Source organism: Pinus tabuliformis, chromosome 2_1 (genome assembly GCF_031772625.1).
Source record: "Pinus tabuliformis cultivar Carrire ecotype Pingquan chromosome 2_1, CPIR1, whole genome shotgun sequence".
NCBI lineage: Eukaryota > Viridiplantae > Streptophyta > Pinopsida > Pinales > Pinaceae > Pinus > Pinus tabuliformis.
Window position 1 is genome coordinate 453,477,857 of NC_142299.1, and position 72,089 is coordinate 453,549,945.

A 72,089-nucleotide genomic window follows, 5' to 3' on the forward strand; every position below is an offset into this window, starting at 1 on the left:
ATATTTTGTTATCAAAACCTCAAATGATTAAACTAACCTTCAAAATTATAAAATATATAATTAAAATATTTATTCATGTTCTCATTGAACTTTGCACGGTTCTAAGCCTCCATAATCTTAAGAGTGTTTTTTCTAACTTTACACAATCCTAATAATAAAATGTCAATGATATAGATAAATACCCTAATCTCCACACATCTAGGAGGAAAAAAATGAATGATGTGATTAGCATCAAATTACTTGTAATTTTTTGTTTTTGAATTTATTATAAATATCACGAGGGTCATTTTGCAGTGAAAATATCACGAGGGACATTTTGCAGTGAAATTACTCTGTATTTTTATAAAAATTTAATTGGTCTAATTCCATTGGCTGTCAAAAAACGCGGGCAGGAGGCCCTGGGCGCTGTGGCCACCGGCGGAAGCCAGTCACCGCGCGTCCTTACTGGCGACCAGCAGCCGGCGCTCAGAAACCAAACGGTCAACACGTTGAACACGTCACAGCATCCAAACCATTGTTGATCGTACACGTCAGCATCATCTCTCAATCTCCCCGTCAAAAGGTATGCAGAGGAAACAAATTTCAGAGAGATGAGTGTCATCACGTGTCTGGCAGGAACGCGCCTAAGAGAACGAGTCAGCGACGTTTCGGCCATATTAGAGCTGACGTGGCGCCAAGTGGATCTCTGAAACCTGTCATGTGCTCGTTGTCGTAATTTTTGAGTGCAGTTGTACAGACGAAGCAGAAAAAAAGGGAGGGTTTGCAGCTTTTGATGAAGAAGAAGCAACATTGTCGTATTTTGGAATTCTCATTATTGGAAAAATCGTGGTGTGGGCATTTTCGATCCTTGAGCTGCATCTGCTACGCTTTCTGCCCATCTAAATTATTCCTTCATGGGTGATGTTATGTTGCCATTTTCATGCTTCCAGCTGCTTAAAGGAGGTCGCCGGTTCTAGTTTCGGGGCGGCCAATGATTCAGGGGTTTGAGGAAAATATGCAGCGATTTTAGGCACTTTGATTTTCAATCTTTGAACTATTTTTAACGGAGGCCGCCAGTTCAAGTTTTCAGGCGGCCAATGATTTGGGGTTTGACCCCATACAACCAGCGTTTCTTGCAGATCTCTTTGGGAAAGAAATTAATGTGGGGTGAAAGAAAAGGCTTCAGAAGAGATGTATGCAAATCCACCTCCTCAGATTCCGAACATGGGGGGGTCTAATATGGACCAAACTGGCAGCGAGAAGAGAGTATATCAAGCTTGGAAAGGAAGCAATGTAAGTAAAATCTTGCATTTTTGTTTTTGTGTTGCTTATTAGAGGAAACCCTTTCTCTTGATTCTTTTTCTTCAATAGTATGGGCGCAAGCCCTAGGATTTTATGGCGAATGTGTCTGTAATGAAGGTTACTTTGTGTTTTGAATGGATTTTTTTTCCCGGTTGCTCTCTGCCAAATGTGGAGTCTTCTCTCTTCAACCCATAACATTTAATATTTTAGATCCACATTTAATGCCCTCTAAACAGATAAAACCCATTAGAGTACTTAGAACCATTGGGTGTGCTGATATCCAAGTTTATTACATTGCGCAGTATCTGCTACGCTATAGGACATGGCTGCTTTGTTAACTTTTCTGGAAGAGTCCGAAGTTGTCTGGAGTGAAGCCTGTGGTTTTTTGACTTTGATCACGTCATAGCCATCGAGTCAGGTATTGTCGATTAGGTCCTATGATGAACTAGGGGAATTATCGTGTGGCATGAAGCAATTAGACTTGTCGATGTTGAAGTCTGGCATTTAGTTGCTTTACATAATACAGTAGAGGGTTAGGAATAATCCGACGGGTTGTAGTCCATGATGGTTGTGGGAAAATTGTACACTATTTCATTTTATGTAGCTGTAAAATCATTTAGTATCCACACTGACTGCGATGTAGACAACCACTACTTATTTGGATACTTGAAACCACTGTGCTTGTCATGGGGTGTGTCCAGAACCCAGTTTATTGCATTGCATAGTATCTGGCATGCCGCAGGAGAGGACAAATTTGTTGCATTGTTTGGAAGAGTTACAAGGTTTTTTGGAGTGAAGCCTGGGATATCTCTGGCTTTTCACACGCCATAAGCATCAAGGCAGGTACTGTTGAATAACTTATAGTGGATGACGATTCAGGGATCGTCCTATTTAGCATGAGGCATTCCGACTTGCCATTGTTTGAAGTCTGGCATTTAGTCAGTTGATATAACACAGTTGAAGGTCTGCCGTGATCAAATGCATTTTTTGCCAATGCTGGTTGTGGGCAAATTCTACAATCTAAGTTTATGCAGCAGTTAAGAATTATCGAGGCAAAACCTATTGTCTAGTGGTTTTTATAAACCAAATATGCTGGTTTGGTTATTAATTAGTTGATATGGGGAAAAAGTTGTGATTTTTCATTTGACGTAATTAGAGTTCTCTAATTTTTATCTCTGTTGCTGCTACACCTTAGTCCCTTTACAGATGGGATGGTTGGGTGTGACACACTGACAAACACATTTAATTTAATTACAAAAATGTCATTTTACCAGTTGGATGTTTCATCCTAAATGATATCTCAGTTAGTCTTGAACCCATATTGTCAATGTAATTGCCTCCGAAGGGTCCTTGAGGCCAATGCAAGTTGGTTTAAAGACATTGTGAAAAGTTTCTTGAATAGGTCACCATGCCTCACAAATCTTCTAGTCCATGCCAATTCGTTATCTGTGTCAGCTACATAACAAACTTATACGCTACTTCAGTTAAGGAGTTCCTAGTCTGGTGTGTCCTTTTTTTTCTTGCCCTTGAGTTCAGGCTAATTCTTTCTTAAGGTCATCTAGAAGGACAACATAAGCTTGCTAGGCTACTTTCCTATTTTGCATTTGCAAACAAGAATACATTATTTTACCATTATCTGCTTTCTGTTGCAAGTTAACTTCCCACTGATTCTTCGTTCTCTTATCTGATGCAGAAATTTTTCTTTGCTGGGAGGTTTATATTTGGGCCAGATGTGAGGTCACTGGTTTTGACGTTTGTTCTCATCCTCGTTCCAGCAACAATATTCTGTGTATTTGTTGCAAGAAAACTTTTGGACAAGTTTTCCCATCATGCTGGAGTATCCATAATGGTCATTGCAGTGGTCTTCACAATATATGTTTGTGCTCTATCCCTTTTTCATTTTGAGCATATTAAATATTTTTATTTCCCTGGTATAGAGGTTTTGTTGCAATTCTATTTTTTCATAATTTTGGTTGAAAGCAGTTATAATTATTTATAAGAAACATATTTTATAATTATAATCAATCCCTTATTTTTCTTGTATTAAAACCACACTTCTTTGTGCTGGTTAATCATCATTACAAGTGTTTGCATTCTTTATAGTAGAGGCTTCTAAACTTACATTGCCTCTATCAAAATTGGTTGTAATTCACAGATTATGTCAGTCTTTTTAAAAATCTCTCTATCCTCTTTAATGTTGGTGTGTTTTTTGTTTTTTTCTTAAATAATATTTCCATAGAAAAACGACGCTTAATTTTATTCATCAGAGAAGAAAAAAATTACATTTTGCATATGCGTTTCTGCATTCCAGTACAAACAGATTGAGAAATATAGCATTCTCCATCAGCAGAAACCCTGAAGGTGTTGGAAAATCAAGAATCTTGTATATTGTGTTTGACTTTCCTTACTTGATAATTACTTGTGATGATAGTTGGCCTTTTATTACTTCTGTTTTTCTTGTTCATTAAACAATTACCAAAATAATGAAAATTACAAAGAGACAAAGTACACAAGATATAGGCTCCAAACTAGGGCAAAACCCCTCCAAGGGGAAAACCTAGAAAGAAAGCTTTTCTTCTTACATAATCTTCTTACAATGAGACTTCCAAGACCCAAAGACCAAAAGCCCAAAATCCTCCCATGCACCAAGTCAACCCCCTGCGAGATCTTCTCCAAGGTAGCTTCAAGACTTTGACCTTTTGCAGCTTCGCTCTAGAATTTCGGCCTCCTACAACTCACAGCTACACATAAACCCTAGCATCTTCACATGTGTGAAAAGAAAAAGAGATAAACGCAAGAGACTTCGATTTCTTCTTCCTTCCTTCGTCCTTCCAGCTCTTTCTCTTCCTTTGCTATTGCAGATCAAACTTGTGATGCAATGGTGTGTCAAAATGAGTCGAGCTCCTTCTATTTATAGCCTTCTTGAGGGGTCGAATAACCCTCCTTTAAGTCGACTTCACCTTGACTGGGGCCGGCTTGGTCTTGGAGGAATAAATGGCTTTTTCTTGACAAAATAAATATTTTTCTTTGTTACAAAGAGTCCAAATGGAACTATAATTCATGACATAAATTCTTCTTTGCCCTAGAAAGACCTAGAAGCACGAAGAACATGCTTTTGACGTAGACTTCAGCATGAAACCCATGCTTTTGAATATATATATTTTTTTCTTTCTTTATTCAAAATATACAATGTAATGATTACAAAAAGTCATTATGAAGACCAAACCTAGTTACAATTTCCAACACTCCCTCTTAACTAGGGAGGTATTCATAATCCCATCATGAAGTACAAGGAATCTCAAACTTGAAGCATTCTCATAAGAAGAGTTAGATTGATAAGCCATTTGTCAAGCATCTATATCATTATCAACATTGTCATTGAAGGCCTTAACTAGACAAGCGCATCTTTATTTGAGAGCATTATGTTACGAGGCTTTATGTGAGCTGCCACATTACCTCTAAGGCACATACCCCATTCAGATGTTCACCGGGTATGTCCTTTTAGGACTATTCTTATCTTGGATTTCCAAGTCTGAAACCTCAAAGAATATCTCTTCTCTTTGACTACTCTTATATTGGATGCCCTACCTCATCCTCAAAGAGTATTGGTCTATAACTTATATCTTGGATTATACAATCCATAAGAAGTTTCAATCTTAGATGCTTATCTAGTCCCTTAGATTCCATTCTTTCCTTATGGCCTTCACTAAGACTTACGGTTGTTAGTCTTGTTAGAGCATGACACATAAAGATAAGAACTATCCAACATCACTCCCTCTCAATTAGGGAAGAGATGTCCACCAAACCAAGCTTACCTCTCAGGTACTCAAGCTTCTTGTTTGGTAATGCTTTTGTCAGAATATCTTCTGCATGTTCATCTGTAGGTAGATAATGCAGCTCCACTGGGGTGGCATGAGGGGGAGGGGTTCTCATTAATCCCGATGGAATAATTGTGGATTAGTATGCTTGAGGTTTGGGCAGAAGACAAATAATGAAGCAGAAGCCTATGGGTTATTATATGGCCTCACCTTAGCGCAACAATATGGAATCAAGGACATGAACATATTGGGGGAATCTCTCCTAATTATAAAACATATGAACACAACCACGACAACCCAGAACAACAAGTTGAATCAAGTTCTAAAAAGAACCCAATGCTTATGTTATCTCTTTGAGAACCTTCAATTCTTTCACATCTTGAGAAGTCTAAATCATGAGGAGGACTTGCAGGCAAATATAGCTTGCCAAATGAAAGAAAGTTGTAATCAAGTAAATGGAATTGAAGGATACCTCCCCATCCCCTAATCTTGACCATGAGTAGAATGCATCTGGAGGCAAATATGAAGCATAGAAACAATTTGTTTTGGAGTTTGGAGCTTAAGGGTGTAAACTCATTCACTAACCCTTGCTCTGCCCGGGTTTATGTTTGTATATCCCCTTCTGTTTCCCCTAGACTTCCCCTTCATCTCCTCCTCCTCTCCTCTCTTCACATTTCCCCCTCTTCGCTTTGCTGGCATCCACCTCCCCCTCTCACTCATCTCTCCCGCTCCCGTAGGCTTCCTCTTCGTCTCCCCCTCCTCTCCTCCCTTCAACTTTCCCCCCTCCTCGCTCTGCTGGCATCCCCCTTCCCCGCCCTCTCATCTCTCCTCCCCCCCAGCTCCGTATACCCTTGCTTCAATCATCGCATCAGGAATATGAGGTGGCGGCCTCTCGTCCTCAACACTTGGAATAAGCCTTGCAATTTAATCACCTCGTTGCGTGACTGCATTATTTTGTTGTCCTGGACACTTGGTGATGGGATTGGCATAAGTGTGGGAGATCAATTGACTATGCTCTGTAATCAATCCCGTTGCATAACTAGCAAACCAGAGCCATGCGAGAAATCTTTGAGATTGAGCCTCCTTTAATTCTCTGGGTTAAGATTTGATGGCTCGCGCGAGGGACTGTTAATAGGCACCAGACGAATGTTGTTTCAGGCTGCAAGGCATTCATGGATGGTAATTGGGACCCTGGAGGCTGGAGGTATGTTTTCATTCTCATGGTTTATGGATTTCTATAAATTGGTAAACAATGATCAAAATCACTATAGTAAAGAGGTCTCTGTCTAGAAGGCCGAGAGGGGTAGGCTGCATAGCCATAAGCATAGTTGGCGCTGTTTGTGGGCAATTTGGGAAGTTGAATTTTGCCTCAGGGTCGATCTTAGTGTTGGAGAGTCTATGCATGAGATCCTTGATGTTGAAAACAATAATGTTTGCGAGCTTTTGAGAGTAGGGCCTTTGTCAATTGAGCCTCTGTTTAGGTCCCTGTTTCGAATTAGGTCCCTATGGTATTTTTTGGGTAATAATTCCTCGACGGTGGATTCATGGCCTCTGTCTCCTAGAATCTTTCTATTTGGTGTGGAGAATTGTATAGATCTCAAGAGTACTATTGGGAATTCAATTTATGGTAGAATCTGCAGTGCTGTGGAGACTCCTGGGATTGTAATTTGGTCATGTTCTCTCCTTGAGGACTCCTAGGTGTTGTGGAATTTCTGCTTCTCCTCGATGAATTTGGGGTCACAGAGTTTGTCTCTCTGTGGCTATTGGGACTTGGTCTTCCCTTTGAAATTTCTCCCTCAATCAGATATCATGGATGCTTGGGGATATCGTCGACGACGTTCGGGCAGGGTGGCGAGTCGCATGGACCGGAATTGGGAGAAGTGCCCCCTCTGGCTACTGTCTCCCCTCATGTTTGTACCCCCTGCGACCGAGAGAATTTTGAATTAAGGGCAAGTTTGGCTGAACTCCGGAATTGCTTCTAGAAACAATAAGAAGAAGCCTGCGAAATGCTTGAGAGAAGCATAGAGAAGAACCAAAAGATCCATCAACTGGAAGACGAGGTGTTTGCACTGCGCAACCAAATTGAAGAATTGCAGATTCAACTAGCTGAGAAGAATCCGCATTCTAAGGAGGAATCATTAGGGATTGATCTCAACAGGCTGACTGATCCAAATGACTAGTCTTCTCTAGTGTTTTATGCTAAACTATAAATGTATTTTGCTACTTGGTCAGTTTTGTAAGGCATATCTGAATGCTTTTGTAATAGCTCGGTCGAAATTTGTATTTCCCATAGTATTTGGGCTCAACTTGATAGTCTGAAAACAATGCTGCCCAAAGATGGCACTGTTTTTGAAGTGTAATCTCCCGTTGTTTGCCGCGACCGGACGCATATTGATATAATACTACTACCCTTTTCTGTAAAAAAAGAAGAAGATAATGCAACTCGACGACCCCATCTCGTACGAAGCTTATGATGTAATAATACTTATTATTTATATGCTTTGTCCTAGCATGAAACACTGAGTCTTCTGTCAATCTTATGCAACTTCCATTATCACAATGTATGCATATAGGGCCAAGCGGTCCTTCAAACAAATCTGATAATAACTTCCTGAGCCAAACAACTTCCCTATAGACTTCACTTGCAACAACATACTTAGCTTCAACATTACTCAAGGTAATTGTATCCTGCTTTCTGCTCATCCATGAGACCATGGAAAATCCTAAGCTGAAGCATCCACCTATTGTGCTTCTTCCACCTGTCTCACTGCCACCCAATTTGAATCTGTATATCCCATGAGTTGAATCACATTACCATTATATTGAAGGCAGTGATGTACAGTTCCACGCAAATATCTTAAGATGTGTTTGGCTGCTATCCAATGTACATGCTTTGGTTCCATCTGAAACTCACTGAGGACATTTACTGCAAAACAAATGTTAGGTCTAATGTTTACCAGATACGTCAAAGACCCAATCAATTGACTGTAGCAAGTAGGATCTACCAGGCTAGAATCTATACTCAACTTCTTTAGATTGGTAATCATAGGAGTCATCATTGGCTTGCTATCCATCATGCAAAATTTCTGCAGAATCTTGATCACATATTCCACTTGACCGAGATATATTTCTCCTGGTTTTTGCCAAACTTCTAGTCCCAAGTAATAATGCATAATCCCAAGATCCTTCATATCAAACTCGGTTGCTAACTGCTTCTTGCATTCCTGAATTCGATGCTCTACACCTGTAACAAGTAGATCATCCACATATAAGAGTATGATGATTGGTTCACCCTGGACCACCCTGATGTATAGGTTAGGATCTGCAAAACTCTTGGTAAAACCAAGTCTCAATAGGTATGCATCCATTCTTGCATACCAAGCTCTAGGTGCTTGCTTTAAGCCATATAGAGCTTTCTTCAGTCTGTAGACATGAGTCTCCCTTTGATTTATTTCAAATCCTTGAGGCTGCTCAATGTAAACCTCTTCATCAATAGTCCCATTCAAAAAAGTTGTCTTAACATCCATTTGATGGATGTTCCATCCCATAGTAGTAACCAAAGAAACAAGCGATTTAATTGTTATACATCTTGCTGTAGGAGCAAAGGTTTCTTTGTAATCAATACCTTCTTTTTGTGAGAAGCCTCTAGCTACAAACCTTGCTTTGTATTTATCAATGCTCCAATCTGCTACATGCTTGATCTTAAATATCCATCTTGAAGTGACTATCGATTTGTCACTTGGCCTAAGAACGATTTCCCAAATATCATTCTTCATAATTGACTGGTATTCTTCCTGAATCACATTCTTCCACTCTTGATGTTTAACTACATTATCATAGGAGGAAGGTTCAACTTCAATGAGCTTCGTCATATATGTTGCATATCCAGAATACCTTTTTGGTATTTTTCTCTCTCTAAAGGTCCCCTTTGTTGTGTGTCCTTCTGCTTCTTGTAGAGTAGTTCTCAACCAAGTAGGCCTCTTTTGATTTCTAGGAACAATTGCTTGTTGCACAGGCTCACTAGGATACCATCATTGTCTCTCGAGATATCCTCAAAGATAGGTATCTCTTCTTTATCATAATCGACTGGAACATCTTATGATTTCTTGTAAGCCATACTTTCATCAAAGATGACATCCCTACTTACTTCGATTCGATGACTCTATTTAATATAGATTTTGTAAGCTTTTGATGAAGCATTATACCTAACAAAGATGCCCTTTAGACCTGTAGGACCCAACTTCTTCCTTTTGTCCTTTGGTATATGTATATAAACAAGACACCCAAATATTCAAGATGATCCACACTTGGCTTCTTTCCTATAAATGCTTCTTTTAGAGTCATGTTGTTGAAAATCTTGTGAGGACTTGGGTTTGCAAGTAAACATCTGTCACATATGCTTCTCCCCATAGGAATTGAGGGAGATCTCCATCATGTAGCATGGCCCTGACACATTCTTCAATTGTTTTGTTCTTTTTTTCGGTCACACCATTTTGTTCAAGATTGTAAGGAATAATAAACTCCTTCTTAATCCCCGCTTCCTTGCAGAAAACTATGAGTTCTTTGGAGGTATATTCTCCACCATTGTCGGACCTCAAAATCTTAATCTTTCTTTCAGTCAGATTCTCAACTTCCTTTGTGAATTCTTGAAACTTCTCGAACACCTCATCTTTGTTTTTTAGGAGGTATAACCAAGTTTTCCTTGAGAAATCATTAATGAAGGTCACATAATATTGATTCCCACCAAGAGATTTTACTGCCATAGGACCACATACATCAGAGTGTATGAGATCCAAAACTTCCTTAGATCTGGTATCACTTCTTGCAAATGGTTTCTTAACGTTCTTGCCTAGAGAAAAACCCTTACAGGTCCCTTCATGTTCTTCCTTTAATTCAGGGATGCCATCAACCATTTGATTTAGAGATGGAAAAATCTTATAATGAAGGTGTCCATACCTTCTGTGCCTTATTTTGGAAGGGTTCATATTTAACTGAACTAAGGCTTGAGATAGAGTTGTAAAAAGCCTATATAATGCCCCCTCACGAATCCCAATTAACCTAGCATTATTAGTACTAGAGTCCTTGCCCTAGACCGAAACCTTGCCATCAACAAAAACAATTCTATCTCTATCATCCTCTAGATAAGAAATAGAAAGTAAGTTTTTCTTCAAACCTGGAACATATAGAATGTTGTTGAGGTGAATATTTCCACCAGACTCAGGCTCCAACAAAGTAGATCCAATCCCTTTCATTGGATAGCTCTTCTTGTCTCCAAGTTCAATTGAATGAGAGGAGGTTCCTTTTGACAAAGTCTAGAGTTGACTGCATTCTCCTATGTCTGGAAGCACCATTGTCAATAATCCATACATTTTCGTCCTTGAGAGTGCCAGATAAAGCAGAGAGTAGACTCCCATCTATCACTCTTTTTTCTAGCTTGGAGATCAACTTTAGGATGCAACCTTTGATGGATGTAGTGAGATTCCCAAGACAATTGAAACCCTTTTTCATAACCCTTGCCATAATGCCAACTAGGATGTGATCTTTAGTCTCCTTCTTGCACCTTAGCTCTGATACCATGTTGGAAAATCAAGAATCTTGTATATTATGTTTGACTTTCCTTACATCAAGTCCAATAGAGATACATCTTAAACTTCTAGCCAAGAACAAGGTCAACTTGACCAATAATATCACTATGGGCAAACCTGGTCAAATTGCCCTTATGTCAAGTCACAAGGTTGCCCAAAAGTCTCGGCTTACTCTGCTCTGCTAGGGCCAAATACAGCCACTTCTTGAACTTAGAAAATTCGGACTTACTGCCAAATATGCCTAGAAAACAACACACATATGAAGTTAACAAAGAGAGAAGATGCGAGGTCAAACTTGGAGAGAGAAATTTTCTTCTTATCTTATTCGTCCTTTGCTCAGATCAAAATATATCTTGTGTGTGAGGTCGAATAATGCTATGAGGAGGAGGTCAAATGAATTATATACTTACATCTTAGGAGGCCAAATGGGCCACAACGGGGCAGGGCCGAGTTGACTAAGTGGAGGGTCAACTTGACTTTCTTGAGGCCAAAATTCTAAATTCTAAACTTTTTCATTTTAAAACTAACATGAAGAACACACCCAATATATATTATTACATATACATCAATGGCCAAAATATGAATTATGAAGATTGACCATAACTACAAAACTCAACACTTTGCAAAACTACTGAATGGCTCTCTAGCCTCTGTCATGTGGTGGGAGGTGCCACTATTCAAGAACTAGGCGCTTCTAGCAATAACATTGGTAGAAAGGCAAGATGCAAGTGAAAACTCCCTCTTGAACTTGGAAGCAAGCTCACTCAATTGTCTTTGTTATCGTTGCAACTTTTTACAACTTCCCCTTGCCCTTCTTCCTTTGTGGATATGGTAGATATAGCTTTTGATCTTGCTCATATCTCTCTTTTGCCTAGCTTTTGATCTTGCTCATATCTCTCTTTTGCCTGGATTGTTGTTCCTCTCCTTGACTATCACCCTTCTTGATGGAAACTTTACCTTTTGTCTTCTTTGTCTTGCTAACCATGGCCAAGTTTTCATTCGTTGCTCCTCCCCCCTGCTTGTTGGTTCTGGACTCTTTACGAGTCTCCTTTTGGATGTAATCATCCTAAAGTCTCTCTCCACTTGGGAAGATGTTCCTAGGCATAGATAGCCATGATGAAGGGTGTTGAAATTTCTAAGTATTACTCGTTAGAAATTTTATGTGTATTATCTGGTTTATTTCTCCTACTTGTTAATTATGAACAAGTTATTTAAACATATAAATATCGAAATAAACACAATACAGTGTCAACCATCTACAGATCAACAACTGAAAGAAATAACAAACACACAAGTGACACCGTTATTTTTGGATAACTCGTCCCCAGAAAAACCCAACTTGGGAATACCGGTGCAACAATTCTGAGGCTATTTTATTGTGCAGTCTTTCCTTGAGTACAACTGGGTGCCAAACTGGCTCACCCAAGAGAGCAAATAATCCGGTAGTAATACTCTCTATTCGGAAGCAGATATTAAGAAGATCTGCCCCACGAAACCCTCTCTAGCACAACTGAAGCACCGCGTTAGCCCTCTGAGGCACTACGCAGTCTCTACGACCCTCTGTGTCACTCTTGCAGCCCCTGCGTGGATGACGCAGGCCCTCCTGGCCTCTGCGCTGTCTCTCCTAGCCTCTGCGTGGCTCCCTCTGGCTTATCCATTTGCCTCTCTGCCTCTACATTGGTCTTCCGACACTATCTTTGCCTCTCTATCTTGTACTCACTGCCCCTCGCTGCAAACTGATCACTGATTTGACTTTTCTTAGCAAATCCCGCTCTAGAAAATTGAATGACTGATCACTCTGGTGTATCCTCCAACTGACCCTCAAGCCTCCTCTTATACTTTTTTTGTTGGTCCTTCTATGGCCGAGATTACATCTCTAATCAACGATTAAGATTAGATTTGGCTTGATCCATGTCATTTGGAACCTTTTAACCCAATTTTATATTAATACCCATTAATATTTTATTTTTCCTAAGTTTAGACTTAGGAACTCCATTAAAAATATTAATTATTTTAATATCTCCTTAACTGGGTAGAATCTACCCAAACCATTTATGGGTCTTGGAGATTTCATGTGCTTTAGCCACTCCACCAATTTCCATGGCTAGAGCACATCTGATGCCACCCCAAATCAACACTCCCTCTTAGCAAGGACTGTGCTCTAGTAATACTCCACACTGAGCATCACTCTGATTATACGACACTGGTACCTGTGCTGATGCTAGGCCTCCCTGCCCAACATCCTCTGCACTACTGCATCTTGTACTGTTGCCCATGGTCCTGCCATTGCCACAACTGCATCCGTACGACAGCTCCCTCTGCATATGTGCTGCTGCTGGTCCTTTTTCCCAACACTGCATCTATACTGCAACCCCCTCTCATCATGCTGCATCGTGCTACTGCCAACCGCTACTGCACTGCAACTCAGTTACTGAGAAGTAAGTAACTGGTCCACCCAACTACTGACATCCGTGTCAGGATAGAAATACTCCCGATGTTGAAGCTCTCTCTGCTGCTATCAAGTGCTTCCTCTACTGCCTCTGCGCTATTGCAAGAACTCAATGCCTCGCGCACCACTGCAAACCTCCTGTGCTATCCTGCACTATTGCAACCTCCTTTGTGCCTCTCGCATTGCTGCAACCTGCTAGCTCTGTGCTGCCCGAGACTACTACACTGTAGCACTCTCTATTGCTTCATTCGCATCTGTTTCTACCAACATATGCCAGTCCTGCTATTTCTCACTTCAGGGCTCCCATAGCAAGGATCTGATCCAAGAGTTTGGGTACCTCAAGGATCCCGCCCCTCATCGCATATAGTCTTCCTGACTACAGCTCGATGTCTCCCCACCTCTTCTCTAGAGGTACATGAGCACTCATGGCACAATCACCATCCTCCTCTACCTCCTTTTTCGCCTTCACTAGCATTGCCTTGGAGTCAGATGCCTCTCCCTTGTTCTTCTTCCTCGGACACTGGTTCGCATAATGACCCAGTTCCCCACAGTTGAAGCACTTAACCTTGGAGAGGTCCTTTTTCTTCCTCTTCTCCTGCTTCCCTGCAGATGCCAGAGCTGCATCTTCTTCTTCTTTTTGATCCAGAATCCTTTGCTGCTATTTCCTGTCTTGCTTAGCCGTCTAATCTCTTCTTGGCGAAGAGATGCCCACAATTCTTCCTAATTTGGAAGATTCGCCCTGCCTAGAATGCTCTAGACAAATGTCTCCCACTCCTCGGAGACTGCATTTAGGGCAGTCCTCACCATCAGCTCCTGATCCGGCGTGGCCCCTATGGAAGTTAGTTGGTCCCAAATCTTCTTCAATCTCCTGAGGAAGTGATCTATCTACTCCTCCTTTTGCATCTGGTATGACCGCAGTTGATTCTCAAGTTGTAATATCCCTCCCCTTAATAATAAATAATAAATAATAAATAATAAATAATAATAAATAATAAATAATAAAAATAATGAATAATAATAAATAAATCACTTAATAATAAATAATAAAAATAATAAATCGTAAATGTTAAATAATAAATGATATTAAAAATATATACAAAGAAAATAAATAAAAATAATAAAAATAAAAATAGTAATAACCATATTAAAATTCTAAATAAGAATAAATAGAAATAAAACAAGAAAACTATCAAAAAGAAGGAAATAAAACAAGAAAGCTAAAAATCAAAAGAAAAGTAAAGAAATAAAACAAGAAAGATAAAAATCAAAAGAAAGTTGCATGTAGACACATGGAGTGTGTGCATGTGGTTCCCCTTCCAATGTTGTTCTATTTAATAGATGGTGAGGAAGATGAGAGGCATTCCTAAATTCCATCATTTTGAGATTCTATCTTTCATTCTCTTGGGAGAATGGTGTTCTAAGACTTAGGAGTCACTGGCAATAGTACGTTGATTGAGGGCTTGGGGGTGGCCAGTTGTAGCAAATCTTTGCGCAATTGAGCCTATGGTTAGGTGGAGAGTCGTCCCCAAAACCTTGTTGCGGTAAGCCTACTTATACCATAGGTAAGCACAAGTAAGCACTATTCATAGTTTGAATTTAGTTAATTAATTACATGTTTATTTGGTTAGGTAAGTGCCACTGTGATTTAAATTTAATGTTAATAAGTTAATTACATATTTATTTTGGGCTGTTACACAAATAACATCTTCCTCTGCATGGAAGTATGTTGGTACAATGTCTTTAAGGTGTCCCACATTTCCTTCGCTGTTTCCTTCTCGGCAATATGTTAGACCACATGATCCTTGACCTCATCAAGGATGATGCATTTTGCCTTGGCCATTGCCTCTTCATACTTTTCATTGTTAGCCGGGTCAACTGGGATAGCCACATTTCCCAAGGCGAAGGCCTTAATGCGATGTCTATCTAGAATGGACAGGATCTTGGCCTTCTAGACCACAAAGTCGGATGCCTTGTCTAGCCTGTCTTGATCCCTCAGTCCATTCAGGGCCATCTCTCTGCTCTTTCTGTCGACTCCTCCGAGTCTCTACTTCCCTCTGGAAGTTCTCTCTTTGACTCCCTCTGAGTCGCTACTTCCCGTCTAGAAGTTCTTTGCTAGACTCCTTCTGAGTCCCAATTTCCCTCCTGGAAATCTGCTTGCCAACCGTCGAGTCGCATCTCTTCGATCTCCTATGAACCCGCAACTCTGATCCAGATTCCTTGGCTAGAAATCCACCTCGATAGCGACTCCCTCTACCTTGGTTTTGCCCGTTAGGTACTGTTCTGTCTCGGTAGCAATAACACCCCACCAGCTTTACTCCTCGCAAACTACCCACAACTTCCTAAGCCCCAGCAACTGAAGGACTAAGCCTCTAAGCTCTACGCAATCCTGACACTGGCTGAAATGCTCCCCAAGCCAATTGCGTCTACCCTCCTCATCTTTGCGTGGCTCTTCGTGAGCCTTTTCTACCCTCCTCAGCCTCTGCGCTAACCTCTCTCTAGCCTGAACTAATGACGCATGCCTTTGCGTCAACCCTTATTCGCCGCTTTTTGCTAGGAACAACATCTGTCACTCGGGACAACTGTTTCTGCTGCAAATGCTTTGCTTTAGCTGGTGCCTTCTAAAATAGTGCGAAACACGCATATGGATTTCCAAATTGAATAATTAATTGATGAGCAAAATGAAGCTCAAATAATGATACAGAGATATTTATAGTAATAGAAACATCAAGTTTTTTTTCGGAATTTACAGTAATAGAAACATCCAATTTCATCTAAGAAACTGCTAAAAAGATAGAAATAGCAACAACTAATCAGAATGAGCATTAAACACTAGATAACATTATTCTAATACCCTCCCTTAATGCTCAATCTATTTACAACACCAATAGACCCTCTGAATTTTAAAAACTTATCAGGACCAAGAGGCTTGGTGAAGATCTCTGCACGCTGCTCCATTGTGGAAACATATCGCAATTGAACAGATCCGTCTTCAACAAGCTGGCAAATGTAGTGGCAATGGGTTTCCACATGCTTTGTTCGTTCATGAAAGACTGGATTCTTAGCAAGTTTGAGCACTCCATGATTATCACAAAACAAGGGAGTAGGACCTGTCTGGGAAACATGCATATCCGCAAGCATACGTCGAAGCCAAACTGCCTCACAGGATGCCTTAACTGCTCCCTAATACTCTGCTTCTGTTGAGGAGAGAGCCACTGCCTGCTGCTTCTTACTAGTCCAAGTGACAGCACCAGATCCTAGACTAAACACATATCCAGCTATAGATTTACGGTCATCAACCGAACCGGCCCAGTCAGAATCTGTGTAACCACTTAGTATAGGATCGGAACTTCGAGTGTATAGGAGTCCATAATCAGGAGTGCCATGCACATATCGTAGCACTCGCTTTGCTGCTATCCAATGATCAGCCTTAGGAGCTGACATGAAGCGGGAAATGTAGCTCACTGCAAAACTGATGTCAGGTCTAGTGGCAGTAAGGTAGATGAGGCTGCCCACTAATTTCCTGAATAAAGTTTCATCCACAAGGGGGGAAGATGACTGAGCTGAAAGTTTGAGCCCTGGTTCCATAGGAGTCGTGGCAGGCTTGCAATCCTAAATTCTGAACCTGTCCACAAGATTTTTGGCATACTTGGACTGAGAGAGAAAGATGTTGTTCTCAGTCTGCCAGACTTCAACCCCCAGACAGTAATGAAGAAGTCCCAAGTCTGTCATATCAAAGGTGCTGCATAAGTCTTGTTTGATCCCATGGATCAAATGTACAGAGCTGCCAGTAATGATAAGGTCATCCACATAAACAACCACAAACAAAATATCATCACCAGTATGCTTGATATACAGGTTTGCATCAGATGGGCTCCGCTGAAAGCCATGATCTGTCAAATACTGATAAATTCTCATGTACCAAGCCCGAGGAGCTTGTTTCAATCCATAGAGTGCTTTAGCTAATATACACACTCTCTGTTCTTGACCGACAACCTTGAATCCTGGAGGTTGCGTCATGTAGACTTCTTCCTGTAAGTCACCATTTAGGAAAGCACTCTTTACGTCCATCTGATGAACTTTCCAATTGAACTGAGCGGCTAGGGCAAGGACAAGCCATATGGTACTCATCTTGGCTGTAGGAGAAAAAGTCTCCTCATAGTCGATGCCTTCCTTCTGTGAGAACCCTTGAGCCACAAGACGAGCTTTATACTTGTCTAGGGTTCCGTCAGCTTTGTATTTCACTTTATACACCCATTTGCAGCTGATGGGCTTTTTTTCTATAGGAAGATCAGAAAGGGTCCACGTGTGATTCTTCTGAAGACTCTGGAATTCAGCTTCCATAGCGTGTTCTTACTCAAATGTACCCTTAGCCTCTGAATAGGTTTGAGGCTCAAAAATACTGTGTAGGTTAGCCATAAGAGCAAAATTTACTGTAGATTGCTGTTTGCTCTTATGTCTAGAAGTTCTACCTTCAAGGAGCTCATCATCCCGGAGATCACCAATGGTTTTAGCCCACCATTTAGGCCGAAGAGTAGAGGAACCAATATCAGGAGGAGGTGGAGAAGGCTCAAGAACAATAGGGGCAGCAAGAGGAGGGTTATTTTCCGGAGGAAGCTCAGGTAGTGTATTATCAAACACTGATGCTGCATCATCCCTCCCATCAGGTGGACCTACTGGAAGAAGAACACTGTGAGGCTGATCCTCAGAACACTGCTCAGAAGGAGAAGACTGAAAGAATCCTCTGTCTTCATCAAATACTACATCCCGACTGAAGCTAAGACGACCAGTGGCTATATCTATCAGCCTATAGGCCTTGTGATGATCACTGTACCCTGTCATCATGAGTTTCTGGCTTTTGGAATCCAACTTAGAGCGCTTAGCAGCTGGAATCCAAACATATGCAACTGAGCCAAATACTTTGAGGTGACTGATCTTAGGCTTACGGCCAGACCAAACCTCTTCGGGAGTCTTCCCCTTAACAGCCTGAGTGGGTGATCGGTTAAGAAGATAAACAACAGTAAATACTGCTTCAGCCCAGAATTTGTTCGGAACACTCCTGTGTTGTAACATGGAACGAGCCATTTCAACAACCGTGCGGCTGCGACGTTCGACAACACTGTTCTGCTGAGGAGTGTAGGGTGTAGTTAACTGGCGTTTGATGCCATGAGTATCATAGAAGTTGGAAAAAGCAGAAGAACAAAATTCCCCCCCATTATCTGTCCTAAGAGTCATGATATTACAGCCATACTCTTTTTCAACTAAAGTTTTAAACTTCTGAAAGGTACTAAATGCATTAGATTTATATTTTAGAAAATACACCCACATCTTTCTACTGAAATCATCTACAATAAGCAAAAAATATTTGCAAGTAGTGATAGAAGATGTATTCATAGGACCACAAATATTAGCATGAAGTAACTGGAGTACCTTAGATGCGCGCCAAGATTCTCCATCCTTGAATGAAGACCGATGTTGCTTGCCAGCTTGACAGGCGCTGCATACTCCCAACTGCTGAGTCTGAATATCAGGTAAGCCTGACACAAGTCCCTCCCGAGAGAGCTGAGAGAGATACTGCATGTTTAGATGCCCATATCGCTGATGCCACAGAGCGCTGATGGGAGAAACACGAGCTGTTAGAGCCACTTTTGGAGAATCACCAGTGTCAAGAAGTCTGTATAGACCATGATCCTCTAGGCCAACAACAATCGTACGACTAGTCTCCCTGTCGATAATAGAGTACTTGTGTGTACTGAACACTACATCAAGCTGAGGAGAGTTCCTCATAATTTGGCTGACAGACAGCAGATTAATTTCCATACCAAGAACATAGTACACATTCAGGAAGATGAGTGTGTGCCCACTAGACTGGATCTGAACTGTACCTCTGCCAACCACTGTGTACTTTTCACCTCCGCCAAATACCACGAAATCACTGAAAAGTGAGAAGTCAATAAACCAGTCACGCCTGTGAGAGAAATGGCATGATGCACCCGAGTCAATGTACCAGGCAGAAGACGGGACATGATCTGAAGACCTTTTAGCCATAAAGGCGTAAAAGGCAGATTCTGTCTGCTCGGAATGTTCTGCAACATTTGCTGTTTGATGGGGCCCTCCCTGTTTCTTATGTTTAGAAGCAATCCTCTGTCGGCAATCTTTCTTCATGTGCCTGAACTTGTGACTGTAATTACACTGCACACTCTTCTTCCTAGCAGGATCAAGAGGCTGAGAAGAACCTTTCTGCTGAAAGGACTGAGAGGACTGATATTTGGCAGCAAAAGCATTTTCCGAGGACACTGATGAAGTACCACTACCAAACTGTTGTTTCCAACGATCTTGCTGCAGGAGTTTGGTGCATAAATCTGGAAACTTCAGATCAACATTTGTGGTGGTAATATTGAGTGTTTCTATGAAGTGTTCATAAGATTTCGGTAGACTTTTCAGAGTGATGACTACCATATCTTCTTCCTCCATGGTCCGACCAATGGCTTTGAGCTGATCTCGAATGTCTTTAATCCTTTTAAGATGTTCCTGTAAAGACATGTTTGTCCATCATGATGGAGAACAACTGATTTTTGAGAAAGAATGGTCTGCTCTTGTCGGATGTCTCGTGCAATTCCTTCATATGTTGCCAAATTTCAGCAGCGGTTTTGCCTGAAGGAATCTGCGGTAACTGATCATTAGTGACAGAGAGTTTGAGAAGCATAACAACCTCTCGATTTCGATCATCAAACTTATCTTGATCGGTACCCGCTGTACCAAGACGGATTTCTTTGGGCAAAACAAGCTGGTCAAGATGCCTATATTAAAAAATGGTCAACATTCTTTGTTTCCAGATGTTATAGTTGGTGCCATTAAAGCGTTGACTACCTTCCAACATCAGATTGGTTAGCGTAGCCATCTGCACGTTTCCCAAGACACAAAACACCAAAGAAATCCGACACGAATGCAGATCTGCTGAAATTTTAATGCAGAAATCGCTCTGAGAGACTTAGGCAGGATGAAACTTGGAGAATATTTGTATGCCCAGAACCATAATTTTTTTTTGTGTTTTTTGAAGAATTAAAAGAAAATATATGTACTGATGAATTGATACAGCCAGTTTACCAGCAATTCATGGTCTCCACAATGACTTTGCTATGCAAAAAACAAGTTATATATACCATACCAGAACTGTCCCCCAAAAATACGTGGCCCACCAGGATCTCTTGAGAATGCTGCCACGATAGTTGACTGCTGGACGCTGAGCACTGAGAAGGATGTGTCGTTGTTTCACGTCGGGTTCACCAGAAGGTTGCGTGTGCTGGGAGGAGAGCGTGTTTCAAAAAAAATTGCAGAGTTACTGCATGAGGAGAGCGTGTGCCGTAATGAATCTATTCCCCGTGCGTCGGCAGAACAATCGTCCAAAACTCAAGCTGGAAATTGGCAGATCCTTCAGCGATGAACAGTCAATGAAGAAAGCGGGCTCCACACAGGTCGTTGGTTACATTTATGATGACGTCGGGAAATCTTCAGAGTCCAGGCGAACCAAATGATGCAAACTGCAAATGACTTTGCTCGATGAGACGAGGACCACTGAAAATCGACCAAACTTCCGCCTTTGCGTGTCTACTCAGTTAGATTTAAACGCCACGCGAGTTCGGCACTCGTACAACCGCCAAACTATATCAGTGGGATTCAACGCAGATTACAATGCCGCTTGTCAACAGTAGATACTCGCCTTTACTCACTGCTAAAAAAAACTGATCCTCCAGAAGCCTCGAGTAAAACTGTTCGATTGAGTTGCAAATCGTGTGAGGACGGCTTTAAAAAAGTGCTTCTAGGTGTCGATCAATAGGAAAGAATCTGCAAAAAAACGTCCTCGGGAAAACGACATGCAAAGACTAGATCGATTCCAACACCAAAGTCTGTTAACGCTGTCAGATAATGCTGCGCCCAAAAAATACAGATTTCAGACATCCAGAGAGCAAAACTTGGCTCTGATACCATAAAACAGTGCGAAACACGCATATGAATTTCCAAATTGAATAATTAATTGATGAGCAAAATGAAGCTCAAATAATGATACAGAGATATTTACAGTAATAGAAACATCCAGTTTCATCTAAGAAATTGCTAAAAAGATAGAAATAGCAAAAACTAATCAGAATGAGCATTAAACACTAGATAGCATTATTCTAATACCTTTAGCTCTCCTGTGATCTGCAACCAAGCTCTGATACCATGTTGAAATTTCTAAGTATTGCCCCTTAGAAATTTTATCTGTGTTCTCTGGTTTATTTCTTCTACTTGTTAATTACGAACAAGTTATTTAAACATATAAATATCGAAATAAACACATACAATCTCAACCATCTACAGATCAACAACTGAAAGAAATAACAAACACAAAAGTGACACCGTTATTTTTGGACAACTCGTCCCCAAAAAAACCCAACTTGGGAAAACCAGTGCAACAATTTTGAGGGTTATTTTATTATGCAATATTTCTTTGAGTACAATTGGGTGCCAAACCGGCTTACCCGACAGAGAAAATAATCCGGAAGTAATACCTCTCAATTCAGAAGTAGATATTCAGAAAATCTGCCCCACGAAACCCTCTCCAACACAACTGAAGCACTGTGTTAGCTCTCCTGGCCTCTTTGTTAGCCTCAAAACCCTCTGCGTCAGCCCTCTGAGGCACTGTGCAGCCTCTATAGCCCTCTGCGTCACTCATGCAACCCCTGCCTGGATGACACAGGCCCTCTTGGCCTCTGCGCTCTCTCCTAGCCTCTGCGTGGCTCCCTCTGGCTTTTGCGCCTGCCTCTCTGCCTCTGTACTTGTCTTCCAACACTATCTCTGCCTCTCTGTCTCGTACTCACTGCCCCTCGCTGCAAACTGATCATTGATTCGACTTTTCTTAGCAAACCTCGCTCTAGAAAATCGAATGACTAATCACTCTAGTGTATCCTCCAACTGACCCTCAAGCCTCTTCTTATACTTTTCCTGTTGGTCCTTCAACGGCCGAGATTACATCTCTAATCAACGGCTAAGATTAGATTTGGCTTGATCCATGTCATTTGGAACCTTCTAACCCAGTTTTATATTAATACCCATTAATATTTTATTTTTCCTAAGTTTAGACTTAGGAACTCCATTAAAAATATTAATTATTTTAATATCTCCTTAACCGGGTAGAATCTACCCAAACCATTTCTGGGTCTTGGAGATCTCATGTGCTTTAGCCTCTCCACCAATTTTCATGGCTAGAGCACATCCGATGCTACCCCAAATCAACAAATGGTTCCCAGCCTTAGTGAACCCATTCAGAGCAACATTCACTAGCTTTGCATCCAATACAATTTCTCCAATAGCTGCAAGCTTGTCACAGATATAGCTGCAAGTTGGTCACATTGTTGGAGGTGTTCATTTTGCATTCACTGAGCTTAGTTTTGAGAATCATTTTCCAACTCATGTTATCACTTTGAAAAAGTGATACCATGGCATAAAACATCTCCTTAGATCTTTTCTTTTCTACAACATGCAGAATCAGATAATCTTTAACAACTTCAAGGATCACTCTTTGTTCCTTTATGTCCTTATCCGATGTTGCTTTTATTGCAGGGTCTACTACTGTTGGTGCCTACATGCTCTGAGGTTTTTGTTGGAATTGGAGTAGGGTTGGACACGACTTCCCACATGTCTTGCTTCTTCAATATCACTAAGATTCTTGTCTTCCATGGAAAGAAATTCAATACCCCATCAAGTCGATCGTCAACTTTCACATTGGTTACTAACATGGTTGTCATGAGCTTTGTCTCTCAAGCTCGTTGAAGTAACTTGGAAAACAATAGATCTACTTTTGCTTCAGAGCAAATGCTTTGATACCTTGTTAAATTATCTTAAAACCAACTATCTAAGCAAATGATCAGATCGAGTTACTTGTTGGAATTATTAACTCTTGCATGTAGCGGAAAATGAGAAAAGCAAACATACATAGCAACCATACTAGATCAGTTCATCATTCAAAATATTTTCATAACTTACATAAGTTCGCTTACATGGAAATTGGCTCTGAGAAATTAACAAATGAACAATAGATTTGGAAAAACTTCATTCTATACAAAAATTGAGGCGGATCTACACCGAACATGCAACTTTCTTTGCAATTCATATGACTTTACAAAATATGTACACCTTGCTCTACAATTCATACGATTGTATGAAATACGTACGAACAGCTGTACGACTTGCGCCGCTGAGCTGTATGATTTCTCTTCTTCTTCTTGATAAGACAAACATGTTGAGGGGGAACATTAGTGCTTGGAGCCTTGCTTGGAACATGTGCAACCTTGTGACGAGGAGTGCTTGACATGTGGAGCCTTACTTGGAGAGTGTAGGTGGTGTCCAACCACCTCATTACATGGTACACCTTGAGTAGAGTGCTCTCATGTGGACCTACTACAATGGCTTAGATTAGGTTGCTTGTGGACTTAGTCCAATTTCTATTATTGGGCTCTCTCGTGTATCTTATAAAGGGAGGAGAGCACCTTTTATTAATACCTTAATTACTAGCTCATCTGTATCTTCTTGATGTACTTGTCTTATAGTCTTTGTGCTTATGTGATGGCAGAGTTCTTATATCCCTTGTCACCTCATAACTTAGGTCGAGGTTGGTGTTCACATTGGATGCCTATGGTTGGGAGGCAAATCGATTGTTGGTAGCCATTTGGCATGTTTAGATTTTAAACCATATAATTGTTCGCTTACATATTTAAGAATTTTATGTAATGGATAAATCTTTATGGCTATAATGTTTTGATGTTGTTTATCTACTTATAGATATGGCAAATTCTCTTCAAATATGTTAATTAAGCACATAAAGGAACTCTTATAATGCTACCATGGATTTCCATTGTTAAAATGTGAATCTAAGCATTCTCAATTCTTGGAAAAGTGTAACCATGAACTAGTATGTGGAAAACTCCGACTTTGATGACCATGAACCAACATGTGGATCATGTGGAAAAATTCACATTGTAGCTTGTGCATTGTTGCCAAGAATGAAGAACCTTCGTTTGTAGATTAAATTGAACCATGTGCCCTCAAGGAATGTCATGCTACAAAACATCCTCTCAAGGTTGCGATGAATGTGTTGTGCATATTGGAAAGCACTCTTATAGACAAAAATGCAACAAGAAAAGAATAATTTTTCTTTGAGAAAAACACACTCTACAAGCTTGCATCAAATCTCCTGCTACTCACAACCTCGTCTATGAATTATATACAGATCAACAATTATTAAAGTACGCCCATTGCCACTACTACTTCGCCACCAGAAACATAATGTTTAACTTTTTGTTCCTTGTTATTTCAGTATAAAATGTAACCACAATGTAATCGTCCAATTGTAGCCCCACTTCTTGCATGCTTTTCTAAGGTTGTCACTCATACATGCACAATGAGACACACCTTTGATGACTCTCATAAATCCTACTGAAAGCTTTACAAACTAAAGCTCATGAAGCAAGCATCACTTGACAAAACTCACATTCTCATTCCCGTCTAGAGATCTCTGTGCTTCTGATGAATAATTCCCCCTGCCTTGATAGAAAATATTGTTGGGAATTAGATCTGTGCATCAATAGAATCATTGTTATACATAAGCAAGGGACATTGGGAGTTTTTACTTAAAAAATCCCCAAAGGGGAAATTATATTCAGACATTCATTACTAGTGTGGTTTGTTTCCATCCATTATCCCGACACCTTCATAAAAGGCTTAGTCATGTGAACAATCTCTTAAGTATTCTCTACACAACACTGTGCTACTTCCCCCCATCATCATCTTAGTTCACTATTCATAGTGATTTAGTTGGAAACCCCTACCTAGATTTGTACACTAACATCACTTAGTATTCAACAGTTGGAGAGGTCATACTCTTGGGGGACTTCGATACCCACACTAGAAATGTCTAGTTTCCTCTTCATGACCATGCCAAGGATGCATTTTGTACCTAGGAGATTGATCCAGATTCAGTGGGACTTCACCACATCTTCGATAACATGTTAGGGCCCTTTACAACATATGGCAGACACCTTTTGAGGATTAGGGTATCTCATGAGCTTTTGATCCTCAACGACCTTTCTTGTTTCCCTCACACCGACCGCTTCACATTTCTTCCTCATGGGGAAGGGGCTATTGTAGTGGATTATTTCATGTTTGTCCAGGATTTGCTTTCCCACATTTGCCACTTTTAAGTAACCCCATCTTTCTAGTTGATTAGGCCCTTTTGTCCTCCTCCCTTTGTGTTGATCCCCCCCCTTTGATTTTACTCCCCTCCTTGGGCCCACCTTGAGCCATTCTTCTTTTTGATGAAGGGGAACTCAATACCTTCTCATCTCATCTCTGCCAGATTCTTCTTTCCAAATCCCAATCTCATCCTTGACTCTGCCTTTGCCAAATATGTGCGTCTTTCATCCACTATTTGGGATGTTGCCTTTAAGTCATATCTCTTTATCACCTAGTCTACTCTCATTTTCCCCAACACTTGGGTCTTGTCCCATGAATTGTTGGTATGCCTTAGATTGGAAAACACTCCATCACTAACTTCGACATGCTTTCTCTCATGATATCCCCTCATATGAAGGTCTTAAAGCCCCCTACTGTTGCCTCTTTTTCCACAATAAACATATCTTTGTTTCACAAAGGAGACATAAACTATGTGCTTCACTCAAAGTTTAAACACTTTTGGTGCACCATGTTCCCACACCACTCCTCCCTTCTATTTGATCTTACACTTGCATCCTTGCTTTTCATACTTCCACTCTTTATGATGTCCTTCGGTAACCCCTGATTTAGATTACTTAGCCACTCTCTTAATGTTTCTTATTCTCATATTAGGATATGTAAAAGGTTGTTTGTGGAATGAATACTAGTAAAGCAACAAATGAGGAAGTTTTTCAAGCATAATTCTTCAAGTATGGTCTCCATGCTTTGGGAAACTATTTAGTTAATCTCTTCAACTGGGTGGTCCACTTTGGTTTCCCACCAACATGGTCACATCATACCATTCACTTGATACACAAATCAGGTCCCAATAGAATTCACAACAACTAGATAATGATCATGGTAGGTCACACGCTCTCAAAGTTCTATGCAACAATCCTCCATATGAAGCGTTCTAAGGAGCTTGAGGAGTGATGACTTAGAGCTAGAGGACATGTAAGATTCAGGTTTGCTGATTAGACCTTTGACCACATTTTCACCCTTACAACTATATCATTAAGGAGGCATGACACCACTCTTCCAAATTCTTTTGTTGCTTTGTATACTTTCAAAATGATTTTGATTATGTTCCTTGGGAACCCTTATTTTAGAGGCTTAGAGACATTGGCATATCTGATCCCCCCAATGACAACCATTATGTACCTGTATGAGTTGGTTGTTGGTCATCCTCACACTGCTCATGGGGCATTGGACTTTATTTGGAATACCATTGGGGTTAAATATGATTAACTCTTGTCTCCCACATTATTTGGGATCTATATTGAAGAGTTGGAGAATTTTCTCCATGACCATATTTAGGATGGTGGTGGATGTTGCCTTCACCATGTTTTGATATCGATTCTACTTTTTGTGGATGACATGGTCCTCTTAGCCTCGTTACCGGAGGGATTGCATAGATAGTTGGATGCTCTTGCTCCCTTTTGTGACCTTCAACAACAAATGGTCAACTTGGGTAAAACCAAAGTTATGGCTGTTCATGGGATGAAGACGACCTTTTTGGACGTACATTTCTTCTTTAAATGGGAGGAGATTAAGATCGCTAAAACCTTTTGAAATCTTAGTTGTTAAGACCTTGTTTCGATTTATGGCACGACTTCCCTTGTTAGGTTAATAAGGGCTATGCATCCCTATCCCTTCTCGAGAGATAATGTTTCCATCACCATTTTCAAGACATCTCGTCCAAGTTCTCTCTCATGGACTCTTTTATCCAGTCTACTGTGCTCTACAAGTCAGAGGTTTGGGGACCTTGTTTGCTAGAGTATGATTGGGCCTTAAATTGAGTGTGTGCAAGCCCTTCTCCTCCATCACATGATGCAAACAAATAATCCCTCAACATAATCTTGGTGGAGGTTGGCGCTTGGCCTTTCAAACTTGAGAGAGTGTTTAGTTTGGTTACTTTTTGACATTGGGTTCGGAGCTTCGTCGATTTAGCGAAGGGGTGAGATAGGTATCCATACTTGGCCTATGGTTCCTCAGAGACTATTGCCTTTTCTAGGCCATCGAGATGGGCTTGTTGTTGGTTTATGGGGGTCTTGGTTCCCAGGGATTCCACATGCATTCAGATGGATTTGCTCCCTCCTTGCTCCCTCGTTTAGATACTCCCTAAATGCTCGTGACTACCTTCTTCTTCCCATATAGGAGTTGAACTAGTTCATTAGGGATACAAGCAATTTATCTAGGCCACTAAGTTAACTCTTTTGGTGGGGTACGCCCAAAGATTACCTTCTATGCTCAACACTTTTGGAGCAAAGAGACAGGTTCATTATTGGGCAATAGTACACCCTTCATCACTAGATGCATGCTTGTTGTATCCCTCTAGGGTAGTTTAGAGTAGGCTCTCATAAGCTTCAAGTAGAGAATAAACATCATATTGACAGATTGGACATGCTATGCTAGCTCTGCCACCTTCAAGAGGTTGAGACTAAGGAGTATGTTATCTTTTGCTACCCTCTTTACTACGAGATCAAAGGTAGGTTCCATTGCTTATTCAAAGAGTCCCAAACTCTCTCCAGTTTCTTCAAATTCTTATATCAAAGATGTTTGGACCTTTACATGTGGGAGATCTTCCATGTCCATTATCATTCTATGCCATTGCCTCCTAGGCCAGGCTTTACTTAGCTTCTCACTTCCTTCGTTACAATTCTCCCTTTTGCTCAAGGCACTAAGAGATAGACGAACAGTGGCCTCGACCTTGATAGTAGGTCAATACGACGTTGAAAGACTGACTAACCACACTTCAAAGAGGCCTCAACAACTTAGCCACTCTAGACCCTCACACCAACAATTAGTGGAGATATTTTTGACTCCAATGGTGCACCTCCTCCTCCAGAGGACAATACAACACATTATCCAACTCTTATTTCAACATTTCTTCTATGTGGTCCTTTATCTTGAGCTTCTTCATTTTAGCCTTGGATGCGAGGAGGAACAAATCCAAATCTAGCAGACTGCGAGACAAATTGCTCATTGCCAATCTCCATTTTCCATATCCTAGATTTGCTTATATTGTACATCTTTCTCTTAGAGTCATCTCCAATAATGGAGTCTAGATATTGTTTACATATGCTTTAGATTAGATTCACATTCTTTCTTTGTACATTCCATTTTTGTAGGAGTCACTTCAACGCTCCTACTTTATACTGACATCATTGTACCCAACAATACCTTTCACCTACTTTAGTGGTCACTTGTTGGACTTTAATAATGTTATCCTATCTTATCTAAATAGAGACACTTTACTAGCGATTACATCAAGTTTTGTGTTGTCTTCTCCATATAGCTATTTCTCACTACAAAATATCCATTCTAGTGCCCAATACTCATTCAAAAGGCTTTGGGGTGAGAGAAAGTTCATTGCAAAATGTGTGATAATTGGGTGTGTGAGTTTCCCCATTATGAACTCTCACATAAGGCTTAACAACCAAGCATGGTATAAATGTTAGTTATTTATTTTCATTCATGAAGAATATTGTGCACCCTCTCCAATTTCTGTGTCCTTCAAAATTAGATCTATGTAATGGGAAGTTCACATGGTTAAAAAAATAATAGGATTTTATCACATAACAATTTTTTAACTGCCACATAATTTGTAGAGTTGTCTGTGATTACTTGGACAACATGTGTGACCCCAACTTCTTCCACAACCTCTATAAATAGTGAGTACATGTGCTATGGATGGGAGTATTAACTCTGTCCTTGTGGGCTTTTGAGGAGTAAGAGAGATTGATGGAGTTCAATGAAAGAGTCCTCTAAGCTAGTATGCATGCTAGTTTCATATGACCGGTTTGAGTGGCACAAGACTTTCTTCTTGGCTTATGTCAGGATATTTATTCCTTTACATAACAATGTGCTCCTTGTATTGACAAATCAAAAGAGATGTCAATCGAAAATTATATCCGGGGACAACAATTAATGGATACTAGTTTTGTCACCATAGAATAGGCAAAGGATTGGGGATTCAATGATTTAATTTCAAGTGGCTACACTACACGAAGACGTTAGTAGTAGAGGTTCCCATTAGGCAACAACAATTCTACCTGAACCTACTAAAGCATTCCCCTACTATTGCAAAGGCTTTGTGTGAAGTCTTAGGGAAACACACACTAATAACTAGGGGGCTTGGGAGAGTAAGGTGTTTGTCAATTTTGGATTTACATCCTTTACTTGTGAGGATGCATCAATGGATTTTAGGAACATGATTCTTGTTGCCCCAAAATCTTCCATGTCTTGTGAGACACCTCACACGGCAAAGGCCAAACTATGACACAACAATGAGGTGGATGCCCTTGTCACCTCAACAATCCACCTCTTGCTCTTAGTGAAGTTTCACCAATGAACCAATGACAAGTTAGATATGAAGAATGGAGATGGTATCAAGGGCTTATAATGTGACACGAAAGTGTTAAAAATGGTGAAGGGAAAATGAACACACTATTACAATGTAGGTCTTCCAAGTGGTGCCCCTCTTATAACCCCAAGGCCTTAAGGGAGATCCCATTGGACTAGAGCTAAAAATTAACCCCCCTAGTAAGGAGAGAGAATGGATTAAGAGTCAAGATCGGTCAATTATCTAGATAATGCCTTTGTCCATACTAAATGTCTAAAACATTAAGTAAAAACACTCGATGGCAAAATGATCAAGGTACATATTGAGTGGTATACCACATTCATCTAAGAGGATTGCTAGACGGTGAGCGGTAGGTCCATATAATACTAGCATAGCGCCCTTATTGTTATTGTTGTGCCCTTACATTATTATCGTTATGTAGGCTTTGATTATATTGTGAACGCTTGGCCTCCTATATATACGAAGGAGGTCTTGTCATTTGTACCATCTAAAAATTGTTCATTTATGTGATGTAAAGGAGGCTAGCCTCTCAAAGAGGCTAAGTTGATCTATCTTTTTTATTTTATTTTATTTTATATATTTACTTATGTTTGTGCTCTGGTTGCATAACATTTGGTATCAGAGCTTTGGATTCTAGGGTTTTGCTACTTCAAACAGGTCATCTTGACATTTTCGCTATAACCTTTTTTCTGAGGCTTCAAAAGTTGAAATTTCGATCACGTGGATTCAAAATCTTGGTCAACTTCGTGTTAAAATTTCAGATCTTGGTTCGTTATAGTTTCTGAGATATGATTCAAAGAAGTTAGGGTTTTGGCAGGCTCCAGAATTTAGTCTTAAATAGGTGACCCAGGGAAAACTGTCATAACTTTTTCTCTACGAGCATCAGATTTGAATTTCGTAAAATATGACTGAAAGTGCACAAAATGTAGTTTGTCGTGTATCATTTTCAAGGCCGAAGGTTGAAATAGTGACGCGTGGCATTCTGTACAAGTTTACGCTACTGAACTTCATCAGGTCATCACGGGAGATTGGGCATAACTTTATCTTGATGAATCCAATCTCAGTTTGACTTATGGTGTTGGAATGAAGACTCAAATGGCTATCACAGGACGAAATTTCAGATCTTGGAGAGCCGAAATTACATAGATACAACAATTTCAAGATCAAGCTCCAAAAAACAAGCACAAATATGTGAATATCTTTTTTTATTTTTATTTTGCAAAACTTTTGTTTGAAAAATCAGTTTGAAGAGATTCAAAGGACACAGTGAAGCATAGATTTCATTATTTAGTTCCAATATGCCTCGAAACAAAAAAATGGACACATCTAGTAAGTAACCAAAAAACTCTAATATGATGCATGAAGAATAGGAAGAAATGCGACATGATATATCAAAATTGCGAGACCAAGTGCAACAAATTTCGCTTTCACAAAGAGTAACCAAAAATGAATTGGAAGCGATGATGAATGTTAAGTTGGATGGTTTAAAAACGGAAATGGAAGGTTTGAAAGATGGTTTAAAAGTAGAAATGGAAGGTTTAAAGGAAGGTTTGACAAAGTTGCTACAAGAAATGCTTTGTAATGGCGACGAGGCATTCCATGAAACTCATGATGAGAACAAAAAGAACATGAATCATGATTTTAGAGACTCTAACATTGGGTTGAAGACCAACCAATGTTTTAAGACTCCGACTCCGACTCCGACTCCGACTCGGCCGAGGATCGACTCCGACTCCTACTCCGAAACGGTAATGACTCAGCCGGCTCGATTTCAATGACTCGGTCGTTGTAAAAAATACATTAAATATTTATTTTTTTATAAAAAAACATAATTTTAAAGATTTTAAACATAATTTTAAAGATTTTCATTCATGTTTCCAAACACACAACATTATAATATAGATGGAAGACAACATATGATCAAAGTAAGGCTCATGAACCAATCCATTATATCAAAATGGTACCCAATGGCAATACATAGTCAACTGTCATACATGATCGAAGACTCAAAACAAAAAACACATAACTAAGGAGGCTAGAAATGGCCTCTACAACAAAAGTAAACTGTGACGGTGACCAGACTCGAGTACTAGTACTACAGTACTACTGGGCCACTGGCTAGTAGCTACTGTCAGAGGAGCCAAGATCACGTCGATCAATCTCTGGATCATCATCATCAGAGTCAGACAGGGGGCCCCATGGCTCCTCCTCATCATCATCATCCCCAACTGCAACTGTAGAAGTGGTACCACTAGCAGGCTGTGCAACTGCAGCAGATGCAAGCTGAGATAGAGTAGATATGCGGCTGCGCTTCTGTCGTGGCTGAGCAGAGGAAGCACCTACAACTGGAGTCCCTGCTGGCTGTGAGACTGAGGCTGGTGGATTGGGATCTGCATTCAACTGAATAGGCTGAAGTTGAACAGCATGTTCAAGTTCAACTGATGTCTCTAGATCTAAATCTAAATCAAGATCCTCATCAGGATCAAACTTTGCTGGACAACTCTCCACTACCCAATCTGATGTTGGATCAATGTCTTCCAACACAATGGGATTTGAATCAGGTCTTTTGTTCAGCAAATGGTTTCATTTGAGCCGAAGGTTGTATTGGACAAAAACTAGATCATTTAACTGTTTTTGATCCAAACGGTTTCTCTTCTTTGTGTGAATCCTCTCAAAGACAACCCAATTGCACTCACACCCATATGCACTGCAAGTTTGACTCAAAATACGAATTGCAAACCTTTGCAATTCAGGACAATGGCCACCAAAGGCCTCCCACCATTGTGCTGCAAAAAACATAGGAGTGTAATGAGTTAGCTCAACAAAATTACAAATTATATCTAACTTTCAAATTATAAACGATTTAACAAACTTAAAAAAAAAGTAAAACTATTAAGAATTTGAAAATTGAAATTTTTGTTTACCTGGCTCATCTGCTTCTCTTGCAATCTTTGCTAGGTTCTTCCCAAAGGTACCTGCTGCATTGTTGAAGATATTGGCCTGTCGGTGTATCTCCAGCTGATTAGACTCCAATGGGATCATGCATTCAATGCAATCAACCAGTCCATCTCTGACCTCCCCCCTCAAAGCTCCTGACTCCTTAGCTTATTAATGATACCGTGGGTTCAAAAAATACCCAGCTGCATGTATAGGGCGATGGAGTTGATTGTTCCATCTTTCATCAATGATTGCCCAAATGGGCACATACTTTGCCACTCTATCCTTGTATACCGTCTTTATTTGCTCCTTTGCTTGATCCATAGCCTCATAAATGAAGCCCATAGCCAACCTTTCCCCATCCACCAACCACAATCTCTGCTGCCTTTCTCCAAAAAGTTTCTTCGTGGACTTTCCTTTTCAATTCTTTGCCTTCTGGTTTGTTAGACCAATTGCTTTGATTCCATTCATCACTGGAAAACATCTTTTGTAAGTTTCTATGTTGGGAAAGCATAGATTGCAATGTCAAAAAATGTGTAGCAAATCTAGTGATGGCAGGCCTAATAATATCCTTGCCCCCAGTGTGTTTCCTCATGAGGCTCAAAACCAATGTATGATTGTAGATAAATTTTGTTATGCTTTTGGCATGATCTATAGTGTTTTTGACCCAATCTAATTTTCCAATATCCTCAAGCATGAGGTCTATGCAATGTGCAACGCATGGGGTCCAAAATATGGTCTTGTGTTTTCTTCTAACAGTTTACCAGCAAGAACATAGTTAGAGGCATTATCTGTGATGATTTGAACAACATTAGCCACCCCCACCTCCTCAACAACCTGATCCAATAGCTGAAACAACAAGTGGCCATCTTTTATCTTATTAGATGCATCAACTGATTTTAAAAACATGGTTCCCTGTGGGCAGAAGACAAGAAAGTTATGATGGTACGGTTTCTTTGACCAGTTCATCCATCTGACATGATGGTACACCCTGTTCTTGCCCATGAGTCCCTGAACTCTTGCAAATACTTATTAATGGATTGAATTTCTTTCTGCAAAAGAAACCCCCTTAGCTCATGCATAGTAGGGCCTTTGAAGCCTTTTCCAGCAGCATGTATGGCATCAAACATAGGCTCATAATATGGTGAACGAGCAACATTAAAGGGGATATCAGCATCATACCACCATCTAGCTATGTAATCACAAGCAATCTCCCTCAATTCTTTCTTCCAATGGTCATCTAAAGTGGGCTGCATTTGAGTTTTACTAACTTCAGGACCATGTGCATCTGATGGAGAGGAGGGAGTGAAATAACTTTTGATAGTCACATCACCCTTTTTCAAATTCATTCTACCCTTTCCCTTATCTTGAACAGAACCAAAAGAGGGAGGAACACATCGGAAATGGTTGGATGCCTCAGTTTGAGGGATAGAGGAAGAACCCTCAAAATCATAGTGGGGGTTGGTAGCCATCATTTTTTGTATCTCCCTTTTCCTCCCAATTTCAGCCTGTATGTCTTTTTGCCTAGCCTTATCTTCTTTAAATTTCTCAAAGCTGGCCAACAAATTCTTTCTAATCTCCCCAATTTCTGGTGAGGTACATGGGGTAATTTGGCCTCTAATCCCTGCCAAGTGTTGTTTCAGCCTATTAATGCCCCCAGGACCTTCCTTAATTTTCCTATGGCAAAATTTGCATTGCATTTGACTATCAACCATTTCAACATATGCCCACGTAGGACCTCTTGCTCTAGGTGCCATTTTTTGACTAGGAAATGAAAGCAAACAATCTGAAAATGACAAAAAAAAAAAAAAAACATTGATTCAATGTTCATTTATTTGACAAAAAACACTCTCTAAGCTTTCTAGATATGCACCTAAAATTTACTAAGCAAAAACAGATTTATAGAGGTGGAAAAAAATACCTCCAGGCACAAACTGCCTCCTCAAGCTTGCTCCAAGAGTCAACTCCTCAATGCTGCTCCAAATGGCTGCCCAAGAAGCTCCTCACTCCAACTACAATGCTCCTCCAAGACTCCTCACTGCTGCTCCAAAACAAGCTCAAGAACTGCTCACTAACTCTCAAAGAAGACTCTCACTCAAATACATAACACTGCTGTGAGTGAATGAGAGCACTTGGGTGTGTTAAATAGGGTTTGGGAGGGGGAAATGGACCCCAAAAATCATTTAGCATATTCATATAGCTGTTTGAGGTCCAAACCAAACAAAAAACATTTAAAAAATCCATTAAAAAAATACATTTGTTTGCTGTTTATGCGCTTGGGCCGTTCCTTTGTGACTCGGTCGAGTCATATCGGAAACGGCCGGGTTGGCCGAGTCACCCATGACTCGGCCGAGTCATGGGTGACTCGGCCAACCGGACCGTATCCTAGGCCGGGTCACAATCCTTGCAATTGAATCGGATCAAGCCGACCGTTTCGGTTTCGAAATGGCCGTTTCGGTTTCGAAATGGCCGTTTCGGTTTCAAAACGACCGTTTCTTAAAACAGGGAGACCAACCACATTCCAAAGATTGATATGAGGAAATTTGATGGCAAGGATCTGGTGACATGGATACTACAGATGGAGCAATTATTTGATCTACATGATGTGTTACACACACAAAAGGTACACATTACATTTTTACATTTAGAACAAGATCAATTTGTGTGGTATCGATGTATTTGTTCTCGTAAATCAATTGTCACTTCAAGGTTGACACCACAACAACTGGAGGAAAAGAGAGCAAAAGGGTTTTGTTACAATTGTGATAGCAAATACACTAAGGGTCATAAGTGTTCTGAGAAGAAATTATTTTACATAGATTGTGAAGAGGAGGAAGAAAAAGAACCAAAAACATCGAAAGAAGAGGATATACACCAGGAACCAACCCTAGAGAAAGAAGAAATGAATCTGACCATATCTTGTAATGCATTGACAAGAATTACCACTCAAACTCTCAAGATAGAAGGATATATCAAGAAAAAAGGCAATAGTGCTTATCAATTGTGGTAGTACCCATAATTTTATTCATTGTAAGATAGCCAAGGAATTGAATTGCGCTCTATATCCAACACCAAAGTGTCAAGTGATGGTTGAAATGGAGAAACTGCAAATTGTTTAGAGAAGTGCCATAATATCAATCTAACCTTGGGGGAATATGTATTGAATAGTCCAATGCTTTCCATTCCAATGGGTGGTGCTGATGTTGTATTAGGAGTCCAATGGTTACAATCTTTGGGGACGATAACTCTTAATTTTCAAGATTTTTTTTTTGAAATTTTCCTGGGAAGGAAAAGAAATTGAATTAAGGGGCATTGCAAGGAAACCGAGGAAGATAATCAACTCTAATGGTATGACAAAGCTTTTGAAGAAAGAACAACGAGGCATAATTGCACAATTATGTTCACTAGATGTTCAAATATCGAAATCATCTGTTTCTCCAAATCTCCAAAGAATCTTGGGCAATCATTCCAAGGTATTTGAGACTCTCAAATGCCTCCCACCTATTCGCAATCGTGATCATGCTATTCACTTAATTCTAGGAAGTGTTCATTCAAACATCAAACCTTACAAATATTCCTATGCCCAAAAGAGTGAAATTGAACGTATGGTTGCATAAATGCTAGAGGCAAGTATACTTTAACCTAACCAAAGTTCTCTCTCTACTCCAATAGTATTGGTACACAAGAAGGATGGATCATGGCATATGTATTCAGATTATAGGGAGCCCAACAAACTCACTATTAAAGATAAATTTCCCATTCCTGTCATTGATCAATTGTTGGATGAATTACATGGAGCAATTTACTTCACCAAGCTAGATCTTTGTTTAGGATATCATCAAATTAGAATGAGGACTGAAGACATTCCAAAAACAACATTCAGAACTCATGTAGGTCATTATGAATTTTTGGTCATGCCTTTTGGCCTTACTAATGCACCTTCCACATTTCAAGGTTTAATGAATTCCATTTTCAAACCCTTCCTTAAAAATTTATGTTAGTATTTTTTGATGATATACTAATCTACAACATATCTTGGAAGGATCATGTTCAACATGTTGACAGGGTGCTCAAGCTAATGGAGGAGAAACAATTGTATGCAAAAGCCTCCAAATGTTTCTTTGGGGTACATGAGGTGGAATATTTGGGTCATATTGTATCTCATGAGGGTGTCAAGGGAGATCCTAACAAAATTAAAGCCATCAAGGAATGGAAAATCCCCACAACCTAAAGTATTTTTGAGGATTTCTCCGGTTGACAAGGTATTATCGCAAGTTTGTTAAGAGCATTTTTTTTTGGACTCCAGAAGCAACCAAGTCCTTTTAACATCTTAAAGAGGCGATGTGCCAATCTTCTGTTTTAGCTACTCCAAACTTCACAAAAACCTTTATAGTGGAATGTGATGCCCCAGGAAATGGAATTGGTGCTATTTTAATGCAAGAAGAAATACCCATTGCTTTTGAAAGTTGTCCAATCAAGGGAAATTATTTATACAAACCTATTTATGAGAAGGAAATGCTAGCAACACTACATACCCTGAAGCAATGGCACCCTTACCTAATACAGATCATGATAGTCTTGAATACTTTTTGGAACAAAGATTATCTTCAGAAGAGCAACAAAAATGGGTCACAAAGATGTTGGGTTATGACTTTGAAATCCTCTACAAAAAATGGAAGCAAAATTTTGTTAGAAATGCACTCTCAAGAAAGGATGAGGATGTGGAAGCATTGCTCTATGCCATTTCTATTATCCAACTTGGCTGGATAAATGAAGCAAGGGAGGAATGGAAGAATGGTGAAGAGGTGTGGATACTCATTTAAAAGTTGTAGCAAGATCCCAATACATTTGATAACTTTATTTGGAAAAATGATTCATTATGGTAGGAAGATCGCTTATATCTACGTAAGAATTCCCAATTCAAACAAAAGATTTTTTTGGAATTGCACACCTCTCCTTTAGAAGGGCACTCAGGATTTTTAAAAACTTGCCACATGGTCAAGAATGAACTCTTTTGGAATGGTAAATCCGATATTTAGAAGTTTGTGGCAGAATGTTTGGTTTGCTAACAAAATAAGGTTGAGACAATTAGGACTCCAGGCATGTTACAACCTTTAGCCATTCCAAGTCAATGTTGAGAGGAGGTCTCAATGGATTTTATCATAGGTTTACCTAAGTTTGAAGGAAAGAGAGTCACCATGGTGGTAGTTGATAGACTTACCAAGTATACATTTTTGTGTATTGTCTCATCCTTTTAAAGCCAATATAGTTGTTACTGCATTTATGGAAACAATTCAAAAGCCACATGGAAACCCAATGATTTTTGTAAGTGACAAAGATACCATTTTCACTGGAAATTTTTGGACGAAATTATTTTCTTGTCTTGGTATTCAATTAGCTTATAGTTCATCTTATCATCCTCAATTTGACGGACAAATTGAGATAGTAACAAATGTTTGGAAGGATATTTTCGTTGCTTTGTATCTGATAAACAAACACAATGGGTCAAGTGGTTACCTTTCGCTGAATGGTGGTATGACACTTCCTTCCATACTGCAACAAAAATGATCCCATTTATGATACTCCATGGGTATCATCCATCGTCCATCACATCATTTTTAAGAGAAAATTCTAAGGTTCAAGCAGTGGAAGATCACATCGAGCATCAACAACAATTTCTCCAACTCTTAAAGGATAACCTTGCTTTGGTGCAAAATCGAATGAAACAATAGGCAAATCAACATCGCAGTGAAATAAGTTTTGACATAAGTGACTGGTTATTTTTACGTCTACAACCATACAAACAAATGTCCCTCAAGCAAGCTAAGAAGGATAATAAATTATCACCCAAGTATTATTGCCCTTACAAAGTGTTACAAAATATTGGTACTATGGCATACAAATTGGAGCTACTTACATCTTCCCGAGTACACCCAATTTTCCATGTTTCATGCTTAAAGAAGGTTATTGGTGACAAGCTCCCAGTTCAAACAATATTTCCAGAACTTGACAAGGAAAGAAAAATCATATTGGATCCTGAAGTAGTCACGGAAACAAGAACCCAACAACTACGAAATCGATCAATTTTAGAGTATCTCATTAAGTGGAAGAACAAACTTGTGGAAGATTCGACATGGGAGGATGCGAATTTTATACAAAAGCATCCAAAACTACTCAAGCGTTGAGGACAACACTGTTTTTGAAGGAGAGGGGCTTGTTAAGTCCCTATAACACTAATATAGTGGCTAGCCCCCTTATTGTTATTGTTTGTGTAGCCTTCTTATTGTTATTGTTGTGCTCATGTAGCCCCCATATTGTTATTGTTGTGCCCCATAGAAGCCCACTTTTGTTATTGTTGTGCCATTGCATTATTATTGTTATGTAGGTTTTGATTATATTGTGAACCTTTAGACTCCTATATATACCAAGGAGGTCTTGTCATTTGTACCATCCAAAAATTGTTCATTTATGTGATGTAAAGGGGGTTGCCCCCTTGAAGAGGCTAATTTTCAATTCGTTGATCTATCTTTTCTTTTGTTTTATGATTTGGTTGCATAACAGTGAGAGGTGTAGTGAATGGTGGAGGAGTTGGCATATCATCATCATCAAGGTAATGTGTAGGGTTGCTGGTTGGCTGGTTGTCCAAAACAGGGGAAATATTTTCTCTTAGCGGCTTACCCATTTTGGTGGTTAACAGTTCCTTAAGGGCATGCCACAAGAAAATTGAGGATTGTTCTATTCTTGTGATTTGTCTTCTTGTCTAACTTAATGGTGCAATTGATCTCCCATGAAATTCTAAGTGTTGAATTTCCACGATCTTGGGTCTAGGTTAGAATCTTAGAATCTCTGACGCTACCAAATCAAAAATCTCAACAAGAACTACTCTGCAAAGTAGAAAATATAAAGCAGTAAATCACATATGCATAAGTATACACATTTTTTAACAAATATTGTACAATAATGTACAACCCAATCTTCGTTATATTAAACCAATCTGAATAATACAATAGCCTATGGTATATAAGATACAATGACAAACATGTTGCGTAGACTCTATGTCGTATCTTGTCCTGCCGGTTACATGAGATGTCATAGTACTAAAATCTCTTAATTTCCATATCTGCTTCCTTTCTTTTCTTTTCATTAAAACTCTCCAAGGATGGTTGAGCTCCTAAGATTGTGTAAGGAAGGAAGAGATGGGAGATGATACTTGTACTCGCTGCAATACTTGATGAGTAAATATTGAGAGGTGGCATCAGTGATCTGCCCATTCTTGCAACTTTTAACCTCATCCTAGCTGTCCTTGCAATTTTCTTTGATTTTATTCAAATAACTTGCATTTGGATTATGACTTTTGTAGGGTTGATGGTCACAATCTATGATATCTTTGCATGGCATTCTTGTTAGCTTGTGTTTCAACATGTTTATACCCCCAAACATAACAAGTAAGTAATATTTGCACTTGATTTCCACTTGAGCACAATGTTCTCATGCTTGATCATGAGGCCTCTTTGATTTTGGCTTAGGATTCATGAAAAAGATTGATTAAAATTTTTAAAAGTCAATGTTTAATATGCTACCTCTTTGATTAAAAAGCTAATAAACACTAGAGTCTTGACCTCCTTCACAAGCGCACTCACAAACTATAACCACAATGGAGATTGATAGCAAAGCTCTACCTCTTTAACAAATTATCAAACACTCTCGACAAATAAAATCACCTCTTCTAGTTATTTAATCACATCAAACAATGAATAAGTGAATGAGAGGAAATGGATAACATGTGAAATGAAAGGGAGTCACCAAACAACGCTTAGGGTTTTAGGCTTTCATTGTTGGCTTGTTTAACCCTCCAAAATGACGCACATGATCCACAAATTAGTTAGAGGGCCGAACTCACAAGTTTGGGTTGAGTTTGAGGGCAAAGTTTCAAGCCTTGGCAATTCTTGAGTTTGTCGGCCATTTTTGAAGTGTGTTCTTGTTTTAGACATAAAACTACTAGAGTATGAAGACTTAGCAAGCCTTATACAAGTTAGAACATTGATTTACACAACCCATGAATCTTTCAGCCTTTTGCTAATTTGTTAACTTTGGTGGGATTCCTCAATCCTTTATCTTCATGGCATAGTCCTTAATAAGATATTCCTTAGATGTCTTACACGTTTTTTTATTACCTTTGACATATTCCCTCATGAATCTCTTACACATTATGACACATGTCATTATCAATTCTTCTACATGACATACTAACATCATGTAGATCTTGTCACCTTGGTTCATTAATCTACATAGGAGCTAAACACACCTTGTCACACAAGTAAATTCATGTGGCCATGACATATTGTGACTAACTAAGGTGATGCCGATTGGTCATTATTCCTAATAGGTGTTAAAATCAATGAACATTATCCCAATATGCTTGAGTCAGAGATGTTAGTGATATTAAATGTTGGCACATGTAGTATTTCTTTTTTCTCACACAGAGAAAACAAGCACTTTTCTGTTATAAGAAGCCAAATTTCCTCATGTGAAGTATCAACATAATAGATTCAATAGATTGAAAAGCGATAAAATTTAATTAAAATTAATATATAATTCATTATAATATTAATATAGATATTTTTTAAATATATATAAAAAATGTGTATCTAAAGCTTTGAATGTTGACAAGATTGCTCGCTGTCTACTTGTATTGGATCGACGTTTAATGTTTATAATCAATGTCAGATGGTTCGGATAAGGTGACACATGTGCTCCTCAATGAAATATTATGGTCAGTGACACAACAACTTGTAACTACTATAACAACCTTTGACCATGTGTAACCACCTAGAAGTCCTCAACAACCTCAACCAACCTCCCATGTGTAGCTCAAGAGAGAATAATTATGCATGCATGTGAGTGAAGACATCCAATTGAGTAAGGGAGCCATCTCTTAATGGTGCATATGGTAGTTGTGATGATGTGGCATGCTTGTCATCACTCGATGCACTGTTAAGGTTCCTAATGCAACGACACGTATCCCAATGAAGCACTTGAATCCCAAGAAAAATGGCATGGATCTCAATATTGGTAGATATGGTCAAATACACGTATAAATATCTCAAAGTAGCGTCATAGATCTCAATGCAGTGTCATGCATCTCAAGGCATGGTAGATGGATCCCAATGCAAGTTGTCCACTTGTGTTGGGTCCAACTTCTTGGTGAGCCATTAGGTGGTACACACCTAGTGATTTCTCTTAACCCAACATACTAAAGTTTAATTGTTTTCCTATGTTTTACCATGAGGCAACAACTTTATCCCTTATACATGTGTCAAATCCCAGGACAAAGCATATTTCCCAATTCCGCAGATAAAAGGTAGGTGATGTTATGAATAATTACAGAAGGGGAAAACTTCTTGTAAGATCCCTTAAATTTATATAATATGTATTATGATGTATGGGTCTTATAGCTTTGATCAACTAGCTTTCAATAGTCAAGAATTTGTGTATAGAAGCTTTGAAGAGGGAGCTTAGCATTGAGTTGCCTATCCTTGACATTGTTTCTTATTATTCCTTTTTTTTCAAGTGTTCATTTCATTGAACAAGTCTCATTTTCTTTAGATATTAATAAACAAGCATGGGCCTAGGCCCTAGGGGCATTAGCCTTATAGTTAGGTGGCATAACTCAAGCTTTGCAATTTGGCTTTTAATTTTATTAAATATCCACCTCTAGCCCTTTTGGGCTTTATTGACTTAGTTTCTGATGATCTTTGACAAGACAAACATGAACGAGAATAGTTCTTTTATAGATGGAATGTAGTGAAAGAAAACATAGAGAAGAATGTTAAGTATGATTGGGATTGGAAGACACTACCTCAACTAGTTTCCTAGTAGTACAAATTGTCCCGAGTGATGATGACACTTCTAAAGGAAAATCATGTCCCCCATTATATGACGAGGCAAATAATAAAACTATAATGTTACGAAGGATTTATGGATCTCATTTCATTGTTTACCATTTTCATGTTTGGCTTCAAAGTTATAACACCACATCCAAGTATGAAACCAATGCATGGAACACCAAATAGAGCATATTGAAACTATAATGTGCCATCAATAAATGCATGTCATCTGAGTAGTGAGGGAGATGTGATACACCACAACTGAGCTAGCACAATCATATTTCTGAAGAAGAAATTGTGAGCACTGCTTGAGTCTCGAGAATATGACCAAGAGAGCTGATGCAATCAACAACATAATGCCCTTGTGAGGGTGCCTCTAAAGTAGTTACTCCTTGGGGGGATATTGCTGCCCTCCCATGAAAAGTGGCCTAAAAAGAATCACTTTCAATTTTTTTTTTACATCTCCCCCCACCTTTGCGAGTGTTATTACCTTCAATTTCAGTTAAGTCAGACTCATTCCACCTTAGATAACCATTGGAAGAAGAAATTCAAAGAGCTTAAGAAATTGTTATGAATACGTAGCTAGATGGTGGTATGATTCATATATCCCTTTCAATGCTACCTACTGACCTTATTAGCAACATGTGGGATTTCATTACCACTATCAATAAGGGATTCAAAGGTCCTAACATGCATGGCATAAGGATATCACTTTTGAATAAATAAGTTCGATAATTACTTCAAGGGTTTTAAATAGTCATGGGTCAAAACAAGATGTACCATCATGTTAGATGGATGGACTTCTAGAAGGTACCATACTATAATCAATTTCCTTGTCTTATGCCCATAGGGAACCATGTTTTTAAAATCAGTTGATGCATAATAAGGTGAAAGGTTCAAACTTGTTAATTTTCAACTTTTGAATGAAATTTTTATGGAGGTGGGGGTGGTAAATGTTGTCCAGGTCATCACAAATAATGCCTCTAACCATGTTCTCATTGGTAAGATGTTAGAGAGAAAATACAAAACCATGCTCTGGACCTCATGTGTTGCACATTGCATGGACCTCATGCTTGAGGATACAAGTAGACATGATTGGATCAAGAACATTCTAGTGCATGCAAAAAGCATCTTGAAATACATCGATGACCACTCATGGGTATTCAATCGAATGATGAAAAACATTGGGAATATGGAACTTGTTAGGCTTGCCATCACAAGATTTGCAAATCAGTGCCTCATGTTGTAATCTCTTCTTTCCCAAGCATAGAACTTATGGAAGTTGTTTTCAAGGATGAGTGGAATGGATCTTAGTAGGCCTGCAAACAAGATGGAAAATACACCAAAAAGAAAGTTTTTGAGAAAACATTTGGGAAAAAGCAATGGAGGTTATGAAAATTGTTGAACCCCTTGTTAAGGTGTTGTAGTTGGGGGATGGGGAAATTGGCCATGAGTTACATTTATGAGGTATGGATAAGGCAAAGGAGTACATAAAGAGGCAACATACAAAGGTGGAGTAGCTATGTATGGGCCTATCTAGAATATCTTTGATAACAGATGTAACAATTGACTGTGTTGCCCCATACATTCAATTGTAAATGCCTTGAACCCAAGGTATAATTATAGAGCTTATTTAGTAGAAGATCAAACTATGGGGGTCAAAGATGTATTGTTGAGTGCTAGTGCATGGTCTCAGTGCCCAATGAAAGTGAGCAACTGAAGATACACCAACATATCAATGCTTTATCTAGAGCTACATGTACCGTTGGCAAAAACCTTACAGAGGTTTCAAGAGATGTGGCCCATGCGCATAAACAATTCCAAAGTTTAATAGAGTTTAGTTGTTTAAACTTTTATTTACTTGAATTTTTAGCTAAATGCACAATTTATTTGTTGAGCTAACTTTGTCTTTGCAACAAATTGGTGGGAGTAATTTGGTAGCCAATGTCCTTAATTACGAAAGTTTGCAATTCAAGCATTGAATCAAACTTATAGTGTTTGTTAGCTTTCTAATACCCAACTGCTAATTTAATAAAATTTGCGATGAAGAAATTGAAAATTGAACTCCAAACACTTTTACTAAATACGCTGAGTATTCTAAAAAATAATAGTGATGAAAATTAAATTCACGAAGACATAAGCACACAATAAATAATACAACAAAATTTACCTAGGAAACGCCAACAGGGGAAAACCTGCCAACTTGTGTGTTCTATTATTATTCTTAGCAAAAGTACCAGAAATTGATTACGTATACTGGGAAAAATTTCTCTCCAATTCGCCGATCCACAACATAGTGATTTGCGCTTCTCTAACCAACTCGACCTCCTTTCATGTGAAACTATTATAGGCTAGTGCGTAGCTGTTCTAGGTTGAATTAACCACTTTGCACAACCTAACTCGACCTTGAAAGAGAAACACACTCTCTCAAGAAAATATGAGGCAATTCTACCTCTCTTCTCTGCCCTAATGCGCTGATTTGGAAAAATACCCTTGCTGAGCTAAACACACAAATCTCTCAAGTCAAACTAGCAGAGATCTATTTACTTTTTGTCTATAGGAAAATTCAAACTTTTCTAAGTCAAAATTAAGAGAAAGTATAACTGTGCCTTAGCTTCTCTTGGGGTCCCTTTACCAAATTTATCTCACTTCTAAGTTTAGTAGAACTCTTCCATCTCTAACTTCAATTAACACTCCCTCTTAGAGAGGAAGATGTTCTGTACTACATCCAATTTATCTTCGAGGTAGACAAATTTGCGTTTTTCCAATGCCTTGGTCAAGATGTTTGCTATATGCTCCGTTACAGGTACGTATTGAAGTTTGACTTTACCCCTCTGAACACAATACCTAATATAGTGGTACTTGATCTTGATGTGCTTGGAGCAGTCATGAAGCATTGGATTTTCAGAGAGCTTGATGCAACTTTGATTGTCACAAATTATGACCGTGGACTCCAACCTCTCATTGAACAACCCGACAAGTAGCTTCCTCAACCAAATGGCCTTGCAAGCTGCCAAGCTGACAACCATATACTCAACCTCAGTTGAGCTCAGTGCCACCTATCTTTGCTCCCTGCTGAACTAGAAAACGACTGTTGACCCAACACTTAAAGCACAACTTGAAGTGCTCTTCTTGTTTGCTAAACCCCCTACCCATTTTTGCATCTGTGAATCTTTGAAGACTCACTCCATCAACTTGCTTCTACAACCCATACTCAGCTGTGCCCCTAAGATACCTCAACATATGCTTGGCAACAACCCAATGCACTCTAGTTGGCTCAATTGGTTGACTGCGAAGCAAATGTTTAGTCATGTGTTCACTAGATACATCAACAACCCTATGAGCTGCCTATAGAGAGTGGGATCCACTCGCTCACCTTTGGTAGCATCCAACTTCCTTCAAATTGTGACTAGAGGCATGCTCATAGGCCTCTAATCTGCATGTGGAATCTCTTGAGAATCTCCTGTGCGTACCTACTCTATCCCAATAATATCTCCACATCACCTTGCCAAACCTCTAGTGCAAGGAAATAGTGCATAAGCCCTATATCCTTCATCTCAAACTCTTCTGCAAGATCTCTCTTGCAGTCACAAATGAGCTCCTCGTCCCCTGTCAATATCAAATCATCAACATATAACACAAGAATGAGAGGCTGGCCCTCAACCACAATATAATACAAGTTAGGGTCAACTTCACTCTTGGTGAAGCCCGATTCGAGAAGGTAACTGTCAATCTGGGCATACCATGCCTTCGGTGGTTGCTTGAGCCCATAAAGAGCTCTTGGTAGCCTATACACATGCATCTCAAACCCCTTAGGCTGCTCAACATATATCTCTTCCTCAACAACTTCGTTAAGGAAGGCGGTCTTCACGTCCATTTGGTGGATCTTCCACCCCATTTGCACTGCAATCGCTAGAATAGTCCTAATGGATGAATATCTGGCCACTGGTGTGAACGTCTCATCATAGTCTATCCTTTTGACTTGAGAGTACCCTTTGGCCACAAATCTAGCCTTTGAATGAACCCCTCTGCACAACCTAACCTGATCCTGAAAGAGAAACACATTGGTTGAAGAAAATTTGAGGCAATTCGACATCTCTTCTTTTCCCTAATGCATTGATCTAGAAAAGTCTCCTTGCTGAGCTAAACACAAATATCTAGTGCCTAATTTGATTAGCCAAGTCTGTGCCCTTACATTTTTATAAAATCGAACCGACCCATCAACTCAAGTCAAACTAGTCCATCAACTCAAGTCAAACTAGTTGAGATAGATTTACTTTTGACTATAGGAAATTTAGAATTTTCCTAGGTCAAAATTAAGAGAAAGTATGACTGCGCATTAACTTCACTTGTGGGTCCCTCTGCCAAATTTAGCGCACTTCTAAATTTAGCAAAACCCTTTCATCTCTAACTTCAATTAACAATGTTTTTGGGTGTGAGTGCATTTGGTCAGTCTTTGAGCAGATTCACTAGAAGAAAAGTTGTTTTGTACAAATACAATTAAATGATCATTCTTTGGAGAAGCAAGTTGTGGCTTCATGTTCCACTACTGGATATAGTGTTTCATCTATGTAACAATGCACTTGGGATCTTTCATTCATAATTAGAAGCTGTATGAGCCAACACTTCTTCATACATGTATCGTAGATACAATAGGACTTTTCTTGTTATGTTTGCTGTATATGTTGCTTTAATTACATACTAAGTTCAATGAACTAATTCATTGATGAGCTATGATTATTGTTGAATAAGTGTTGTTATTTTTTCGCGACTGTTGTTTATTATGTGGACTAATGTGTACGTAATCAACTAGCCTTTCTCTTCGTTCCTGGGTCCCCCTTTAGGATCGTACTATTACTTTTCTAATCTAAGGCTCATTTTCCCTTTACCAACTGTGGAAGTTACCTCGTGCACCTTACATTAGGTGTCTCACAAAGCTTTCATGTCAAGGAGGTGTAACAAATTTTGAAATAATGCATGAGGGTTGCTTGAGAGCGGACTGTTGCATTGACCTCACCACCCAAAGGAGCACCATAAGAGATACACAAACCACATTGAAGAGGAGCGATAATCGATTTTGAGAACGTCTTCCAAACAAGGGAGTGGACCCAAAACTGCCCACCCAAAATGTTGTGGAGGCACCTAATGGGGACACCATTGAAACATGCGAAGTGGTAGAAGCCACTACACTCAAGACCATTGGAGGGACACTTGGAGTTGAAGGATTAGCTATTGGAACAACCATGTGGGGGAGATAAAATAGCCAAAAGAAATCACAAAGTCAAAGGAAGGCATCTTAGAACTTGAGGGTGATAACATTGCTTTTAAATGCTTGATAAACTAGGGCTTCCTTGGACCAGATCAAGCTTTCGTAAATAATTCATAAACTAAGACAATTTTATTAATGTTGAAGTGATGATCAAAATCAGGTCAATTGAACTAAAACAATACCTTTAGTGTAAATACAAAGTGGAGTGTGAAAGGAATACCTATATTAGAACTAGAAGCTAAAAAGATAAATAAATAAGATACTAAACACAAACTAAATGTCTAGCTAAGGGGAGATATAAAATAAGGTGCAAGCACAAGAAATATCTTAGAAACTACTAAATCTTGGGACTAAACAGAAGAATTCTGTCAAGGTATGTTGGATTGGTGGAAATTCTTATGGATTGCACCATGTAGATGTGAAGCCAAGTTGGGAAAATAGGATGAAGCTCTTGGAAAAGCATGGGTTTGTTATTTGCTAGCCACAACTTGACATGAGGGAGCCAAGGAAGTGACATATTGTTGATTTGGGGTAGCATCGGATGTGCTCTAGCCATGAAAATTGGTGGAGAGGTTAAAGCACATGCAATATCCAAGACCCAGAAATGGTTTGGGCAGACTCTACCCAGTTTGGGAGATATTAAAATAATTAATATTTTTAATGGAGTTCCTAAGTTTAAACTTAGGAAAAATAAAATATTATTGGGTATTAATATAAAATTGGGTTAGAAGGTTCCAAAAGACATGGATCAAGCGAAATCTAATCTTAGTTGTTGATTAGAGATGTAATCTTGGCCGTTGAAGGACAAACATGAAAAGTATAAGAAGAGGCTTGAGGGTCAGTTGAAGAACACACTGAGGGAGACTAGTTAGTTTGATTTTTGGAGTGGGGTTTGCTGAGAAATTCGAACTAGTGGTCTGGATTGCAGCAAGAGGTAGTGAGTATGGAACAAGAGGCAGGAACAACACCAAAAGATCAACGCAGAGGTTAGAGAGGCAGACGCAGAGGCAACAGGATTGCGTAGTCATTGCAGGGCCTGCGTGGGTGACGTAGAGAGGCCTAGTGCTGATGTAGAGAGGCAGGAGTTGACGTAGAGGGTCTGGGAGCTGCGTAAAGACCAACAAGTCTGACGCTGAGTCTGGGGGAGGGTGCTGGAGAATTTATCTCTGTTGGGTAACCCAGTTTGGCACCTAGTTGTACTCAAGAATAGCTGGTTAATAAAATCCTCGTCTGCTGCACCGATTTTCCCACATTGGGTTTTTTCGGGGACAATTGTCCAAAATATCTATGTTGATGCGTTTGATTCTTGTGCATGTATTTGTTTGCGTATTATGGTGCGATGTCTACAGTAGAATTTATTTTAATGTCTACTGAAGGGTTTTCATGAATAACTTATTGGTAAATAAGTAGGTAAAATAAATCAGTTGTTGCAGTAATAGAATTTTCACATGGTATCAGAGCAAGTAATTAGAGACAGGAAGAGAAAATCAATTATGGGTTGAGACCATGATGCAGAGGCATCTACGTCAGGAGACTCGCACAAATTTTCAGAAAATTGCACAAGGGACAACAATTTTGATTTCTCTATGTTGACTTCCAAATTGGAAGAAGAAATTGCTTGTGTGGCAGGCTCTGCATCATCAGAGGTATGGTATATAGACAGTGGAGCCTCCTAGCATATGACGGGAATCCGGGAATGTTTTTCAGATTTTCAGGAGGAAAGGATGAATTTTCAGATCACCATGGGGAATAAGGCGAAGTGTACTCTAGTAAGGAAGGGTACCATAGTTTTTCAAACAAAAACGGGAGAGCGGTTCCGTGCTACCAACGTGCTGCATGTACTAGGACCGGGGATGAACTGACTTTCTGTATCGCAACTTCAAGGCAAGGGCTATGACGTTTTCTTCATCAAGGAGAAGGTATACGTCAAACACCCAAGCTGGAAAAAGAAAGTGTAGATCAGGATCAGAAGTAATAGGTTGTATAAATTACAATTAGAATCACTAATGGCACTGATAGGCAATCATGGAGACAAGGATTTGAGTGAACTATGGCATAGAAGAATGGAACATTTGCACCATGGGGCTCTAAGGATTCTCAAGAAAACTGTAACAGGAGTTTTGGATCCGAGTACAGAATGAGATGATGTATGTAGAGGATGTGCTCTAGGAAAGTATGCCAAAGCGACATTTCCTAGAAGTAAAAATAGGGCCAAGAGTGTATTGGGATTGATACACTTAGATATTTGCGGACCTATGTCCACTAAAGCTCTTAGTGGTGCCGAGTACTTCGTGACTTTCATTAATGACCACTCAAGGAAAACTTGGATTTATTTTCTAAAAACCAAGGACGAGGTTTTCTGTCAATTCAAAGAGTTCAAGGCTCTGGTGGAGAATTTGACAGTGAAGAAAATAAAAGTTTTGCGCTCAAATAATGGTGGAGAGTATGTCGATAAGGATTTCACTGATTTTTGCGTTAAGGAGGGCATCAGAAGAGAGTGGACAACTGCGTACAATCCAGAGCAGAATGGAGTAGTAGAAAGAAATAACAGGACTATTGTGGAAGCAACTAGGGCCATGATGTTTGATTAGGATATGCCAAAATTCTTGTGGGTAGAAGCATGCAACACAACAGTCTATGTTCAGAATAGGACTCCTCATCGGGCATTGGGCAAGATTACTCTAGAGAAAGTCTTCACAGGGAAGACACCTAAAGTCAGTGATTCTAGGATATTTGGGAGCTTAGCATATTGCCACATACCTGAGGAAAAGAGGAAGAAGCTGGATCAAACTGCAGAGAAAGGATATCTAGTGGGATATAATGAGAATGCTAAGGCATACAAAATCTATCTTCCAGGGAGAAGGAAGGTAGTAATTCGATGATATGTGAAGTTCATGGAAGATAGGGCTTTCAGGAAATCTCGAGAAATGCCTTCCGAGGAGCAGTGAAAAGATGAGCTGTTGGTCAAACCACTTCAACCAATGGAAGTAAAGAATTCTTTGTCGGATCAGGAAGAATCATAGGAAGAGGAGGAGCTAACAGAAGCACCTGCTACCAGAGGAAGAACGAGCAAGGAACTTTGTTAGATTCTATGAGATGCAAAGGATTTCATCGGTGCACCAAGAAACAATAAAAGGGAGCGAAAACAACCAGATAGATATCAAGCATTAGTAGCTCAGGATGGGGAGCCTGCCAGTTTTCAGGAGGCTGCTCAACATCAAGTTTGGTTGGATGCGATGGTAGAGGAATACAATTCCATAATGGTGAACGATGTCTGGGAGGTAGTGTCGAGGCCTCAAGACAGATCGATGGTAGGTTCGAGATGGATCTACAAGATTAAATATGCTGCAGATGACAGTGTGGAAAAATACAAAGCTAGGTTTGTGGCTAAGGGGTATGCTCAGAAGGAAGGATTTGACTATGAAGAGACCTTCGCCCTAGTAGCCAAGTATACATCTATTAGAACTGTGATATCTCTTGCAACATAGATGGGATGGGAGATTCATCAGATGGATGTCAGAAAGACACTTTTGAACGGGGTGATAGAAGAGGAGGTATACATTGAACAACCAGAAGGCTTTGATACACATGAGAAGAAGTCTCATGTATGCAGATTGAAGAAAGCCTTGTATGGGCTGAAACAAACACCTAGAGCATGGTATGGTCAAATTGATGGCTACTTGCAGAAGATGGGATTTGTCAAGAGTGACACATATCCAAATCTCGATTGTCTGGTTGTAGAGAATGAGCCTCTAATCCTAGTATTATACGTGGATGATCTCTTCCTGATAGGATCATCTAGGCTCATCGAGGACTGCAAGAAGAATCTAGCCACAAAATTTGACATGAAGGATTTGGGACAGATGCATTCTTTCCTAGGGTTGGAAGTTTGGTAGCAAAAGGGGGAGATCTTTTTTGGACAAGGGAGATATGCTATAGAAATTCTGAAGAGATTTAGGATGGACGATTGTAGACCCATGGCTACACCAATGATCACCAATTGGAAGAAAATTGATGCATCAGAAGACAAGGATGTTGATCCCACCATATACAGGCAACTCATAGGGTCCCTGATGTATCTGGTCAATACCAGGCAGACATTTGTTATGCTGGCAACACCCTCAGTTAGTTCATGGTGGAACCGAAGAGGGCGCACTGGGTAGCAACCAAACATGTTCTCAGATATATTCAGAGAACAGTCGATTATGGACTCTTGTACACTAGGAGTAAGGATATCAGATTGAGTGGATTTATTGATGTAGATTGGGCTGGAAGTTCAGTGGATCGAAAAAGTACCACTGAGTACTGTTTCAACATTGGATTGGGAATGACATCATGGTGCAGTGGGAAACAGAAATCTGTAGCTCTGAGCTCAACTAAGGTAGAATATATGGCTGCAAGCACAACTTCGTGCGAGGCCATATGGCTTAGAAAACTACTTATGAACCTATTCAAAAGAAAGATGGAGGCGACCAGGATCATGTGTGATAATCAAAGTTGCATCAAGCTCCTTGAGAATCTAGTATTTCACGATCGGTCAAAGCATATTGATATTTGGTGTCACTTTGTCGGAGAATGTGTCCAACGAGGAGATATACAATTGAGCTACACTCCTACAGGAGAATAGGTGGCAGACATCCTTACCAAGGCCCTTGGAAGAACAAAGTTTGATTATTTCAGGGAGAAGATGGGGATGCTAAAGAATCCATTTCATTAGTAGAAATGGGTATGAGGCTGCAGTGCAGATGCAATGTTGGGAAGAAGGACGAACGACAACACGGATGTAGAGGGAGTTGCAGTGTTGGGAGAAAGGACCAACAACAACACAGATGCAGAGGAAACTGTCGTACGGATGCAGCAGTGGCAGTGGCAGTGGCAGAGCCATGGGCAGCAATATAGGATGCAACAGTGCAAAGGATGTTGGGTGGGGAGGCCTAGCATCAACACATGTACCTGTGCCGTATAATCATAGTGATGCTTAGTATGGAGTATTACTAGAGCACCATCCTCTTCTAAGAGGGAGTGTTGATTTGGGGTAGCATCAGATGTGCTCTAGCTATGAAAATTGGTGGAGAGGCTAAAGCACATGAGATCTCCAAGACCCAGAAATGGTTTGGGCAGACTCTACCTGGTTTGGGAGATATTAAAATAATTAATATTTTTAATGGAGTTCCTAAGTCTAAACTTAGGAAAAATAAAATATTAATGGATATTAATATAAAATTGGGTTAGAAGATTCCAAAAGACATGGATCAAGCCAAATCTAATCTTAGCTGTTTATTAGAGATGTAATCTCGGCCATTGATGGACCAACAGGAAAAGTATAAGAAGAGGCTTGAGGACTAGTTGGAGAACGCACTGAGGGAGACCAGTCGGTTGGATTTCTGGAGCGAGGTTTGCTAAGAAATTCGAACTAGTGGTCTGGATTGCAGCAAGAGGTAGCGAGTACGGAACAGAGAGGCATGAACAACCCCAGAAGATCAACACAAAGATTAGAGAGGCAGACGCAGAGGCAACAAGACTACGCAGTCACTGGAGGGCCTACGTGGGTGACGTAGAGAGGCCCAGTGCTGACGCAGAGAGGCAGAAGCTGACGTAGAGGGTCTGGGAGCTGCGCAGAGACCAACAAGTCTGACACTGAGTCTGGGGGAAGGTTGCAGTGCAGATGCAATGTTGGGAAGAAGGACCAACAACAACACGGATGCAAAGGGAGTTGCAATGTTGGGAGAAAGGACCAACAACAACACAGATGCAGAGGAAACTGTCGTACGAATGTAGCAGTGGCAATGGCAGAGCCATGGGCAGCAGTATAGGATGCAACAGTGCATAGGATGTTGGGTGGGGAGGCCTAGCATCAGCACATGTACCTATGCCGTATAATCATAGTGATGCTTAGTATGGAGTATTACTAGAGCACCATCCTCTTCTAAGAGGGAGTGTTGATTTGGGGTAGCATCATATGTGCTCTAGCCATGAAAATTGGTGGAGAGGCTAAAGCACATGAGATCTCCAAGACCCAGAAATGGTTTGGGCAACTCTCAGTTTGGGAGATATTAAAATAATTAATATTTTTAATGGAGTTCCTAAGTCTAAACTTAGGAAAAATAAAATATTAATGGGTATTAATATAAAACTAGTTTGAAGGTTCCAAAAGACATGGATCAAGCCAACATGAAAAGTATAAGAAGAGGCTTGAGGGCCAGTTGGAGAACACACTGAGGGAGACCAGTCAGTTCGATTTCTGGAGCGGGGTTTGCTAAGAAATTCGAACTAGTGGTTTGGATTGCAGCAAGAGGTAGCGAGTACGAAACGGAGAGGCATGAACAACCCCAAAAGATCAACGCAGAGATTAGAGAGGCAGACACAGAGGCAACAAGACTATGCAGTCACTGGAGGGCCTGTGTGGGTGACGTAGAAAGTCCCAATGTTGACGCAGAGAGGCAGGAGCTAACACAGAGGGTCTAGGAGCTGCACAGAGACCAGCAAGTCTGACGCTGAGTCTGGGGGAGAGTGCTGGAGAATTTATCTCTGTTGGGTAAGTTAGTTTGGCACCCAGTTGTACTCAAGAATAGCTGATTAATAAAATCCTCCTCTGCTGCACCGGTTTTCCCACATTGGGTTTTTCCGGGGACAATTGTCCAAAATATCTGTGTTGATGTGTTTGATTCTTGTGCATGTATTTGTTTTTGTATTATGGTGTGATGTCTGCAACATAATTTATTTTAATGTTTACTGAAGGGTTTTCGTAAATAACTTATTGGAAAATAAGTAGGTAAAATAAATCAGTTTTTGCAGTGATAGAATTTTCACACATGATAGATAATTCTATTAATGTCCAACAAATCGCCAATGAAAATGAAGATTTAATATTGAGGAAAATGATATTAAACATTGGTGTGGGTTTGGGTCTTTAATATCATTTTGTGGCCCTTGACAATGCCATCAAGATATACAGCCACTCTGCCTTGGGGACTCCCATTGTCATGAGTTCAACCCTTAATTCTTGGTTCCATTCCCCAGAAAGTCAATAGGCATGGAATCTTGGTCTATGTTTTGAAACTCCTCACTTTCCACAATTAGCAACTTAGGCCCAAGTCTGTTTGTCAATGTTACATAATCACTATGACATAATCAAAAGTTAGGTGTTAGAATTAAGCGATTAAAAAACCTACTGCAAAATGGTGAAGTACATTACTTCTTTAATAATGAAGCATCTGATTAATATATGTTATTCCCATATTGGGATCAGTTCTTTTCATTTTTTCTTGTGCATCTTCCAACAAATATACTCTTAAATATGTGATGGATTGGCCTTGCCACATAAATTCTTGAGGGAGATATATAGTCTGGTTCTTGGCTGAAGCAATGTGAGAATACATTAAACTATTTGTTGTCCAGTGGTCCACTGTAATGGGAAAGGCAGAGCAGAAAAAACATATTTGTAATTTCAGGTTGAATAACTTGAGAAATCATTTATGACTTGCTGCTCTAGCTTTTGGCTATTTCCTGTTATTTTTCCATTCCAGCTTGACAACCTTTTTATTATGTTTCCTCACAACTTAGGCTGAATATTTATGTGGCAGTCCCTATTGGAAGCAGACGAACCATCAAGATACATAAATAGATACACAACACGATTAAATTGTAAGATTATGAAACGTGAATACAATTTTATGTTTCAATAATCTAGTCAAACGTAAATAGCCATGTGAAATAAATAACAGTTTCTTTACCTTGATGTAATTTATAAAACAACAGGAAAATGGGTAATCCACATATCTGTTTGAGTGAAAGTTGACTAAATTGTCTTGCTAAGGCTTTTTTAAATGACTACAGCTTTTGGTTCCATAGGCTGTAACAGTCCGAGCCTTTGGGTAGTTTCCATTGCTTTTTGCTGCTGTAACATCAAGGGTTGCCATTCTCTTGTCAAGGCCCATGATTCAGGTGGGTGTTCCAGCAGTGAGATTGGATATCCACATCAGATTTTAGTTACTCATTGTTGGGTGGGTTAGGTATAGCTTCACAAAATACCTGCCTGTAACTTTACTGGTTTCGTTTGCAGCGTAGTTATGATGAAATTTTGTTCCATTGTTGAAATGTTTCATGCATTAACACTTCTAAGAAACTCGGAGCTGACTGGTATTACTATTTACCTATTTATAATTTTCTAATAACTTAGTTCAGCAAAGATTAATCCTAGATATTTAGCATAATCAATATTAAGGTAGCTAAATAGTGAATATACATAGCGAATATTAAACTAGTGAGTACCTTTTATGTAGTAAGTAATATAGTAACTGATTAGTTTTAACCAGTGTTCCACGGGGACGCGTCCCCCAAGGTCGGGTGCTTGCACCCTCACACCCCACACCTGGGACGGGGGGATGTCTGGGGAAACGTTTCCCCACGTCCCCCTTTTGGGGAGACGTGGGGTGACGCAGGGGGGGCGTTTCCTTAGTGTGGGGGATGCGACTCCCCGAAAGGGGGACGCTTGGGCGCCCCCCCCTCAAAATGGGCTATTCGTCCCCCCTTAAATTTGCTTGTAAACAATGATTTATCACAGGGAAAACCTAGTATTTGACCATAATTCCCTACTAATGCTATGCAATTCATGGTAATGTTAAATTCTTAAAGTAAAAGTGACATTTTCCTTTAAATGAAATTTAAAGGAAAATGTCATTTTTACTTAAATTTTTAACACTACCATGAAATGAATTAGGATGTTTGAGAGTGGTTCCGACCTCATTGGATTTCATATGGAGAAAGTAGAATTTTAGATCTCACTCAAAATCCAGCAGACTTAATAGTTTTTCAGGAATTCAGGATTCGATGGATTGCAATGTTTCCATTGCATTTTGTCATGTACAAGGGTATGGAATTAGTATTTAATCAAGAGGATGTTTGAGAGTGGTTCCGACTTCATTGGATTTCATATGGAGAAAGTAGAATTTTAGATCTCGCTCAAAATCCAGCAGACTTAACAGTTTTTCACGAATTCAGGATTCGATGGATTGCAATGTTTCCATTGCATTTTGTCATGTCTCTTGATCAGTATTTAATAAAGAGCACCAAGCCCTTTGTGTATTTTAGAGTGACTTTTAGACTCATCACTCCACTGTTTTTGAGTTTTAGCTATATCAATTTACTATTCCAAACTTTAGATTTCAGTATCTATTATAGTCTATTTTTCTTAGTACTAATTAGATTCTAGAATGATGAATGATGAATTTAAATTTTAATTCAACTTAGAATCTAGAATGATGAATGATGAATTTAAATTTTAATTCAATTTAGAATCTAGAATGATGAATTTAATTTTTAAATCAATGTAGATTCTAGAATGGTGAATAATGAATAATGAATAATGAATATGGATCAGAGTATTTCATTATTGAATCTCGTGGTCTATGGATGAATCATGTATGTATTAGTAAGGATGATGAGTATGGATCAATGTATTTCATTATTTAATTCAAATATGTATGTATTATTGTATTTATGCTTTCATTATAGAATATGAATTTGATATATATATATATTAAAAAGGAAAAAAATTATATACCCCGACGCCCCCCGTCCCCCCTAAATTTCCCTAAAATTTGAGGTTACTTCCAAACGTCCCCTTTGTGCGTCTCCCCGCACCCGCGTCTCCTCGTCCCAGAGTCTTGGTGGAACATTGGTTTTAACCTAAGTTACCGGATCCGGCACAGGCAGGTGGAGTATTGCCGGATCCACGGATCTGAACCGGATCCGGATACGGATACTCCAAAATACGGTGAAAATACATATTTTTTAAATACACAGATTTTGGAAACCGCTAGCCTTTACAGGATACGGATCCCGCCGGTTTAAGCGTTAACCAGGGAATTAAATTTTTAATACATTATTCAATTATTGTTATCAGTTATATATAATATAGCGTAGCGTAGTGCGGGGTGCGGGGTTAATATATGCACGGTTATATTAATATATTCATATTGTAATATTACAGTTATATAATATATTCGGGGTGCGGGGTTAATATATGCACGGTTATATTAATATATTCATATTGTAATATTACAGTTATATAATATATTTGTATGTTAATATAACAGTTATATATCGGGGTGCGGGGTTAATATATGCACGGTTATATTAATATATTCATATTGTAATATTACAGTTATATAATATATTTGTATGTTAATATAACAGTTATATGATATATTCGTATATTTATTATTTAATATTTATATATATGTGTTATATAACATTATAATAGCAGTTATATTAATATTTATTATTTAATATATGTTATTTACTGTTTAATGTTTAAGGTTTAATATATTAATGTTTAATAACAGTTATATATATTATATTCGTATATTTATTATTTAATATTTATATATATATATATATATATATATATATATATATATATATATTGTACGTGACGTATCCTTGCCGTATCCGGATCTTAGATTTTCAAAAAACTAGCGGATCCGGATCCGGATCCGGATCCGTATCCGTATCCGTATCCGAATCCTGGTAACTTAGGTTTTAACATGAGTAAACCTTGACTTGACTATATTATATCCTATGATCCCAATTGAAACATTTCAGAAAGTTTTTGAAAGAATTCTCTTCTCAAAGTTCCATCCTCGCTATGATTTTCGATTTAAGGTTTGGGCCGTTTTAATTTAATCTCAAGTGCATGCAAACATGTAAAAATGATTCTTTTAGCCTTCCAGTTCATTCATTTTTATGGTTTTGTAACATTTTTGTCTATTAAGAGTTTCAACTGTCATTATGATGCTGTGTAATTAACTGGGCAGGTTCTGGTTCTTCTTCTTCTCACATCCGGAAGAGATCCTGGAATACTCCCTCGAAATGCACACCCTCCTGAGCCTGAAGAAGGTTATGATGTTGCCAGTTTGACACCAGAGTCAATAGGTGGGCAGACTCCACATCCACGATTACCTCGTACAAAAGATGTGATTGTGAATGGTATTTCAGTGAAGATAAAGTATTGTGATACCTGTATGTTGTATCGTCCACCACGATGTTCCCACTGCTCTATATGCAATAATTGTGTGGAGCGTTTTGATCATCATTGCCCATGGGTAGGGCAGTGCATTGGGCTGGTATGCTTACTTTCCATATAAATAACTACACATTCTAATTTTAGATGAATGTCAGGCTGAATCTTGTTTTTTCTTGTACTTTTTGTAGTTGTAGATAACATTAGCCAATGACTCCTATTTATTTTGTTTTACTTCATTTTCTTCACCTATATGTGGTTGGCAGAAAATAGTAGAAAAATTTTGCTCTTTTGGTATGCTTTCTGTTCGCTGCTTAAAGGAGCTGACATATTTGGTAAACTGTATGCAGCGCAACTACCGTTTCTTCTTTATGTTTGTTTTTTCAACTACGCTGTTGTGCGTTTATGTATTCTCCTTTTGTTGGGTATATATCAAGAAAATTATGGTAGCAGATGATGTTACAGTCTGGAAAGCTATGTCAAAAACACCTGCGTCAATTGTGCTCATACTATACACATTCTTTTCAGTTTGGTTTGTTGGTGGACTTACAGTATTTCATCTCTATCTGATCAGTACAAATCAGGTGATTTTCTGTTGCATTTGTAACATTTGGTTATACTGGGTAAATATGCTTCCTTTGTTTTTTTTCCTATCATTAGCACATTAACATCACGAATAAAAGACTTTGGATTGCTTTCTCCTGCATAGCTTATTTGTTTTTTAGCTATTGCTTGGGTCTGAGGGGTTTTTGTTTTTTCAGACTACATATGAGAATTTCAGATATCGGTATGATAGAAGAGCAAATCCTTACAACAAAGGAGTAATACAGAATTTCAAAGAAATATTTTTTACAAGTGTTCCACCGTCAAAGAATAATTTTCGAGCCAAGTTACAGAATGATTCTACACTGCAAGATACTTCTGCTGCTCCTTCAGGGGGGAACTTTCTCAGTCCTAACATGGGCAAAGGAGGAATTGACCTTGAAATAGGTAATAAGCCTTCATGGCCAACTGTTGGTGCTGAAGCATTGGCAGATTTTGAAGCACATGAAAGCAATGGTGGATTAGAAAACAAAGATGGTTATGAGGACTCTTTTGCTCATTCAAGCTGTACACTTCCTGTGGAAAGTGCAGAGGGAAGAGGTGGAATACATCCAAGGCGTTCAAGTTGGGGCCGTAAGAGTGGGAGTTGGGAAATAACACCAGATATTCTTGCCTTGGCTGCTGGAGTTAGTGAAGCAAATCGAGTTAGTGGAGACATCACTCCGCCAGGAAACCGATGATTTCTTGTAAGTTGACATGTTTAAAAAATGCATGTTGTAGACAGCTATATGTTTGTCGATGTGATAAGTTTTTTCTGCTGTTTAAAACACAGCATCATATTTCAAGCAACCAAAAACATGCTCTTGCAAAGGTGTCATTCGCCAGTCAACAAAAGATCGATCAACAATGTTCAGGCAACATGGTCAGTAGTTCCAGGAATAATTTTCAAGATTGCGAATTTGTATTTTAGAATGCAAATTTAAGAAATTGGCTGACTACACCAGAAGAATATCAATACTGCTTACATTCTTGTAAGTAGGATATCGGGAATTTACAAAATGACCTTTCATTTAGGTCGTGATGTGCAAGTCGAGGACTTAAATTGGACTGCTGCATGTATGACCTTTTTCTGGAATTTTCTTATTCACCCAATTTTCATTTAAAGATAAACTCTGCGTTCTTGTAGATTTACAGATTTTGTGTTTGGCATGTATAGATAAAAAATTAAAATACAAAAAGGGTTGGAATTCAGCTATGGTTCTGGTCTGTCCAGTGGATTTGTTTGATTGGATATAAAAACACTGTTTCCAAGGAATAAATCTTGTGTGCACCAGGTTGTATTGTCTATTGTGTCCCATGTGAAATACCTTGGTATTCCAGACTGCTGCTATAGTTGTGAGACTGATTACATACTACGAAGTGCCATCAAAAGTTGATGTAGGTGTTTGCTAGTTACATGCAGCAAACACTAATCTAGAGCCATAGCAAACTTCTGGCTCATCAATTGAGTATTGAGATTATATTTAACTATATGCTGGTAGATTTTTGTCTAAAGAGTTTATTGAATATTTTGATCAAATATTTGTCTGTTGAAAACTGGCAGTTTAGCGCCTTTATTAATTAGCTTTTGGACTTAATTATTGAAGTGATATTGAGTATTTTACTTGTAGCTTATTGGAGTTATATCAGTAATATCTAGTTTGATTGGGGAGACACAAGGTATTTATATAAATACTAGCAAGAACATATCATCTGTACGAATTGATAAGTTTAGAGTCTTATGCCCCTTGCAGAGATTTAATCTGGCCCCATGCAGGGATGAAGAGATGAAGATAATACCAAATGACCTTCCGAAAGACCCTCGCTGTTCAACTTATTTACCATTCAGTCTTTTTTGTTTCTTAACAACCTATGGGCTGGTGGTCCATACAATTATGGTTTACCCTCTATCCAAGGTATATAGACTGGGCCAATAGGCTTTACTGTTCAACCTTCTCTCTCCTCTCTTACCCTTTGTGAGTGAGGGGCTTTGTTGGATACCTTTTGGGGAGGTGATTTGGAGAGTCTCAAGGTACAGAGTGTTGAAGAATCTAGGGCAATGAGATGTAGAGTGATTCTTCGGGACTAGATAACAATTTGTGAAGTATTTTTACAATTTGTCTTTGTTAGCTTAATCTTCTTCTTCTCTTATTAATGCATGTGTGTGTACTTCATCAAACTGCTATAAAAAACATAAAACAAGAACACAAGATATTGGCTCTCTGCCAGGGCCAAAACCTCTCTTCTCTTGAGAGGAAAACCCTTCGGTAAGTTTTCTCTTATTGAAGCTTCTTTCTTGATCAATGCCAAACCCTAGACCCTTGACTAGAAGATCCTCGAAGTAAAAGTCAAGTCCTTCCTTTTCTTTGCACTATGTCTCCCCAGCACCTTGTCCACCTTCTTCCGACATTTCGTTCCCCGGCACTTTGTCCTCCCGGCACTTCGTTCTTCCTTCCACTGTTAGTAGTCCTTCTAGAAGAGACACTTATCTTTTGTACTTAGTGAGATCCTTCACCTAAGGATACTCCTTCCTTCTCTTGACCAACAAAGTTCCTTCTTGATGTATAGTTGTAGGCTTTGTGTGACAGCACTGCAGCCCTAATTCTCGCATGTGTGAGAGGTCTTGTTGATGTTATATGGCTCCTCTTTCCTTCGCTTGAGGTCCTTCCTTCTTCGCTTGGATAGGAGGCCTAGTTTGTAGCCCAAACGATGAGGTATGTTGAGAGGTGACTTGCTTCTGTCCTAACTGCAGATAGCCCGCCCTTTTCTTCACGTGTGGTTGGTAGGGCCCTAAAACAGTCCCAAAACCTTTGCTTCCTTCTTGCTTCTTCACTGCCCTAGAGGCTCCTTCTTTGTCCCTTTCTCGGCTTCTTTTTCGGTCCTCTATCTTCGCTGATTTCAGAGTGAGTTGCTTGTCGTTTGAGGGAGTGGACAACCTCTATATATAGAGGACTGTCCCTCCTTTAGGCCGACTTGCTGCCTTGAGGTTGACTTGACTTCCTTTGCTTCGATGGGTGCTTTTAATGGTGCCATTGCTTCTTTTGATGGTGACTTTGCTTGGAGGTCTCTTCTTTGACTCTTATAGATAAAATATACATAATGTAACATACTCTTAAGGTCTTCAACATAATTCTTTTGACTCTTTGACTCACCTATAGCACTTTAACATGTGCTAGACCTACTTCAATGAGCAAGAAACTCATTGACATATATTATAAAAATAATATTTATTTTCTTGAATAAATACAAATATCAAAAGTACATTTATGGAGACTGAACCTAGTTACATTTCCTTGAACACGGAGTTGCTATGATTGAAGCTTTTTTCAAGGACATGGTAATTGGTCTTTATTATTGAACCCCTCTCTCTCTCCTCTCTTTACAAGCAACTTTTTTTCATCATTTTTGGTTGTGGGGAGGGGTGATGATGTGGGCAGGGACCAGAGCCAACGAATTGTCATGAATGAAATTTTAAAGTGGTTAAATTGTGATGTAGGGGGACGATAATGTGGATAGTGACCAGAGCCAGTTATGAATGAAATTTTAAAGTGGCGACATTATGATAATAAAAAGTTCTTCAAGCAATCAGTGTATACCTCCAAAGTCATGTTGGGGACGTGGGTGTCTAATAAACGTAGAGTTGCATTTGAGTCTTGAGCTTTATCAAGTGGAAAAAACTAATGATACATGTACAGGTTAACGGAATGTTACAAAAATGCAAGCGTTTCTTTCTAAAATAAAAATGTTGCATGTCAGGGTTGCGTGTTTAAAATAGACACATAACATTGCATATCTCGTAAAAACATTCTAGTGAAAACCATCTTGAAGGGGCATGCCTAAGGATTGAAGCATAAATGTACTAATGTAAATTGACAAAGTGCCAGGGGAAGTTCATATATTATTTGATAGTTACATGGGTAAACACCAACACAGAGCTCCCAAAAATTCTTGTGCCTTTTGCTCATTGATTGATTATTGAGATTCTATTGAACCATGCTTTTGGATTTTCATTTTTGTTTAGTGGACTTGGTGAAATATTTGGCTTTTAATGCCTCAAGTAATCAACAAATGGATTTCAACCATTGACAACATTTTGGTTATGCTGTTTTTAGCTGACTGGGAATCATACTAGTAACATCTAGCTTGTTCGGGGAGACACAAGAGGCCTTTTTAGCAATACTAGTAATGGAGACACAAGAGGTCTTTCTAGCAATACTATACCAATTATCAATTTCAATTTGTCTGTCGCAGTTTAGTAAAACGTAAGGAAAAAAAGAAAATACAAAATAGTGATTTGACATTATTTTTTATTGTCTGAACCATTTCATCATTTAGTCCTTTTTATTTCTTATTTTACTTATATTTGGGATTCTATGCTCAACCTCATGGGATTAGGGCTTGCTCTCTTTTCAAGGCATGCCTGCATATGTAGAGTAATGGTATTTTCTTGTTTATATTTCTATCTATTACCATCCCTTTGAAATATCTTACTTATTGTTTATATTTCTTTCTATTACCATCCCCTTGACTTATCTTCCTTTCTGTGAATTGTGAATGGTTTTGTTGGACCCTTCACTATTAGAGTTTGCCGTCAAAACTGTAAGTAATGATTTTTTTGTTGTTCCTCTTTCCATCTCTTGTCCTCTCCCTATTTTCATCTTGTGAGTGATTTTCTTGAGTCCTCCTCTAGGATGGAGTTTTCCATCTCTAGAACGCACGAGAGGTAGATTAACGAGAAATTATTGTTCATCATTTTATCGCTTTTGCTTTTGTTGTGCTTCCCTCATCTTGTGTGCAGCATTGGTTCTTTTCGAGGAGGGTGATTTGGAGAGTACTCCAAGTCACTGTATGTAAGTCCATTCTTCAAAGTGGTAGATCTTCATTATTGAACCTTCCTCAGGCTTCGTTGGATATTTATTTATTTATTGATTTTTGTAATTTTTTTTGTGGTTTTTAAATTAAGAGGTGGGTGGGTGGATTGATAATATCTTGGAGTAAATTAATTGTTTTATTTATTATTTATTATTTCTTATTTAAATCATAACAGGGTGATTTATAGTAATAAAAGCTGCAGAAAAGCTCACAACGAAGGAACATAAAAAATGTTGGTGATCATTAATTCACAAGCCAAAAAGAGAGAGACCCAATATATATTTTTATACCAAAAAAAGCTTTAGATGCATTATGATACTGAAATATCCGTAAGTGTAAACCTTACAAAAAGGTCATAAAGGACTAAATACTTTGAAAACATATCTAATTATACAGTTGTAGGTAATTCAATTGATGGCTTCATCCTTTGTTCACATGGCTGGATCTTTCACTATTTTTACTGGTTCCATTTGCTCCAATACTTGGACTGTATCTTGCTATGTTGGCTTTCCATAGTCTCATTGTGTTGAGTGAACATCGATGTAAATTTGAGAATGTATCTCTTTTGAAAATTAAGCAATAAGGTGACACAAAGTTCTTTGTTTAGATTCTAATGCAATGATGTGTTTTTTTTGGCTGCAAGAGCATGCCCATTATTACTTCAATCTATGAACTAGTGATGTTTTTTTGGTCCAACATGCTCGATTGAATTGAACTATCATGCTTGTCAATTGCAGGTTCATGGTGTTTAAAGGTCCTCTTGGTCTTCTGTGATTCCTTGTCATCCATCTTATAGTGGCTGTAATTGTGGGTGCAAACCAAAGGAAAGTATTTACCAATTTCATGGATGCTAAATGTACAACGAAATGAAATGGCAAAGAGGTCCCAAGGAAAGACCAAGAAAGAAACATGGCCATATGTAAATGAGAGATCATGACAGAGACGCAACCAACCAAGAGATCTCATTGCACACCATTTTAGAATTCCCAATGCTACAATAGAGGCAGAGTAGTTACCCCTTTCCTTGGCTTTCCTTAGGAGAACATTTTCTTTTATTCTATTAACCTTGCTAAGTAGTAGCCCTGTGTGATCTATAGATAGCTAGCCTTAATTCTTTGTGACATCTAGCTTATCCATTATGGGGTATGTTAACCATTTTTGTAATCAAGTGCTTTCACTTAATGTTTCAGGGTATTCTAGTATGAATCATGGGTTGAATTGGATGATAGACCACTTAGGGTTGTACACTTTTTCCCATACTTCACCTTGGTGGTTATTTCTTGCCCCTGGTCCAATTTGACCTTCCTTGAGGTCTTTATTTCCATTGGCCATGAGGGGCACAATTATGAGGTATTTATTAATGTTGTTTGACCATGGTAATCTATATTTAACGCTTGCCATTGTTCCCTTGTTTCATGTCCCATTTTCGAGTTGATTGCTCTCTAAAAGTAGTATTGGTTCCCTACTTTCCTCATTCTTGAGTAGGGGCCTACAAAATTTTCCCTATGACATTGATGCAATAGAAAGAAAGAGAATATGGAAAAATGCAAAAAATTTGGTTTGAATATAATAAAGTGCTTAGAAAATAGACTAACTTATGCTCTACCCCCTTTGTTAGCCCTCATCAAGTTCTCGACTAGTGCATGAGCAATCAAAATGAAAGGATCTTCGCTATCCCAATTCTGATTAAGAATAAACTACTTCATCTTCAATGGGTATGTTATCACTCTAAAATTTCCCTAGGGTTGTCATGTTGTGTTCAAAGAAATGATAGAGGTAACCACAAACTTACTTTTGAGATCAGGCTCTAGCCTTCCTGATGTTCAGAGAGGGCTTCCTCTTAATGATTTAACTTTGTTGAGTTAATTGATTTTAGGCTAGTTATTTAGGCTTGATTGGGTTTTGATTTGATTTGGTGGTGGAATCATTGATTCAAATGGATAGATAAGTGTCTTTTTACCATTGGGCCATGGAGTCCAAATGTCAAGAAAACATGACTGAATCAAGTTCTAAAGATAGTGTTCACATGGCAAGGTAGCTAAGTAAATTCAGATCTTTTAAGCTGGATGGTGAAGTGGTTTTTCAATCGGGGTCAAGGAGCAATTAAGGATTCCTCAAACTGAATAATGAATGAAATAAAAGAGGTCAATCGAAACCATGGAGCAATGAAGAATTCTCGACTCAGGATATTAGAAGAAAACATAAAAATGAATCACTGTTCAAGACAGAGTGTACTTCAACAAATTCTGTAGTAACATTCCAGTGATTTCATTCAAATTGGAAAAAACAAGTATGTTTGTGAAATACTTAAGAAAATAACAATTTGACAAATGAAAGATACTTCACTGAAGTGGCCCAACACATGAATCCTGTAATGCAATGCCTTTATTACTCAATCCAGTCTGCTGACTTGAAAATGTTTACAATAAACTCTTAGGTTTTGAGATCAAAATAACTATAGAAATGTTCAACAATCCACCACCTATACTTCGAATTAAAAAGTATTTATACAAAAAATAGTTACAAAATATCCTAAACTGTTTTAGGAATTATTCAAGGAAAATAAAATATTTTCATGCAAGAAGATAAAGACACCTAGGAGACTAAAAGGCTAGCTGTCCCTTCTTTTATTGATTTGTTGTTTGTTGTTTTGATCTTTTGTTGCTTTCTCTCTTTGGTTGTTGCTCTACGTTGGTTGTCCTTTTACTCTGCCCTTTGACTGATACTTGTCATCTTTAAACTCTGTTTTTCATCTGATACTCTATGACTTAGCTAATCTGCTATTTTTCTTTCACTGCTTTGTATTCACTGTTTACCTTGCAATTTCACAGTAAATCATTCAACTTTTTCCAAGTCTCTGTATTTGGTAATTTAATATTTACCATTCTTCTGTAGACTTCATCAGTTTCTGTGTATTTTGCAAAGGTGGGCTTGTTTACAAAAAGATGTTTTACATCATGCTGGAGGTAAAAGAGGTTCTCAAAAGTTTGGTAAAGGACCTTTCTTGTAGGCATCCCTTTCATAAAGGAATTGTTGGCTTGTTCCTTGGCCACTTCTTTGATTCTCTTGTCATAGTTTTCATGAGACATCAACCTGTCATTTATTACCAATGGATTAGGCAGACCTTTTTGCCTCAAAGCATCAAATTTCACCATAAACCTGCCTATTGCTAGCTCCATTGGTTGGGACTTCTCCTCAAGCTGCATCATTAGGTTCCTCTTGGTCATTACCTTTTTTACCTCTAGTATGGTTCTAGTTCTGTCAACTATTCCAAACTCCTGCAATTGATACTTATTCTTTGAGTTAAGGAACTGGATTATTCTTGAGGCTTCTTCTGGCATATTTCCAAGTTCGGCTATAACCCTTTGAATTGCCTCACCAGCCTCTTTGACCAAATCATTTTGCTCAAATATCACCTGTATAGATGGCCAAATACCATTGATTGAGTCAATGATATTGGCCCATAAAAGTTGTTTTGCTTGGGCTAGTGGCTCTTTCAGTGTCAATTCCTTCTCCAACTTCTGTATCCTTTAATTCAACCTGTTTGACTTTTGATCTTCATTCTTATGCATGATTTGAGCCAGTTTCTTCTCATCCTCTAGACTTTTCATTTGTTCCTTAAGCCTATTTGTTTCAGTGGTTTGGATGTACATATCCTCCATGGTTTTGACCAGTTTACTTGCTTCATCACTTGGATGAATTACTGTTGTTGTTGAACCTGCTGCTGATGTAGTTGCTGATGCAGTTGGCAGCGCTATAGCTAGTGGAGTTGCTGGGGCCAATGACGCTGCCAAAGTAGAAGGAACTGCTGTAGTTACTGTAGGAATCACAGTTGCAGTGGTTTTTTCAATGTTGCCTGTTTCTCGTGTATTAACTTGTCCATTTCATTCTCCATTTTTTTCAATTGAGCATTTAGATGAAGAATGAGGTCCATCATCTCATCTTTCTGGCTTTGGCTCTCTAGAACTTCCTTGGTCTGTGGATGTTCTGAAGGAGGCAATTTTAGTTGCTTCTTCAAAGCAGTAATATCTTCATTTTTCTTCTTTATGAGCTTTTCTGTTGCCTTGATGTCATTTGGATTGTAGCCAATCTTAATAACCAAGTTTTCTAGTGACTTGATTATGTTATCCTTTGCTTGTGAGGATGCTTTCTCTATAGCTTAAACTGCGCTGTGATATTGTCTAGAGAATTTTGAAGTTTTTGTACACTCATGGCATTGTTGGTCATCGTTGAGTATATCATTTCTCCTGCCTGCTTATGAAATTCAATTTGATCAATAGGGTGAATATCCCTGGACAAAACTTCAAATTCTGTCTTCCTGTAATCTGCTGATGACTTAAGCTGCTGGATTGTAGGCTGCAAAAAGGTCATTTGCATTTTACCAGTTTTAATGTCAAACGCTGACATTAACCTATTATGATTGCTAGGAGTTTGTTTGAAACACTGGGCATATGTTTCAACTTTCAATGCCTCATTTTTTAATTTGATCTCTTTATATTTCTCCTTTATGTCTTTTTCCTTATCCACTAGTTTGCTTGATGATGAGACCTCAATGCTAAGCTGTTTCTGAATACTCTGAGTATTAGAGGTGGAAGGTTGATGAGTTTCCTCTGAAACTGCTGGAGCTGTGCTCTCTCTGACCCTTGTATCTGTATCCATGATTTGAAGTGTCTTAACTGTCTCAACTGTCTCTTCTTGCTCATTGACAAGATTTAGCTTGGGCTTATTCCTGTACATGATTTCAAATCTATCATGTGTTGTATCTATGTTTGAGCAAGAACCTTCTTCCCTGGTCCTTTTTACATTTCTGTCCTGTAGGGCTGGAGTATGCAGAATGGAACTAGTATCCATTTGTTTCTCCATATCTATCAAGGTGTTTTCCAACCACTCTAACTGGTTGGCATATTTTTCAATGTCTGGGCTGGACTCATGCAAAAAAGGACTCAATTTATATTTGAGTATGAGTTTGTTTATGACACCTTAAGGGTCATACAACCAAATGAAACTGTCGTTGAACTTCATTTCTTGTAAACATTTCTTTGCTTCTTCTCCAACCTCCCTATTATTACAGATAAAAGGTCCACGTTGATTTTTTATCTTGCACTGTGTTTTCTTCCTCGCTGATAAAAAAATTACATCCTCTGAATTTATAATCTGCCTGATATACTCCAATGCAAATATCCTCATGGGGAGATATTTGGGCAGCTTATAGGGAGTGAGTTGGCATCCATATATCCTAATTTCAGTGTGGTCCTGGTATAGATACTAGTCTCCTATTCTACTGTTTTTAGACAACTGCAAAACTCTCTTTATCTCATCACTGATCCTGGGTTGATTGCTACTGCTTAGCATATTTACAACTGGATGAACAAAGGAATCAATGAACTTGTAGCTGAAAACAATGGAATACTTTTGGATTAAGGGTGTCCAAAAGATGACAGATCTAGGATGGCCCTTAGTGTCCAGCTTTTGGATATTAACTGGAAAGCTGTCTGATTGGAAATATAGGAACATGTGGAACAATACTGAAGAGTATTTAAATACTCTTTCATTTGGAAATTTGATCAATTGATCATGGATTCTATTTGCCAAGAACTGGGCAAAATTGAAAATTGCAGCTGGAGGCTTGCCTGGGCAAAAAATAGAGAGAAAAGCAAGTATAGGCTCATCTACATGCTCATCAGTGGTGTATCCTAGAATACAAGAGAACCTGGTTACAATTTGTTTGGTCCTCTCAGAGAAAATGGTGGCAGAGTATGGAGCACTGTCTGTAGGAGTATGAGACTCTCCTAGGATGAAACTATGAAAGATTTGAGTCCTCTTGGGAAGGTCTAGCTTCAAGTAGTGTTCAAGTAGGTTTTCAATGGAAAATGGGGTTTCATTTGGGTTTGGCTGGATCTACAACATTTGATTTATTGACTCTACAGTGATTGTAAATAAAATCTGCTAGTTAGGAGAGACTATGGCTCTTTGGCTTAGGATATAGCAGAGTTGGCATAGGTGGATGATTTCAGGGAACTGGTATACCTGTGGGAACAAGTACTTGGGCAAATTTGATTCCCATAACTGAATATCATCACCGTGGTTGAGGAATTTGTCTTTACTCCAGTAGTGGAGTTTCAATAGATGGCTAGGAGAAACTATGTCTTTGATTTGAAAATCTCTGTCAGCCAATGGGGGGTGGTCAATATCCAAGTGAGGGGTTTGTAGGGGTTTTTTATTCAGAATGCTTTGGGAAGCCATAATTTTGTTTACTTTATTGAATTAATCTTTCTCTGGCTTTAGGAGTAGGCTCAAGACTTCTAGAACACTGGGAAGAGTGAATATACTCTGTAGAAAAGGGCTTTTGGATGCACAGTGGGGTTCTTTTAGTTGGCAAGGTTTTCTAATTAGTTCAATTAATTAACCTTTAACAAAAACTGTGCAGAGCTTAAGTACATCGTTGTTCTGGTTCTTTCAAGAGTACCTGGAAAAACGACGATTAGGTGTGCAGACAGGGTTCTGTGGTAGCAAAGAAGGTTTATGAGGATTCAATTGTCTGTGTGTTGCTTTAAATTGAAGTTTTCCGCATCTTCTAGTTGTGAGGTTAAAATGGTTGAGCAGAGCTTCAGGGTTTTAGAATTGGTAGACAGAGGTGTTTGCAACGAAATAACAATGAAAAGGGTAAAAGGACGGCTTTTTGGCTTTTAACCGACAACGATTAACTTTTGGGCGCGGGATTAATGTATGAACAATAGGCAATTTCCTTTTACGTGGGGTGATGGTTTTATGGCATATCGCACTGCTTTTGAGTGAAGGGCAATATTTTTTGAGAGCACGCGACATAACGTGGGGCTGCCACGTAGCAAAATGGGGATCGGGCAAAACCGTGAATCTCGCGTACTTTTGAGATCTTAACTGTCGGACGATGGGAACGCCTGATATGGGTATGGGCTGTCGAATCTGGAGGTGGGAGATTGAAGGGTTATCACGTGACGGAGTTGCGAGGGGTGAGTCGGGGAGTGGGGTTGAGTTTTAATGAAATGTAAATAATTAAAAAGTAATTACGGGATTTAATATATGCGATGGGTTTTAAATATATACAAAGGTTTTGGTGAGGGTTAGGGAGTTATAAAGTGGGGGCTATAGGTTAGAATAATACAAGGGTTAAGTTAAAAAGGGTATCGGGGAGGGTTTTTTGATGGGGCCGATATATTTAACTTTTTAAACTTAAGATAAGGGGGTTTTAGTGGGTTTAAACGGAAAAGGGAAATTAATAAGGGGGGGAAACAATTTTTAAAGGGTAATGTCTAGGGAAAGGGGAAATGTAAAGGGAAAAGGGGTTAAAAAGAAGGGAAAGGGTTTTTACAATGGAAATGTGTTAGAATAAGAGAAAATGAAAGGGAAGGGTTATTACAAGGGGAAATGAAGGGAGAAGTGTCAATTGGAACCAAGAAGGGGAAAAACATTAGGGAATGAAAAGTGATGAAGGGGTAATGAAGGGAAATTAATGAACTAGACATGTAGGGGTTTAGTGAAATGAGAGGAAATTAGTGAATGAGCTTTAGTGAATGTCTTTTTTTTTTACAATTCCAACTGCACATGAAACATAGGATCAAGCATGATGAAGGTGCATTTGAGCTAGCAATCTTATGTACTTCAAAACCTCTTTTACCTACCCTTTATCTACCCTAGCGTTTTCTCTTCATTGATTGGGTGCATTTGAGCTTGCTGACACTTTATTTATTTTTCTTCGATAAGCAAACTATCTAATTCTAACCTTATAACTTCCAAT

The 72,089-nt window shown here is 39.0% G+C and overlaps 1 protein-coding gene across 2 annotated transcripts; it reads left to right on the forward strand.

The window, feature by feature from the left end:
- Nucleotides 1–1,117: 1,117 nt before the first annotated feature.
- Nucleotides 1,118–60,574, forward strand: LOC149200878 (putative protein S-acyltransferase 7). 2 transcript variants are annotated; one of them, XM_089402810.1, is made up of 6 exons: nt 1,118–1,272; nt 2,975–3,157; nt 58,656–58,964; nt 59,212–59,445; nt 59,623–60,150; nt 60,237–60,574. In XM_089402810.1, the coding sequence occupies exons 1-5, from the start codon at nt 1,171–1,173 to the stop codon at nt 60,142–60,144; spliced, it is 1,350 nt and encodes a 449-aa protein (XP_089258936.1). In that variant the 5' UTR covers nt 1,118–1,170; the 3' UTR covers nt 60,145–60,150; nt 60,237–60,574. The 2 variants fall into 2 exon arrangements, with proteins under 2 accessions (XP_089258936.1, XP_089258935.1); XM_089402809.1 differs by having other exon boundaries at nt 59,623–60,574.
- Nucleotides 60,575–72,089: the final 11,515 nt, after the last annotated feature.

What these genes read in the sequence shown, in the direction of transcription:
- LOC149200878 (XM_089402809.1), top strand. Translation starts at nt 1,171, where the DNA reads ATGTATGCAAATCCACCTCCTCAGATTCCGAACATGGGGGGGTCTAAT. An exon ending in CAGTGGTCTTCACAATATAT is followed by an intron (nt 3,158 to 58,655) that starts GTTTGTGCTCTA and finishes TTAACTGGGCAG; the next exon opens with GTTCTGGTTCTTCTTCTTCT. An exon ending in ATCTGATCAGTACAAATCAG is followed by an intron (nt 59,446 to 59,622) that starts GTGATTTTCTGT and finishes TTGTTTTTTCAG; the next exon opens with ACTACATATGAGAATTTCAG.